The sequence below is a fragment of the Macrobrachium rosenbergii genome, chromosome 8 (genome assembly GCF_040412425.1).
Source record: "Macrobrachium rosenbergii isolate ZJJX-2024 chromosome 8, ASM4041242v1, whole genome shotgun sequence".
In the NCBI taxonomy this organism is placed as follows: domain Eukaryota; kingdom Metazoa; phylum Arthropoda; class Malacostraca; order Decapoda; family Palaemonidae; genus Macrobrachium; species Macrobrachium rosenbergii.
Window position 1 is genome coordinate 76,371,650 of NC_089748.1, and position 62,500 is coordinate 76,434,149.

Consider the following 62,500-nt stretch of genomic DNA (forward strand, 5'->3'; position numbering starts at 1 on the left):
ATTTTTATATTCTACACAACAAACAATTAGATGCTTACTAGTGTAGAATGTAGATGTCATACAAAAATCAAATGGGGACCAAAGAATTTCCATGAAGAGAACTCCGCATATGAAATATGACGTAAGTCACAAAACACCAAAATCATTTGTCATAAAGAAGTTAATGAATAGACAGTATGGTTTCTCTTACTGACGCGGGAGATCAGTTAGTTCGTTTTTCTATGAATGAGTTTTGAATGAGTTCGTGCGTGTGCTCGTTTGAGGGGAGGTGGGCACCATCATATCAGATACTTCTACAATTGTTGAAAGCTCTAAAATTGAGCATGACATAATACAAACGACACTAAGTGCACGACCGAGTGCCAAATTTCCCTGCAACTTTTTTTCAGAATTCATTTTAGTATTTTTACTGAGCTGTAACCGTGACCTCCACATTCGTACCAGTTTATCTAGTTCCGGTAATACGTAAATAAATGTCCAACCCTGTTCAATTACACGGTATGACAGGCTAATGTGTGTTCTTTTAAAATCCAATATGTCTCATCGATAGTTGACTGAGGTAGGTCGGGGCCAAAATTTAGGAGTGGGGCTAGTAACTTCATATCAATGTAGCTGTAAAAAAATGATAGCAGTACATTTTGGAGCTAACATCTCCAAGGAATGAGGATACAATATATTTATATATATATATATATATATATATATATATATATATATATATATATATATATATATATATATATATATATATATATATATATATATATATATATATTGATTAAACATAATATCTTGACATAATCCACTTCCGGCAGAAATTTTGCCTACTATTGTAAAACCATGCTCAACGACTACTGATTTTGCAACATGAAAACTAAATCGCATTCCAGATACACAAAACTCTTTCTGCAAAGGTAGTACAGCTGACCATGTAGTTCAGCTGTTCCACAGCAGCTGCTGAGCAGCAGCTGTTAAGCAGGTTATACAGTTGATGTTGCGCCTCGGGTCGAAGTCGGTCATGCTTCTGAATGACCTTTTGCAAAGAAGTGTACAACCAAACGTACATGTTTTTGCACACTTGTAATTACTGAGTCGCTCAAGGGTGTGGAAGGACGTAGACTTTTATGTAAAATGAATAATAAGGACAGCGAGAATTATTAATTCAGAAATTTCAGCAAACACGCTTCGTTTCTGTTCATGGAGCAAACTGAGACGGCAGGTATATCATTCTCTATCAATACAACATTTTCCAAATAGAAACACCTAGCTACTCACCAACTTTAGCACACACGTATACGAACTACAAAACCTAGCTATCTAGGCATACGCACACCAGCGCATGCGCGCACACACACATTATAATATATATATATATATATATATATATATATATATATATATATATATATATATATATACATATATATACGTGTGTGTGTGTATGCACGACAAATCAATTTAACCATGAAAGCGGTAAATTAAAGAAACGTCACAGTATCTTAAAAATGGTGTGCTAATTCTGTACTAACACAAGCCATATCAATAGCATAATTAAAAAAAATCTCTTATACTTATTTGTCCTTCATATTTTAAATGAAACGTACAGTTAGTCCTAAACTTAATTTTCTAAATCTCTGAACCTTTAAGCAACGGTGACGCACGTGATGACAAACTGTTTAAACAGTCAACATAGTGTTGCCTCAAATGTAGTTACGCTTCAGGTTACTAATTACAGAAAATGGGTGACGCTATAAACTATTACCCCCACACACAGTACATATGAGCATCAACGTCAAGCCATTTTCATTAACAGAGTGGCTCCAGAAAAAAATACAACACATTAGTCACTGCTACACTTGTACTTGATTAATAAAATCTGGATATACCACTGTGCGGCTTCTACAACATGAGCCGCTCCATACAACTCTTCCTCCTTTCTAATACTTTTGAATGACTTGCTCTTTTCACCAATCTTTCCGACCGGCCGATGAAGAATTAGAGGAATTTCTTTATTCATTTCTCATCATAATGTGGCTCGGATTCCACAATAAGCTGTAGGTCCCGTTGCTAGGTAACCAGTTGGTTCTTAGCCACGTAAAATAAATCTAATCCTTCGGGCCAGCCCCAGGAGAGCTGTTAATCAGCTCAGTGGTCTGGTCAAACTAAGATATATTTTTTCACCAATCTTTCATTCTACTGTCACGTGACCAAACCATCTCTGAACACTGACTCATCCTTTACCTTCGCTCCACTTTTCATCATTTTGTCTCTCCACATCTCTCGCCCTCCTAATTCTGTTTACAAGTGTACACGTATTCTTCTGTGCGCTTACTCCTTTAACCTATAACTGTTGTGTGGCTCTGTATCAAAATGAATGACTTCGAATGTATCCTACTACTCACGAGGAACAAGGAAATGACCACATGATATCAGCGCTCAGAAGCGTTGCATTGATATAACGAGTCACTCCTCTCCTTCCCCAAATGCCTACCCTCCTCCCTACCCAGCCTCCCCCTCCCAAACATTGCCCACCCTCTAGGCAGGCCCCACCCTCTCCCCCGAGATCTTGGACGCAACTAGTTCTCCTTGAGACGATCTAGATTACAAGTCGCCTCTCCTGGCACAGGGATTCGTGACAACACGGAATTCTCTTAATAACAGTAATTGTTTCCGATACTTATGTTTGTTTGTATCATTTATGGATCAGTAATGAGTGTTATACTCTTAGTTTGCTTATCTAAGTAACAAGGTACAGATCTTATTTTCAGATCATCTTATGTATGCATGGAGTTTATAAGCATAGAAAACACTAGGGACTCATCACCTATAAAATTTACGATAGACACTGTACTACATTCGTGTGTGTGTGTGTGTCTGTTCAGATATATATATATATATATATATATATATATATATATATATATATATATATATATATATATAAAATTTATATATACACTGAATGTAGTACAGTATCTCATTGTAAATTTATAGATAATGAGTCCCTAATGCTTAATTATGCTTATAAACACACACACACATATATATATATATACGTATATATATATATATATATATATATATATATATATATATATATATATATATATATATATATATATATATATATATATATATGTATATATATACATATATATATATAATTATATATATGTACTTATATACACATATATACATATATAATACACACACACACACACACACACACACACACACACATATATATATATATATATATATATATATATATATATATATATATATATATATATATATTTAATAATTCCTGGATGAACTGCCTGAGCAGGAAATTTCCGCAATCTCAACCACTTCATATGCCTACACACGGTAGCACTGACCACTGTTTTGCACCCATCCTCTCTCTTCCTTGATACTAATTAGAACGTTCCATTCCAATATCTCCTCCACACCATCTGTCAAGCATTTTCCAGGTCCTCCTGTTTTCCCTTTTTCTAACTCTCCCCAATTACATGCTCTTCTCAGCGACTTATCATTTTCCACTCTTTCCATATGACCAGACCATCTCAAAACTCTTTCATCAGTATTTCCACATATACAAAACTTTTGTAAAATCTGTGTATATCCACACTTCTCAGCTTTGAATACTTCATACATTTCTTTCAATGATATCAAAATCTTTTTACCGCATTCATCCAAAGCTCACATCACTTATATATATATATATATATATATATATATATATATATATATATATATATATATATATATATATATATATATATATATATATATAATAATATAGACGTGACTTAATTATAGCCACAAACATAAGGCCTAAAATAACACTAAATAGCGGAATCACTATACCTTGGGAATAGAATAACTGATACCCAAGGGGATTATTGATAAGTGCATCTGCCTGGCCAAAATTCGAACCTGCCCCTTTGGTTTAGATATAGAAAATACCAGTCACATTGACGATTCTGCCCAAGATATAGCCAAATGGTCCAGTCAACTTTTTTTTCACTGTAATCAAAGCCAAATGCCCAGGTATAAGTTACTCCTAAATTATAGTGAATCTTTCTTACGAGAGATTTGTGGTTTATACATATACATATATATATATATATATATATGTATATATATATATGTATATATGGCGCTATATATTAATATATATAAATCTAAGGTACACTTATACTATATATATTTACACACACACACACACACACACACATTATATATATATATATATATATATATATATATATATATATATATATATATATATATATATATATACACATATATATATATATATATATATATATATATATATATATATATATATATATATATATATATATATATATATCACAAAGCACTGTCACTGAAAAGTCGTCGCTCCCCTGGTGACGGATCGCGTATCGCTCATAAATTCCTTTGGGTTATGCTACTTTCAAGTTGAGTGAATTTGATATTAAACAACAACGTGCTTTTATTCCCATTTTTCATATGTATCTTAATTTTTATGGGTATGAAAATATCACGGGGTATTACACAAAAATTAATGTATACTGTATGTATGCTGTATGTGTGTATATATATACATATATACATATATACTGTGTGTATATATATATATATATATATATATATGTATATATATATATATATATATATATATATATATATATATATATATATATATATATATATATATATATACATACACACACACATGGAAGAAAGCATGGTGGATAAAGTTAAAGCTTTAAATGCTTTGCCTTCAAATCTGGATGCCTGGCAGACGACCTTGGTTCAGAATTAACGGGCAATGGAAGGGGATCATTGGCCTTAGGTAGGAGTTGCATTCTACAAGGAACTAGCTATATTTAAGCGTATTTAGCAGATGAGTCCTCCGTGGACTCTGCCACATAAGAAATGAATGAAAGAGATGTGGAACTGACTTCTCAGTTATTTGTGAATCACGGTGCAAAAGAATGGGAAAAGAGAGATTGGATGCGGTAATGTGCATATTTATTTAGAAAGAACGGATGGAACTGATAAGTGGGCATGATTTTAACTTACTGGCATCAGCGCAGCGATCACTCTTTTACTTACTGCAAAATTTAAATCTAAACAGCTCAGTAAGAGTACACCATGCTAAATACTTGAATCTGCACAGTGAAGTGAATTGGCATTGGTGTTGGGTACCACCACTGAACTAACTGTTAATGAACAATCTATAGGGAGAAAAAAAAAAATGTAAAAATACCTGTCAATACAATCAAGAGGAAAAAGGAAGACAAGACTGGGCAGAATCTTTTTGTTAGGTCAAGAATACGAGACATGAGGGGTAATAATGTGCTGAATAGGACCTTAATGAAATAATGAGTGAGTTCAATGATTCTGAAGCAGAATCAATATTAAAGAAATTTAGAGATAAATATTGGCTATGATGGAATTACTGCACGCATACTAACTAGGCTATTGCAGAATATGGATGAGGAAACAAAGACTGCTGATTGCTAATTGGAAGTCATAGCAAAGGAACCACAGAAAGGTCACCTGGCTGGAGGTGGTAACTATAGAGGCATTGCCCTTACACTGCTTTTGATGAAAATACTCAGTATCCTTATTCAACAGGCTGGATTTAGAAAGGAAGGAGTTGCGCATATCAGACATTTGCTTGAAGATACAGTGTCCCCTTCAGATGGCTTTTAATGATGACAAAGAGACATTTGACACCACCCAAAGACCAATATCATGGACGGTCTTGCAACACTACGGTAATACTGTTAAATATTTAAAGTTAATTAAAATTATTCATTAATGAAGAAGATGCAAAGTTAATGCTGATGGAGACTTCAGTGAATTTACAGAAAATAGTGGGGTGCTACAAGGGAATTTTATGTCGCCTTTTGGTGTTTGCCCTTCTCCTGCATTTTATAATGGAAGAAGTGGTTGGACATGGAAGAAGAGTTTACACTGCAGTAATGAGACAAAAACTGACAGACTTAGAACACGTTGATAGTGTTTCGTTAATCAGAAAAACACCACTAGATTTACAAAACAAGCCAACCAGATTGCATCACATATCTAGCTATATGGCTTAAAAACAAATCTTAGAAAAGCAAAAGTAATGAGGACAGAGTATGCACAGAATGAACATAATATAATATTTAGGAACGGTGATTCTTCAAAACAGTTTCTCTTGAGTTGCAATCTGGTGAAAGGCTAAAAAAAAAAAAGCAAATAAAACTATGGACATGTGTATAAGATTTGGAAATCAAATGGACTGAAATTTCATATGAAAATATGATTATAAATCATTACAGAGTTTCAGTGTGTCATTTCCAAATCTTGTGTTCTTCATGACAGCTAACCTCTCACTTGTATTATTTCTGGATGGAATGCTGACTGACTTATTTGCTGTTGTTGTCTTCAGTTGCACCAAACTTAGTACACTCCTTAAAATGTGTACATCTTACATATTTCTTTTGAGATACGGATCAACTTTATACCTTCTCATGCTGACGAATACTTGCCAAACTTTCATGTATAAAACAAGACTTGAATTTTGTTCCATTATATTAGGGTAAAGAACTTTTAGCGCCATTTCAGTTCATAGCAATACAATTTTATGATAACCTAGGCACATCTTATACATTCAGTTTTGTTTGCCAACGTGGTATTTGATAAACATCCTTTGCTATTGTCAGGAGAGTCCTTTAAAGGTTTTTTTTATCATCATATTATTAAAACTGAATGCCACATTAACTTTAATGTTCTTCAAAATTAGAAATACCTTGAAAGTTTCATCGCCAATGTACTCAGGGCTGCAAGCACATAATGATCTTGAAACCATGGATGTGAATACTGATTTCTTTCCTGTTTTCATAAACATATTCTGAAATAAGCCACAGAAAAACTTATCAAATTCGTTTTACACTTTTGTGAATTTAAAAGTGCATATACACAGGTCAGGATTTTAACCTACGCTTTTTGCGTCTAATATAAAGATGAGAGTATCTTATCCATTCTTGATGGCTGAATTGACGGGTCACTGTCAACTATGTATCAAACTCAAAAGGGACCAGTTCAAATCCTGAACAGGGCGGATGAACTTGCATATGTAATTCCGTTTGAGCGTTATCCTTAGGTAACATATATTCGATTTTAAATGGTATTTGTGTGTGCTACACAAACAATATGAATTTTGTAAGTTACCTCTTCCAGCCTTGACTGGATAAGGCGATAGGGTTTGCCGTCCCTTTGAACATTGCAACTAACAAAAACTGACAGATCAGTAGGAAGCTAAAACATGGTGAATAACTACTGTCTATAAAAATTTAGGGAAATGGTCTGTGTATTGCCAAGGTTGTATGCATCTTTGGTGACTTTAATATAAATCGACGATAAAAATTCCTAATATAAGCTATCAGTTGGCTCTGGTTTGTAATTTTCTCTTATAAATTACTTTGTTCAAGAGGAGGCTGAGTGACAAACTGATTCATTGTTTTAAAGCTAGTTAATTATGTGTAAGATAAACAAAATTAGCTTAAATACATGACAGCATTAAGCTGCTGGTTTTATTCTTCGAGTTGTTACAATTAGTGCTCGCCGCGAATAAATAATTAGTGCATTATAGTTATTATATTTTTGTCATCTACTTAGTAGTCTTCAGCAGTCAACATTTGTAATAATCCTCATTGCAACACAATGGCCACACCATTTAATAAGTCCGTCCAAATCCTTTCGTGACTACATCATAATTAATTCATTCGATCTTTAAATTCTTTCCCATCATCTGTCGAATGACCTGCCATCTTTCCCAGCAACCATCAAGAATCAACGCCAATTAATCTGCTTAGCAACATGGTTGCGTCATGATACTGATGTGTACACCTTCGGTATTAAGCAATAGTACTCCAGTCGCCATTTGGTAAATCTACACTCCTCTTCAGAACCTCGCCCAAATCCCTTTTGCTTGGTGTATAAACCCAACCCCGACCTTTTAAGAAGTAATCTTACCCGATGATAACAAGTCTCAAAGGCGCCATTACACCTGTGCAAGATGAAGGTAGTTGAGGTGCCTGAATAGCGAAAAATGCTGTTCTTGGTGTATGTGGGTGCGTGGTAAGTAGTCGGGGTTTGGGGAAGGGGTTCTCTGAAAGGGGGTTGGGACGGGAGGGGAGGGGCGGTAGATGGGGGCGGTAACAGGAGAGTAAGTTTCAAGTTAGAATGATTACTGTGACCTTCATCATTAAGTGTACATGAAGCCCTTGGATACCACTCTATGCTTAAGCCCTCGAACCGGAAACCGTCCATCACTTAGCGAGGCAATCGAAGCTGCATTGTGACACTTATGAACTCGGGACCATAAGGACGATTGTTCCTTGCGTTAAAACGAGCTGGCGTTAACTACAACCGTGTACGGTAGTTGCGTATCAAGAGATCATTATCGCAAATTCAAATATGAAGGTAATTTGATAGATAATTGAGATCATTACATGACATACCATTATAACGACTATCAGATATTGCTGCCCGGTTATGAAAATATGGCACCTGTCTTATCCGTTAAACAAAACTTGTTTGTTTTGTTTATATTTTGTATCAGCTAGGAAATGTCATTGTTTATAAGCAATGTGATAGAGTTTTTCATAATCTTTAACACATTGACGCGTGAAGTTTGTATTTCACGTTTCCTTTTCAATTTTATAAATGCAAGGCAGACATACTTTCTTCATATCTTAAATATTATTATTACTGGAAAACGAAGTATTTCTTTGCTATCTTGAGAACATGTACAATAAGAATATACTCATCAAAATAAAGTGCTTTTAATTCTCCATCAAGGTCAATTCCACTGAAATTATTATTATTATTATTTCTGGAACGGATTGTCTTTAAACAGCCATAATTACCAACATTAGCAGCACATTTCCTTTGCTTACAATGACTTCACTATACCTATTATTAGCCTGGCCATCAAAGTAATTATTACTTTTCGTGCCCAACTGCATACTGAACGTTGCTAACATTAACCATTCTTGACCCTTAATGAAGGGAAAAATTAATTTATAAAAACGGGGAGACCCAGAAATAACAACTAATGGTAGCAACAGGGTATAGGGGACTGCTTATTCCTATATATCAGAAAGTATATATTGGGTAATTAGAAAGGATAGTGAAATACTCTATCATTAGGCTGAATCATCAATATTCTTGTTATATATATTCAAACAGCAAAAAGGCAAATATGACAGATGTTAATGTTCACATTTTTTTAATAAAACATGTTTACCCAAACTTCCAAAGACTGCGTTGAACTTTTTTTCTACAGGACCAAGTTCTGCCGATCTAACAAGTATCAGAACAATTAATATCACCTCATACGGAAACTTTCGGTTCATCGAATTCATCATAAATGATTGATTACAAAAAATAGCAAGATCAAGATCTGACAGAAACCAATCGACTCGCAGCGAGTAATAAAATTATAACTTTTTCATAACTTTCGGGTACTTACGATCTCATGGCAGATTCCAGAGGTCTATATCTTAATCAATTTTACAAAAGAAGTAAAGAGAGAATTACAATGTTGCTACGGTAATATAAAAATGCTAGATTAAGAAAATGATTAAGGATTCCGTAGATTATTTAAAAGGTTATGTTTTCTGTTGAATCACGACGACCAAGATTCGCGATATTTCCGAGCGTGAGAAAACCACAAGATGGAGAAACTGATGGCGACGCAACCAGTATCAAGACACTGAATTATTCTCGAACCCTCCTATATGCAGTTTTAGTATATTCATGGCACTTCGATACTGAGGGTCTGGCAACATCTGTGTTCATGCATGCATGTACAGTATAATTGCATGATTAAGAAGTATAATGCCAGACAATTTTGCTGGATTAGTCAAAGTGTAACAAGATGACTCCAGAGAGAGCAGGATGTAAAAGATACTAAGTTTTTAGTATAATTAAGCATTTTTATGAAATGTGTAGCACCCGTAAAACATTTCGCCAAGGGAATCATTACTACAGCATAAAAACTAATAACGAACAGGTAGTGCGTAATGACAGGGGTGCGTAATGACTCTATGGTTATCCCTTGTCTACCAGGGAATGGTGACGGATGCGAGTAGACAAGCAGGTGGGGGTCATAATTTGTTTTTGTACGGAAGGAGTGATTCTTCTATTACGGATCTGAGTTAACAATTACCTGCGGGTGAGAATTTATGATGGCATGATAAAGAGCGAAGAAAAGAGAGCTGACTGGGTATTATTTTTCATAGTTCAACTCATGGAAATGGTTTATATATTCAATGTTATTTTTAGATACCACTCTTGATGAGAGAGTGTAATGGATATGCAAGATAAACAAACATCTTAGAAAAGAAGATACTAGAAATAAGAGTAAGGTTGCTATAACGAAAAGCTGAATCAACCCATTACATAAAATACAGGTGATATAATTATGTGCATGACAGAAAATGTTCTTGGCTTGGAGAGGTTCGTGCTGACCAAAATCTGTTTAAACTAAAAACACGGGATTTACGAGTTTTGAGAATTTCTAAAGTGAGAATTCCAAGAAATACGGAATAATGGAAACTGTTTTAACGTAAACCTCTTGTAATGCTTCAGAATGAAAATTCGTTAGTTTTGTGGCCATTAACAGTCCACAAGTACGTTTAATTTTCCGTACTGTGTCAAATAATTATATTCCTTTTTTACACCGAAGACATTAATAAATATCTTAAGAAAATTAAAAATAGAGATAAGACCTTATCCGCGGTCATTTCTAAAACTGAACTGTCAATTGCAAAGACCTTAGACAGTGCGGAAGCTCTCTGCATTTCCTTCATAATCACACGAGAATGGCAGACTAAGGTCAAAACTAGGGCATCTGTGATTCAGCAATGCCAGTCACCGCTGACTTATTGTCTTAAAGAGCGTTTTGTTGATGTACAGCCATATTCTACGGAAAATGGTATAGATATCATCTGCCTACAAGAGACATGAACGTAAAATTCCTCTAACTCTCGATTCATCCGATATAAATTATTTGTTCTTGAACATCAAAGGCATTATCAGGAGATTAAAATACAAGTCAAGATTAATATTCAAACTCCGATGCAGAGAACTAATTTTGGGAATAATTCAAAATACACAGGAATAAGAATAATTCAAATGGTTACCCAATGAATATTGTTAACCTTTGTCCCGAAGGAAGGATAAGAAAAATTAATTTCCAATTTTCCATACAACGAACGAACAATGTTTGCAAGGCATTTAAATGTACGGTACCCTGCACGGGGTTCTTAGATCACTGGAATGAAAATAGAAAGACGCGGAAATAAAAAGAAACGGAATGCTGAGGATAAGGCCATAATAAAACTACTATATGATAGAAAAACAGAAGAATCCACTAGTGAAAAATATGATTTCATTTTTTTCATTTCATTTATGCAATTAGTAAGAAAATATGCAGAGATAAGAGCAAAGATAATACAAAGAAAAGGGCCTGGGGGTTTTCTGACCTTTCTTACGTTGGGGAGACTGGGAGAAGTCTGGGTGTTCGCAAAAAGGAACATACAAAGCAGCAAACGTATAAGACAGATATAATGTATAGGCTGTACATTGTTAGGTTAAATATCATAGAATGAACTTTCAAGAGGGTAAATTATTGTGCAAAAGCAATGAGACATAAAACGTGAAGTGATCGAAGGGCCACTTCTAATCACATTACCTACAATGAAGTAAACATAACATTTAGTAGCTAGCCTGACAACCTCAACAACCAGTTGGTTCTAATTGAGCCAGGCCTATAGATCTGATCAAAAGATTAAACAGCGTAGCACAGCTCAGAGGCCGCGAGAGAACGATTGCTGAAAATCTCCAGATCGAAAGATGGCACAGGATTAGTGAGGACCCTTGAAGGTATACAACGGACCATGGACGACATATAAACAGATCACGGGACTAAAAGTCATGTCACAAAGACACTCTGAAGAAGATAACGGCAGCTTTCGTAAGGCAAGAACAGCACTGTTTAGCGTAAATAGTTTGTGTGACATTGTGTATAGAAAAGAGAAAACAAATTTCACTAAAGAGTTTTTTCTCCTATTATTATTATTATATTATTATTATTATTATTATTATTATTATTATTATTATTATTATTATTATTACTTAAGACTACTGCCATTAAAAATACTGTCGTGTGTATTACTTCTATTATCATTGAGTTCCGACAGATTTGTAATTTGCAGAGGGTTACCTTTGTTTTTAATGTGAATGGATATGTAAATTATATATGCATATAACAGGTCATATTATGCATTCTTTGACGTTAAGCCAGAGGTAATGACAGGGGCTGTTCCGCTGTGTGGCTCAGCCCTTTTTGGGAGCTCTGTTTACGTATCGTTTACTGACGTTACGCCTCTCACAGGATGAGAGGGGCGTCCAATAAACAGCCTCTCACTATGCACAGTTTCAGTTTTTGGTGTGCTCCCCTTCTGAGGTACACAGCACTGATGAAAAAACTTTAAAAAAAAAGTAACAACATAACTAGATCTTAATTAGACACCAAAATAAGCATAGTATTACTAAAGAGAAAAGGAGTACGATTGAACTGCGAGTGATTTAAACGTGACGAATGCACTGAGAGAAAAATTATCATTTTTATGGCTATAACTTGAAAATGCAATAATGATTATTAATGATAATTAAATCTATCCCATAGCTTATGTCGTCAGGACGAGTGCCAAAGCTAAATGCCTGAAGCCATAATTGTACTGATTTGCCGATAACTGTTGTTTTCAATTGTTCATTTAAAATGCAGGCATAATTTTGTGGTTCTGCCTCATTCTCATCTGGATTACTGTATAAGTTTTCTCTACCTCCTTACATATGGACAAGTGTTCCTCCGTAACTTAGCTCGACGGCTTGCTCATTTAATTCCAGCTAAACTGAAGCTCAAAACTGATTACACAATATCTTCTTCCCTAAAGACTGTCATGATTTCCAGCGCACGTAATAATAGTTACAGTGCGCAGAGCTCGGCATGTGCATCCGTTTAAAGCAGAATACTCATATTCTTCTTTACTTACTGTAATCAGCTTTTTCATGTAAGACTTTCGCGCAATGCATAAACATATATGCATACTAATATATGCGGGTACTTGATGCAAAATAGACCTAAGATTGGTACCATACTGCAACAATGATAGAAAAGCAATGGAAAAGTTTTGTGTTTTCACTTTGTAATAACTCCTAAACCAGTGGTTTTCAACCTGGGGGGCGCGCCCCCCTAGGGGGGCGTCAGCAATTTCCAGGGGAGGCGCGAGGCCTACGGAAAATTTAAAAATTCTAGAATTATATTCGTTATTCTCTTAACAAGAGTGAGGAACTAATATTCAGAAGTTTATAAAAAGAATGAAAAAGTATCACCTTCTAACGTTAGTTTCCGATAGTCTACCATTCTAGTTAGACTCGCTAGGCTTACCATTATTTTGTAATTATTTATCTCCCTCCCTGTCCCTCGAAACTCCTTCTCTTTCTCTTTTTTTTCTTATTTTCCTCCTAATCTGGGAGGGAATTTTACTCATAGATGCAAGGGGGGCATGGAGGGAAGGACCAGCTCTTAGAGGGGACGTGGTAATAAAAAGGTTGAGAACCACTGTCCTAAACGGAAGGGCTTTGCGTCGAACACCATAGGAGACAATGAAGACGATGACTTTCTTTCTCTCTCTCTCTCTCTCTCTCTCTCTCTCTCTCTCTCTCTATATATATATATATATATATATATATATATATATATATATATATATATATATATATATATATATATATATATATATATATATATATATATATATATATATATATATATATATATATATATATATATATATATATATATATATATATATATATACACACACACACACACACACACACACACACATATATATATATATATATATATATATATATATATATATATATATATATATATATATACATAGTACGTGTGTGTAACACAACTGCGCTGCGTGGCAATTACAGTAGATCTCACAGTCAGTGTTTGCACCAGGCCGCGCTTTTCTTTGAGCGGTCTGTGTAATGATATTTTCCAGAGTAAGATACTCTTTTGTCTGTACAATATGTCCAAATAAAAAAGGTTTAATTTATGAGCAAAAAATTAAAGTAACACATTTGAAAGGTAATCATTCCAATTGAAGTTACCCAAACGTATAAATGCTACACTTTGTCATAAAAAAATGCACTAATATTAAAGTATCAGAGTATTATGTTTTCCTCGTCAGGAATATTATGATAAATTACTTTTCCAATGAGATACAGTTCAATGCTATTCATGCCTCGCTATTGCACAATAAAACAAAGAAAAATAAGAACTTGCTCATCAATAAATTTCTTTGATAAAATGCTAGGATTCTCATTTGGGGTCTACTTTAAAGCTGATGTATTTAAATCAACATAGTGTTCAAAAAGTGTCAAATAACGAAAAATTAAATGACACTAATATTAGTGAAAATAAAATATTTCTATTGTTTCGTGTAAAAAATGTTCGCCAAAAATAAATACATAAATTTTGGGGGTACCAAGAAAAACTTCCATAAATTGCCCTTCCAGTTTTCTATAGTTTACTGCCATTTATGCTAATCATTATACAGCAAATTATATTACCGCAATTTTTGACTGTATGGGTACATTTGTTACATATATATATATATATATATATATATTTAAAATCAGTTCTATTTATTTTGTCGGTCAACTTTCTTTCTTTATAGCACTGGGCCAAGACAAAGGACAATATTTATGTTTGCCTTATTTTCTAACGTACATTTATGCAAATCGAGGATGCAGTGAATTTTAATATGTAATGTTCATAACATAATTGATTTATTGTGATCAAGACGCAGTAGCAAAAATACTAAAATTCTGCTGCGATTTCTGCTAAGAAGCATTAGTTTAGAACACTAGTACATGCATACATAGTGTATTTTGAACATATATGCATGTAAGCAAGTATGTGTGTGTATGTAAGTATGTGTGTATATATATATATACATACATACATACATATACATATATATATATATATATATATATATATATGTGTATGTGTGTGTGTGTATGTATACACAGTATGTATATATAATATACAGATATATATAGTATATAAATATATAATATATAGATATAATATATATATATATATATATATATATATATATATATATATATATATATATATATATATATATATAGAGAGACATATAGAGAGAGAGAGAGAGAGAGAGAGAGAGAGAGAGAGAGAGAGAGAGAGAGCCTACTAACGAATTTCACGGAAGTAACCCCCGAAGAAGACGTCGTTGCGCAGGGCGAGGCAGGCAGATGTACTGTAGAAATACCTGTGGGTGCTCGTGGATAATTATGCTCTTAATAATAATAAGGGCTCACCTTGAGAGGATGGGCTAACCGGCGATACGGGCGGCTGTTTTTCACAACAAAACACTTCCTGGGACGGTTTATGCGAACTTCTTTACGCTACCTACAAACATACACACACACATACATACATTATATATATATATATATATATATATATATATATATATATATATATATATATATATATATATATATATATATATATATATATATATATATATATATATATATACATATACATATATACATATATATACATACATACATGCATATATATACACACACAAGTTTTACATAACTTCTCTCACTCACCCCCTGCCCTTATCGACCAAGTTAATAGCACTTCCAGCTTAGAACCGAGTACCAGCGTTCAATCCCCGAGCCGAACGTGTTCCCCCAAACTCCAGTATGGAGTGAAATAAAGTTTCTGGTCGTCAGTCGACTATTGTGGCTCACAGTTACGGTACAGAGGGATAGAGAAAGCCTACAAACTTGAGTAATTCCTCCTCTATTAAACTGTAAACCTCGGTGAGGCCCATCAGGGTGAAAGCATTCATAACATATCTTCAACCTCCTCGTGCAACCAAAGAACACACATTCTAATAAATTATACAACAGAATGGTTGCGCTACCACATGTGACCATCAAGAGTGGTGGTTAATTCTAATCTACAGGTGTTTTGTTTTATGTAGGATAAGTGGAAGATTGAAAAATGTTCAATTTACACACGGCAGAGTGCACTCGACTCGGAGAGAGAGAGAGAGAGAGAGAGAGAGAGAGAGAGAGAGAGAGAGAGAGAGAGAGAGAGAGTATTAGTAAACATAAGTCTAGATCTAGGGACAGGACGTGGCATGAAATATGGGACGTCATAAGGGGCAGGGGAATTTAAGGGAACCATAAGTACCCTTGGGGCCAGATAGAATAGAGTAAAAGCCAGGGGTTCCTCTTTTTTTCAAGTGGAGTCTTAAGAAAGGGACCTCCAGTAGTGGCATTCATGAACCTATGCGTCACCTACACCATGCGGCATATCCCTTCCTTGACTCTATCTCTATCCCTGGTTGTACAAAGGGGCATACGCATTCCCCCTATTGATATACCTAATATGAAAAACATATAAAATAAAGAAACAGAAGAGGAAAGGTTGAGAGAGAGAGAGAGAGAGAGAGAGAGAGAGAGAGAGAGAGAGAGAGAGAGAGAGAGAGAGAGAATAACTCAGTCATTAGTGATAAAAAAAGAAAGAGAAAAAGCACTGGGCGGAGAAAAACAGTCTTGGTGTGTTCAGCCTCTTTTTAATTTCGCACTTTTGCTACTTAATTCTAAATAGTCTTAGGTAAGGGAGTTTATTAAATTAAAAGTTCTTATTACAAACGAAGTTAACATCAATCCTCAAGTACAGTGAGTAGATTGTTAAAGTAACAGATGAGCTTGTAAAAGTATCATTCAAAAATAATAATATTATATTATTTTCATGAATCTATGCCCTTATATGATGGACATATTTTTGAAGAAATTAAAGTAAACTTGCCATATCTAACCACATCATTTGGGTACAAACTATTGAGAAAACACACACATGCGCATACACACACACACACTATATATATAAATATATATATATATATATATATATATATATATATATATATATATATATATATATATATATATATATATATGTGTGTGTGTGTGTGTGTGTGTGTGTTGTGTTGTCTGCATGCGCATATGGTCAGCTTGGCTGTTTCCACTCACTTTTTGATGGATATATTAGTAGAAAATCTGTGATAACATAGTGTATCCTGAAATAATCCTAATTTTAGGACACAGCCTCTATTGGTTTGACTCACATACGGTTAACTGGCGAAAAATATCAGAGACTTACAGAGAGGTGATGTTTGACCTTGTAAGATTTAATTTGGTGAGCTAAACTATTATGGGATTTGTTATAATGTATGGAAAGGATGCTATATAGTAGCTGACTATAAGGCGTTTAAACCTCCAAAAATACTTTTTTATGATGTTTATGATGGTTTGAATGGAAACAATTTACCAACCCAAGCAAAATTTCGTCCTGGAAAATCAATCCGCTCGAGTTCAGCAAATGGACAGATTTTCAGGGTCTCGTCAAGATTCCCGCCTTCGGTCTTGAGATAGCCTGGCAACACACAGAAACAAATACACACACGCACACAGACAAAGGTGAAAACCTTACCTACTTCCAACCTTGCTGGCAAATGTAATTAATAAATAGCATGCTCCTACAAAGGGAAACCATGATTGGCACATTGCGTAAATTTTTATTGGTACCTTTCAGAATGACTGATGACTAAAGTACAAAGGCGCTGAATTCACATGTGGAGAGCGATCGACAATCAACAGGTAAAAGGTATCAGGTGAAATAGGCTACAGTCCACACCCTCGAGTAAGTGGAATATCAGTCCTCTTCTAACTGGGGTTCCTAAATACATTATTTATTGATTTCTTTTATTGAAGAGATATACAAGTTCATATTAAATACTACCTAAATTAAGACCATCTCTATAAATCTGACTCTTAAATTGAGAGGAACTCCTAATAACAATCTCTAGCGCGTCTCAGTTTGTATTGCGATTACTGTAATTACATTGAAAAAGCAGAACACGGAAGTTCATATCTTACAGGTCATAATTGCATGTTGAACTATTGTTTGGGGATCATTCTTTGAGCTTTCCATCAAACAAGTATAAGATTTATTACAAATTCTGCAAGGCATTGCATAAACACCTGTGGGTGTTTATGCAATTCCTTCCGGAGTTTTGCTTATCAGTCAATATAAATCGCCGTGTTGATAGTTCTGATATAAATAAAAGGTTTCCCTCGACATCTTGATGTCCTCCGCGTAAGGGATTTTGATTTTATGATTCGGTGCACCAAAGGCCATTTATGACTAATGTTATCAATCTTGTGTCCTTAATTCTTTTATGTGCTGTTTTTCCACCATTTATCCAATAATTAGAGCGAGATCGCATCTTGTTTACTGTGATGACGACTGAATGCTTTTTGAAACAATGTCAGTGACAATAAATATTACTCTTAATACAGTTCTGAAAATTAATTTTGCTAGTTCTGACACATAACTAGCAAAGAAAACTTCACCTTATAAAAAAGAGACAGGACATCAGAGGAATAAGCAAGCAAGACTTTAACGTGATCTTTTAATCCTATTCTAAAGCAATTAGGGGCTACGGGGTTTTGAAAGTAAATCTATTACCAAATAAGGAGGATGCGAGTCTTCTTTTGTTTGTGTTTTAAAACAACGACTAAGATACTTCAAAACTTCAGTTAAAATAACTCGGTTTCATTGCCTCTCCCATACAAAGTCAAACTAACACTGGCTCAGAAGGTCCAGCTTTCGGAAAATGGGAAATGGGAAAGCGAGAGGTTGCAGAGGAAAGGAAGTCTGTGAACCAGCTTTAGGAAAAAGTAGTATTCACAGATGGGAAAACGAGAGGTTACAAAGGAAAGGAAGTCTGTGAATCATCTTTCGGGAAAGCAGAGTTCATAAATGGAAAAGCAAGAGGTTTCAGAGGAAATAAAGTCTGTGAGTCAGCTGTCGGAAAACGCAGAATTCATAAATGGGAAAGCGAGAGGTTACAGAGGAAAGGAAGTCTGTGAGTCAGCTTTTGGAAAAGGTAGAGTTAATAAATGGGAACGCGAGAGGTTACAGAAGACGGAAAGTCTGTGAGCCAACTTTCGGAGAAGGCAGAGTTTATAAATGGGAAAGCGAGAGGTTGCAGAGGAAAGGAAGTCTGTGAGACAGCTTTTAGAAAAGGCAGAGCTTATAAATGGGAAAGCAAGAGGTTGCAGAGGAAAGGAAGTCTGTGAGACAGCTTTCGGAATAGGCAGAGTTTATAAATGGGAACGCGAGAGGTGGCAGAGGAAAGGAAGTCTGTGAGACAGCTTTCGGAATAGGCAGAGTTTATAAATGGGAACGCGAGAAGTGGCAGAGGAAAGGAAGTCTGTGAGACAGCTTTCGGAAAAGGCAGAGTTTATAAATGGGAACGCGAGAGGTTGCAGAGAAAAGGAAGTCTGTGCGACAGCTTTCGGAAAATGCAGGGTTTATGAATGGGAAAAGCGAGAGGTTGCAGAGGAAAGGAGGCCTGTGAGTCACCTTTCAGAAAACGCTTAGTTCATAAATGGGAACAACGAGAGGTTGCAGAGGAAAGGAAGTCTGTGAGTCAGCTTTCGGAAAATGCAGAGTTCATAAATGGGAACAGCGAGAGGTTGCAGAGGAAAGGAAGTCTGTTAGTCGGCTTTCGGAAAACACAGAGTTCATAAATGGGAACAGCGAGAGGCTGCAGAGGAAAGGAAGTCTGTGAGTCAGCTTTCGGAAAACACAGAGTTCATAAATGGGAACAGCGAGAGGCTGCAGAGGAAAGGAAGTCTGTGAGTCAGCTTTCGGAAAAAGCAGAGTTCATAAACGGAAAAGAGAGAGCTTGCATAAGAAAGGAAGTCTGTGAGTCAGGTTTCGGAAAAAGCAGAGTTCATAAATGGGAAAGCGAGAGCTTGCATAAGAAAGGAAGTCTGTGTGTCACCTTTCAGAGAATGCAGAGTTCATAAATGGAAAAGCAAGAGGCTGCAGAGGAAAGGAAGTCTGTCAGTCAGCTTTCGGAAATCGCAGAGTTCATAAATGGGAAAGCGAGAGGTTGTAGAGGAAAGGAAGTCTGTGAGTAAGCTTTCGGAAAATGCAGAATTCATAAATGGGAAAGCGAGAGGTTGCAAAGGAAAGGAAGTCTGTGAGTCAGCTTTCAGAAAACGCAGAGTTCATAAATGGGAACAGCAAGAGGTTACAGCAGAAAGGAAGTCTGTGAGTCAGCTTTCGGAAAACGCAGAGTTCGTAAATGGGAACAGCGAGAGGTTGCAAAGGAAAAGAAGTCTGTGAATCAGTCGTAGAGGAAAGGAAGTCTGTGAGTCAGCTTTCGGAAAACGCAGAGTTCATAAAAGGGAAAGCGAGAGGTTGCAGAGGAAAGGAAATCTGTACGTCAGCTTTCGGAAAACGCAGGGTTTATAAATAGGAAAGCGAGAGGTTGCAGAGGAAAGGAAGTCTGTGAGTCACCTTTCGGAAAACGAAGAGTTTATAATGGGAAAGCGAGAGGTTGCAGAGGAGAGAAAGCCTGTGAGTCTGCTTTCGGATAAAGTAGAGTTCATAAATGGGAAAGCGAGAGGTTACAGACGAAAGGAAGTTTGTAAGACACCTTTCAGAAGGCGCTGAGTTCATAAATAGGAAAGCGAGAGGTTGCAGAGGAAAGGATGTCTGTGAGTCAGCTTTCAGAAAACATAGAGTTCATAAATGGGAAAGCGAGAGGTTGCAGAGGAAAGGAAGTCTGTGAGTCAGCTTTCAGAAAACATAGAGATCATTAATAGGAAAGCGAGAGGTTGCAGAGGAAAGGAAGTCTGTGAGGCAGCGTTCAGAAAATGAGAAAGCGAGAGGTTGCAAAGGAAAGGAAGTCTGTGAGTCACCTTTTTGAAAATGTAGAGTTCATAAATGGGAAAGCGAGAGGTTGCATAAGAAAGGAAGTCTGTGAGACGGCTTTCAGAAAACTACAGGTTGCAGAGGAAAGGAAGTCTGTGAGTCACCTTTAGGAAAACATAGATTTCATGAATGTGAAAGCGAGAGGTTGCAGAAGAAAGGAAGTCTGTGAGTCAGCTTTCAGAAAACATAGAGATCATAAATGGGAAAGCGAGAGGTTCCAGAGGATAGGAAGTCAGTGAGTCAGCTTTCGGATGACGCAGAGTTCATTAATAGGAAAGCAAGAGGTTGCAGAGGAAAGGAAGTCTGTGAGTCAGCGTTCAGAAAATGTGAAAGCAAGAGGTTGCAGAGGAAAGGAAGTCTGTGAGTCACCTTTCTGAAAATGCAGAGTTCATAAATGGGAAGCGAGAGGTTGCATTAGAAAGGAAGTCTGTGAGACGGCTTCAGAAAACTAGAGGTTGCAGAGGAAAGGAAGTCTGTGAGTCTCCTTTCGGAAAACGTAGATTTCATGAACGTGAAAGCGCGAGGTTGCAGAAGAAAGGAAGTCTGAGAGTCAGCTTTCGGAAAATGTAGAGTTCATAAATGGGAAAGCAAAAGGTTGCCGAGGAAAGGAAGTCTGTGAGTCAGCTTTTGGAAAATGTAGAGTTCATAAATGGGAAAGCGAGAGGTTGCAGAAGAAAGGAAGTCTGTGAGTCAGCTTTCGGAAAATGTAGAGTTCATAAATAGGAAAGAAAGAGGTTGCAGAGGAAAGTAACTCTGTGAGTCAGTTTTTGGAAAATGTAGATTTCATAAATGGGAAAGCGAGAGGTTGCAGAGGAAACGAAGTCTCTGAGTCAGCTTTCGGGAAACATAGAGGTTATGAATGGGAAAGCGAGAGGTTGCAAAGCAAAGGAAGTCTGTGAGTCAGCTTTGTAGAAAACGGTAAAGTTAGAGGTTGCATAAATGTCTGGAATCAGCTTAGAAAAACTAAAGGTTGCAGAGGAAAGGAAGTCTGAGTCAGAAAAACGTAGAGTTTAAAAATGAGAAAGCAGAAGCAGAGGAAAGGAAGTCTGTGAATCAGCTTTCAGAAAACTAAAGGTTGCAGAGGAAAGGAAGTCTGAGTCAGCTTTCAGAAAACGTAGAGTTTAAAAATGAGAAAGCGAGAAGTTGCAGAGGAAAGGAAGTCTGTGAATCAGCTTTCAGAAAACTAGAGGTTGCAGAGGTAAGGAAGTCTGTGAGTCAGCTTTCAGAAAACTAGAGGTTGCAGAGGTAAGGAAGTCTGTGAGTCAGCTTTCAGAAAACGTAGAGTTCATAAATGGGAAAGCGAGATGTTGCAGAGGAAAGGAAGTCTGTGAGTCAGCTTTCAGAAAATGGGAGAGAGGTTGCATAAGAAAAAGTCTGTGAGCTCAAAGCTTTCAGAGAGAAATGGAAGTCTGTGCATCAGGTTTCAGAAAATTAGAGGTTGCAGAGGAAAGGAAGTCTGTGAGTCACCTTTCGGAAAACGCAGAGTTTGCAGAAAGGAAAGGAAGTCTGTGAGTCAATCCTCGGAAAACGTGAGTCAGCTGGAAAGCGAGAGGTTACAGAAAATGGAGAGTTCATAAATGGGGGAGCAAGAGGTTGCAGAGGAAAGGAAGTCTGTGAGTCAGCTTTCGGAAAACGTAGAGTTCATAAATGGGAAAGCGAGAGGTTGCAGATGAAAGGAAGGTTGCATAAGAAAAAAGAGTCTGAAAAACAGCTTCCGGAAAACTAGAGTTCATAAAATGGGGAAGTTTGCAGAGAAATGGAAGTCTGTGAGACAGGTTTCAGGGAAACGTAGAGTTATAAATGGTTGCAGAGGAAAGGAAGTCTGTGAGTCACCTTTTCATAAATGGGGAAGCGAGAGGTTCATAAATGGAAGAAACTTCGGGGAAACGAGAGTTGCAAAATAAAGGAAGTCTGTGAGTCAACTTTCGGAAAACGTAGAGTTAAGAAACGTGAAAGCGAGAGGTTACAGAGGAAAGGAAGTTTGTGAGTCAGCTTTCAGAAAACGTAGAGTTCATAAATGGGAAAGCGAGAGGTTGCAAAGGAAAGGAAGTCTGTGAGTCAACTTTCGGAAACGTAGAGTTCAAATAAATTGCAGAGGAAAGGAAGAGAGGGAAAACGTAGAGTTCAAACCGAAGAGGTTGCAGAGGAAAGGAAGTCTGTGAGTCACCTTTCGGAAAACGTAGAGTTCATAAAATGGGAGAGGTTGCAGAGGTTCTGTGAGTCACCTGGAAAAACGTAGAGTTCAGATTGAGAGGAAAGGAAGTCTGTGAGACAGCTTTTCCGAGTTCATAAATGGGAAACTTCGAGAGGTTGCAGATGAAAGGAAGTTCATCAATGGAAAACGTAGAGTTCATAAATGGGAAAGCGAGAGGTTGCAGAGGAAAGGAAGTCTGTGAGTCACCTTTCGGAAAACGTAGAGTTCATAAATGGGAAAGCGAGAGGTTGCAGAAAGAAAGTTTGTGAGTCACATGAGACAACTTTCGGTTCAAAATGGGAGTAGAGTTCATAAATGGGAGACAACTTTCGGGAAAACGTAGAGTTGCAGAGGAAAGGAAGTTTGTGAAAGTCACCTTTCGGAAAACGTAGAGTTCATAAATGGGGAAACGAGAAAAGGAAGTCTAGGTTGCAGAGTTCATAAATGGAAAAAGCATGAGAGTTGCAGAGGAGACAACTTTCGAAACGTAGAGTTCATAAATGGGGGAAGCGAGAGGTTGCAGAGGAAAGGAAGTTTGTGAGTCACCTTTCGGGAAAACGAAGAAAGGAAGTTTGTGAGTTAGCTGGAAAACGTAGAGTTCATAAATGGGAAAGCTGAAGAGGTTGCAGAGGAAAGGAAGTCTGTGAGTTGGGAAACGTAGAGTTCAGAAACCGAGAGGTTGCAGAAGAAAGGAAGTCTGTGAGTCAAAAACTTTCGGGAAACGAGAGGTTGCAGAGGAAAGGAAGTTTGTGAGTCACCTTTCGGAAAACGTAGAGTTCATAAATGGGGAAGCGAGAGGTTGCAGAGGAAAGGAAGTCTATGAGACAACTTTCGGGAAACGTAGAGTTCATAAATGGGAAAGCGAGAGGTTGCAGAGGAAAGGAAGTTTGTGAGTTAGCTTTCGGAAAACGTAGAGTTCATAAATGGGAAAGCGAAGAGGTTGCAGAGGAAAGGAAGTCTGTGAGTCACCTTTCGGGAAACGTAGAGTTCATAAATGGGAAACCGAGAGGTTGCAGAGGAAAGGAAGTCTGTGAGTCACCTTTCGGAAAACGTAGAGTTCATAAATGGGAAACCGAGAGGTTGCAGAGGAAAGGAAGTCTGTGAGTCACCTTTCGGGAAACGTAGAGTTCATAAATGGGAAACCGAGAGGTTGCAGGAAAAAGTCTGTAGTTCAGGGAAACCGAGAGAGGTTCATAAATGGGAAAGTGGGTTGTTGCAGAAACAAGGATGTCGGTGAATAAGAGAAAATCCTACTTATCACTCAATGACTTGGAAACAGAAAAGCACATGCATTTCCATTGAAGGTAAATAGTAATTAATGGATGATGGATAGTTCATAAAAAGATATCGATGAAAAGTAAATTAGATGAGAAAATATGCGCCACGAGACTGACTGCCAAATGACGTCAAACACAAGTATCGTCGTTTTAAATCACAAGAGATACATAAAATAAAACTTTCTAAAAATGACAACAAGGGTATTTGCACCTTCAGAGACTTCTGTTCTGGTCAATACGTTTCTCTCCCACTTCTAGCTCTCTAACTCACTACCGTCCCTAGATCTTCCCCAGTTTATAACTCAGTATCCCATAAACTAAGGAAAGAAGTCTGTTAAGCAAATGCCTAATCTCTCTCTCTCTCTCTCTCTCTCTCTCTCTCTCTCTAACCACGGCAGGTTTACATGGAATTATATGTTTAGTTCTATATAGCTACAGGTCTAAAAGTCTTAATCATCTTAATAGGAAAGAAATGATAATTTGAGAGGATATGAGATTATATAATTTATACGTGAATATATATACACACATATATATATATATATATATATATATATATATATATATATATATATATATATATATATATATATATATATATATATATATATATATATATATATATGTGTGTGTGTATGTATATATGTATATATATATATATATATATATATATATATATGTGTATGTATATATATGTGTATGTATATATGTATATATATATATATATATATATATATATATATATATATATATATATATATATATAATGCTTAGGAGCTACTCTATGAGCAATAGCTCTGTACTGGCATAAATCCAGCATAATCTCTCAAACAATAATAACACAAATGCAGAAAGATAGATAGATAGACAGACAGATAGATACATAGATAGATGGCCTTCATCATACACCCTTCTCCACTTTGGAGTGAATGGCGTAAGAAGAGTATAGGCTCAGTGATGAGGCTGCTAGCCCCGGTAACTCTATCTTGACCCTTGTGGTTAGGGGGGGAATGGGGGTTGGCAATCCACGAATTTGATAAACATAAGATAATCACTGCGCCACTCACCCCAGGTGCCCACAACGTTACTTTATGTAGCAGAGATGATGACGGTAGAAGTTTGATTGACAAAGCAAAACGGACGGCAGTTGGTTTGACTAGGAGTAAGAGAATGTGTAAATGGGAAAGTGACTAGTTTGGTGTAAAAATGGACCTGAGATATCGGTTTGTTTCATCTCGATGGGTAATTAATATTAGTAGAAATATTAAACATAACTGCAAAGTTATGGGATAAGAAAATTATTTTAAAATAGTGTGGAATGGTTGATATTTGCAGATGATACAGTACCGACTAGGGATATCTTCATAAACTAACAGGCCAGAGAAAGTTCAGAAAGTTGAAAGCAAACATGAACAAGAATAAAGGTATTTGAGAATAACACACACCGGATGATGATGGACTGAGAGATGAAGAGTCACGTAATAGGTGAGGCTAGGGACGTAACAGGGTGTCCTCCGTAGGAGGTAACGCCGTCAGTGCATCTCACGTGGTGCACTGTAAGTGTTACTTAAGGTCCTTTGCAGCGTTCCTCCTGCCCCTAGTTGCTTTTACTGTACCTCAGAACATATTCTCTTTCTTCCCTCTTTCCACCCTCTGCTAACAACCGTTTCATAGTGCAACTGAGAGATTTTCCTCCTGTTCCACCTTTAAAACCTTTCTACTCTCGTCTCCCTTTCAGCGCTGAATGACCTCATAGTTCCCAGCAATTGGCCTTTAGCCTAAATTTTATATTCCATTCCGTGACAGGGTGTGTGAGAAGACTGAAAAGATACTTGGAATGTGAGTGGTAGCCAAATCGTGAATGCATAGAAGGTTGGTGATTGTGTATAGAATAAAACAAAATCAAGCAGCTGAGATGAACTCTGCGTAGTTCAAGTGCCGTAAGAAGAAATGAGTCTGAGAAATGTGGAGGTACAAGAAGAAATAATGGCAAGGTTACCACATGTGAAAAGATGGATCAAAGTGTTCTAAGATGGTTTTGGTCATATGGAAAGAACGGACTACGATGTATATAATTCGGAAATGTTGGGAAGGGGGATAGGAAGACAAAGAGTTGGATGGATAGAGAGAGAAAAGTGAATGGCAGTGTGCTGAGGGGGTTCGACGTGTTGCTGTAAGTCATTTCTTTAAGTGTGGAGGGGCTAAGTTTTTGAAAGTTTTCTTTCAAGGGCTTTATCCACCACTCAACATTTAAAGCATGAATGTGGCAGCGACCGTTGCGTTGCTTCACTTTGGACCCACCTTGTATTGAGGGCAAAGATTTATGTGTGTGTGTGTGTGTGTGTTTGTTTATGTTTACATAAATATTTTATTCAATCAAACTTTAATAATGCCGAAGACCGGCACTGAAGGATTTAAGAACCCATATCTACGGCTTTCTGCGCGCCGAAGAACAAAACTCACCTTTGAAATGGCATTTTTGTCCCGGTCAGCTGATTCGCTGCTTCAACCTATAATTACCTTCAAATAAAGGCTACTCAGACTGACGTGAAACATTTCTTGTCATTTCTGAGCTGTGACTTGTAATGGCACGTTATCTGCAAACTATGGGGATTGCACCCTCTCTCTTTATTGGACACTCATCTTCAAATTTAGATGATAAAAATACCAAACCAGATCTTCTGAGCCAGCTAATCGATCGGGTACAGTCCAAGCGAAAATTGCACAGGCACGAATTTAATGATTACTCCTATAGAGAGGTAGTTTCGCCTCTGTCCCAGGCAGGAATGAATTTTAGATATCATTTTTCTTCTGACCAGTCATTTGGGTATATTCTACCAAGATTCGGTCTCTTTTATATCTGCATCTCTTAAAAAAATAAAGCTTGTCATGCGCCGTGGAGATGTATAAGCATGTAGGAAGTTTACACGAATCTCTTCTGCTCTGTATAAAATGGTAAATGAAGGCTCAGCAATATACCTATTGTACAAGCCTTTCATGATTAATTCAGGGCAATAGTAAAATCAATCCACAATCTAGTTCTGTCTGTAATTTATGGAGGTGCTTTTAAGAGGAAAAATACACAATTCATCAATTACTTAGTTAAGTGCATATGAAAACAAAAGATTTCATAACGCTTAATCATTAACGTTACCAGGCGCGCCTGCACGGGCTCACACACATATACGCAAAGCACCCAGTGACCTTGGTTAATATCTACTGTCACGTAATTCAATCTGAATTACGGGATTACCTCGTATTGTACAAATTGCGTTCTTTTCACCTTCCAACCCCTTTTCGGAGAAATGCTGTAACAGCTGTAAATAAAATAGACTACCACGCTTGATGAATTATAAACTCACAAAAAGACGTGTTTTCTCTTTCTGTTTAATTGAGTCACATCTGTCTGGTTGTTTGACTGTACTTCAGGTCATGACGCCATGAGCAATATCAGTTTTGAATTTTATAGTTTTATTTTTCCAGGTTCTACTCTTCATAATTCGTACTTACATACATTTAACCATTCATATTTTCTACCCTCCCTTCCGCAGTGCATAAACAACCACGCCTACGTTTTGGTCTGTTGAGCAGAGAGTAACCGTAGTGAAGGAAAAAATACCAGTGACGAAAACTCAAACGTACACAAAGACCTAACGAGGTAAAAATGACCCTAAAAATGCATCCCCAGACATCTAGACGTAACGACTCCCTTCAGAATAAGAAACAATTACAACGTCCCTTAAAATGGCATTATATATTTCACCGATGGGGCGGTATTTGGCTTATGAAGGATGGCTCTCCAGACTCCCTTTACATAACAAATGAATCCATTATTATACGCACAACGCTCTCCCACATACGCCGAAGAGCCATACAAAGGCGTAGATTACTATGGACATACACATACACACACAAACACAAATATATATATATATATATATATATATATATATATATATATATATATATATATATATATATATAAATATATAAATATATATATATATATATATATATATATATATATATATATATATATATATATATATATTATGTATATATATATATATATATATATATATATATATATATATATTATATATATATGTGTATTCAGACATATACATGTATGTGTGTGTATGAAATACATTATAACGAATTTTGTTTTTGTGATGATTAGGGATACAGGGATCTTATAAGCACATCTTGTTCGTGGACTGGTTATTATATTCTCTGAATCATCACCTTAAAATGACTCACTGGTTAATTTATGTAAATTCTTGGCATCCCCACATATTCGGTTAGATTTCTTTTTCAAATGGTTATCCCCATTTCACAATTTCTCTCATTTGTCTTCATTTGAATATCTCTTATTAATATTTCCCTTAACTAAAAAACTAAATAAATAAAACATAGAGCAATGATAAAAGTATGTTTAAAAACTTTAAGTATTTTACAAAGATAAACCCAAGGTATGCAAATACTTTAAAATTACGAAAGGATAATCCTGTATTAATTAAGGGAAATATTAATAAGAGATATTCAAATGAAGACAGATGAGAGAAATTGTGAAATGGGGATAACCACTTGAAAATGAAACCTAACCGAATATGTGGGGATGCCAAAAATTTACGTAAATTAACCAGTGAGTCATTTTGAGGTGATGATTCAGATAACATAATAACCAGCCCCCGAACAAGAGCCCTGTGTCCCTAATCATCACATTAACAAAATGCGTAATAACAACATCTTTCATTTAAGGACTGATTTGTTTTCAGTTTTTTCAGGCACATGACTGACCATTGAAGCTTTACATTACTGCTGAGTTAATGAAATGAAATGGGAGAGGTATTTGAAACAAAAAGGCATCGAGTTAAAAGAAGAAAACTATTAGTGAAGGCAAGATAGGAGTAGTAGGCAAGTCTTTTTGTGGAGGTAGGAACCGGCTGATGGCGAACAGGTCAAATTAAGTATATGAAAGTGACTGCTATCTGGTTTTTGTCCTAACTAACAATATTAAGGGAAAAGGTTCACAGGTGACACATGCATACATACATACAATCATACATACATACACACACTAACTATATATATATATATATATATATATATATATATATATATATATATATGTATATATGTGTATATATATATATATATATATATATATATATATATATATATATATATATATATATATATATATATATATATATATATATATATATATATATATATAATCACCATACTGTAGCTTATGTGCAAGTATAAGCTAATGATAAATTTTGGTTGTAGACGCGCTATCGAAGGTAGAAAACATGAATAACAGTGAAAATGCTAGTTAAGTTTGTAATACTAACAGTACTGCATGTCTGACTGGAAAATACTAACTTTACATTCAGAACTATAGACTAACAAAAATGAGAGTCGAAGACAAAAGTCGAATGATATAAAGATAACATAAGATGAGAGTGAACTCAATTTTGTCGACAGAATTATTTAGGATAGACGTGATTCTGTAATCGTCTTACTGCATATCTTTTCATTTACTTTTATAACGTCAGTACAAGCGCACTTTTCCCAAGTTAGAAAACACCTGAAACACTTGACCAGTAGATTCTTATTATCTGGATAATACGCACAAGGAAACATGTGTTCGTATCTTCTAAAAGTAACACATTTTCACCTGTACATGGTTTTAAATCACACAGCGGTAACATAAATAATGAAGCACGAGATGCGCATTTGGATGGATATCAACGCACAAGCGATTCGGCGCACTAACAAACATCCAAACTGCGTAATTGCTACGGGCGAAACGCGGAACAGGAGCCTGTGGAATACGGGTAATGAAGGACGAAGTAACGTAATATAAATTATAAGCCGGGTCTCGCTGGTACACAGAAGAAAAATAAATGTAAATGGGGCGAACTGTTTTGGAAATTATATTGCGGCCACTTTGATGAATCATTCTATTCGGTGTGTGTGTGTGTGTGTGTGTGTGTGTGTGTGTGTGTGTGTGTGTGTGTGTGTGTGTGTGTGGCGTCTGTTTCACAATATCCATTTTTTAAAATAATTTCTTGATAGGGAACGACGGAAAACGTTAACAGCTGTAAATAAAATATCATACTAGCAATTGGCGGCTTTTATGTTAGAATTCTGTAGTGTTACCATTTTGCTTTCTTGAATTTCAAAATACTCAATTAACTCCGTGCGAATAATATTAAATTGAAAACGGTAGAAAACTCTAGTATAACTCGCTTGAAAAATCTATTTTTCTTCCGTCATTTACACTGTTTCGCTCTTTTACCTCAACTGGAGGGAAGTCAGATTTAATGTCTGCATCTGGAAATCTAATACATTTTCTGTAGAATGTTGGAAACATCTACGTTGACAAAAATGCATGTAGGAATCAGACTTATGCTTTGCGTTTTATGTCAGATAAATTCCTTCTACTCATATTTCTAATAAAACATTCAAAATAAACAAAATCTAACAAAAGAAAATGAAGCTTTCAGAACTTAAGCTGAAATACTAACCACACTGTCAATAATGCCAATTCTAAATCCTGCGAAATATAATAGTCATAAGTTACTATAAGAATATATTTAGGAGCACAAAATTTATGACTGTCTTTAAGACTCACGAATTAATTACACCGGGTCGTTCCCAAGAACAAATGGTTAAGAGCAAAATATAAGTGAGAGTAAAACTTCATTTGCATCATCGTCCTAGTTATTAGTATAATCATAATGGTCATCATCAGTAGCAGTTTTAGAAGTAAGGAATGAGCTCAACCTTCACCAAGCACAGTCACGAAGGACATGACGTGCAAACTATGGGGAACACAGGGCAAGAGGGATTATGAAGGCTACGATAAGCAAAACTGGTAAAGATTATGGAAATAGGGGAAAGAGATATGAAAATCAGGTGATATGCAGAAGGGATAAGAAAGCTAGAGAGTCAAAGGAATAAGAAGGCTATGAAAAGAGAAAGTTAAAACGGAAATAAAGGTTAAGGAGGGAGGCAAAAGCAACATGGAAGCTCGAGTTATAAAGGCTAAAGAGATGCAAAATGTGTAAGAAGAGGAGAGAGAGAGAGAGAGAGAGAGAGAGAGAGAGAGAGAGAGAGAGAGAGAGAGACGGATATAAAGGCCAGGAAGAGATGTAAAGGAATATGAAGGCCAGGCAATGAGGTGAAAGGGATATGAAGGCCAGAAAGAGAGGTGAAAGGGATACGAAGGCCAGGAAGGGAGGTGAAAGGGATACAAAGAACAGGAACAGAGGTGAAAGGAACATGAAGGCCAGGAAGAGAAATGAAAGGGATATGAAGGCCAGGAAGAGAAGTGAAATGGATATGAAGATCAGGAAGAGAGGTGAAAGGGATACGAAGTTCAGGAAAAGAGGTGAAAGGGATATGAAGGCCAGGAAGAGAGATAATGAGGATATGAATGCCAAGAAGAGAGATAAAAGGGATATGAGGTCCAGAAAGAGAGGTGAAAGGGATATCAAGGACAGGAAGAGAGGTGAAAGGGATATAAAGGCCAGGTAGTGAGGGGAAAAGGATATGAAGGCCAGACAGAGAGATAATACGGATATGAAGGCCAGGAAGGGAGGTGAAATGGATAAGAAGTCCAGGAAGGGAGATGAAGGGATAAGAAGTCCAGGAAGAGAGGTAAGGGGAATATGAAGACCAGGAAGAGAGGAGCAAGGGCTACGAAGGCCAGGAAGAGAGATGAAAGGGATATAAAGACCATGAAGACAGGTGAAAGGGATAAGAAGACCTTGAAGAGAGGTGAAAGGGATAAGAAGCCCAGGAAGAGAGTTGAAATGGATATGAAGGCCAGGAAGAGAGATTAAAGAGATATGAAGATCAGGAAGAGAAGTGAAAGGGATATGTAGGCCCGGAAGAGAAGTGAAAGGGATATGAAGGCCAGGAAGAGAGTTGAAAGGCATATGAATACCAGAAAGCGAGGTGAAAGGGATATGAAGCCCAGAAAGAGAGGTGAAAGGGATATGAAGTCCAGGAAGAGAGGTGTACAGGAAAGGGATATGAAGTCCAGGAAGAGAAGTGAAAGGGATATGAAGTCCAGGAAGAGAAGTGAAAGGGATATGAAGTCCAAGAAGAGAGGTGGAAGGTATATGAAGGCCAGGAAGAGAGATGAAAGGGATATGAAGGCCAGGAAGAGAGGTAGAAGATATATGAAGTCCCGGAAGAGAGATGAAAGGGATATGAAGGCCAGGAAGAGAGGTGGAAGATATATGAAGGCCAGGAAGAGAGATGAAAGGGATATGAAGGCCAGGAAGAGAGGTGGAAGATATATGAAGGACAGGAAGATCGATGAAAGGGATATGAAGGCCAGGAAGAGAGGTGGAAGATATATGAAGGCCAGGCAGAGAGATGAAAGGGATATGAAGTCCAGGAAGAGAGGTGGAAGATATATGAAGGCCAGGCAGAGAGATGAAAGGGATATGAAGTCCAGGAAGAGAGGTGGAAGATATATGAAGGCCAGGCTGAGAGATGAAATGGATATGAAAACCATGAAGAGATATGAAAGGGATATAAAGGCCAGGAAGAGAGGTGAAAAGGATATGGAGGCCAGGAAGAGAGGTGAAAAGGATATGAAGGCCAGGAGGGGGGTTGAAAGGGATATGAAGGCCAGGAAGAGAGGTAAAAGTAATATGAAGGCCAGGTTGAGAGATGAATGATATATGAAGGCCCAGGCAGAGAGGTGAAAGGGATACAAAGGCCAGGAAGAGAGATGAAAGGGATATAAAGGCCAGGATGAGTGGTGAAAGGGATATGAATGCCAGGAAGAGAGGTGAAAGGGATACGAAGGCCAGGAAGAGATGTGAAAGGGATACGAAGGCCAGGAAGAGCGATAAAAGGAATATGAAGACCAGGTTGAGAGATGAATGGGATATGACGGCCAGGCAGAGAAGTGAAAGGGATATATTAAGCAAGAAGAGAGATGAAAGAGATATGAAGGCCAGAAAGAGAAGTGAAAGGGATATGAAGGCCAGGAAGAGAGGGGGAAAAGGATATGAAGGCCAGGAAGAGAGGTAAAAGGGGCATGAAGGCCAGGCAGAGAAATAATAGGGATATGAAGTCCAGGAAGAGAGTTGAAAGGGATATGAAGGCCTGGAAGAGAATTGGAAGGTTTATGAAGTCCAGGAAGAGAGGTGAAAAGGATATGAAGGCCAGGGAGAGAGGTGAAAGGGATATGAAGGCCAGGAAAATAGGTGAAAGGGATGTGAAGATCAGGAAGAGAGGTGAAAGGGATGTGAATGCCAGGAAGAGAGATAATAGGGATATGAATGCCAAGAAGAAAGGTGAAAGGGATATGAAGGCCAGGAAGAGAGATAATAGGGATATGAATGCCAAGAAGAGAGGTAAAAAGGGTATGAAGACCAGGAAAACAGATAATAGGGATATGAGAGCCAAGAAGAGAGGTGAAGAGGATATAAAGTCCAGAAAGACAGATAATAGGGATATGAATGCCAAGAAGAGAGGTGAAGAGGATACAAAGTCCAGGAAGAGAGGTGAAAGGGATATGAAGGACAGGAAGAGAGGTGAAAGGGATATGAAGGACAGGAAGAGCGGTGAAAGGGATATGAAGGCCAGGAAAAGAGATGAAAGGTGTATGAGGACAAGGAAGCCAGGTGAAAAGGATAGGAAGGCCAGGCAGAGAGATGATGGGGATATGAAGGCCAGGAAGAGAGGTGAAAGGGATAAAAAGTCCAGGAAGAGAGGTAAAAGGGATATGGAGACCAGGAAGAAAGGTGAAAGGGATATGAAGGCCAGGAAGAGAGATAATAGGGATATGAAGACCATGAAATGAGGTGAAAGGGATATGGAGGACAGAAAGAGAGGTGGAAGGGATGTGAAAGCCAGGAAGAAAGGAGAAAGGGACATGAAGACCAGGAAGAGAGTTAAAAGGGATATGAAGACCAGGAAGAGAGGTGAAAGGGATAACAAGTCCAGGAAGAGAGGTGAAAGGGATATGAAGGGCAGGAAGAGAGGTGAAAGAGATATGAAGGCCAGCAAGAGAGGTGAAAGGGATATGAAGGCCAGGAATAGAAGTGAAAGGGATATGAAGACCAGGAAGAGAGGTGAAAGGGATGTGAAGGTTAGGAAGAGAGATGAAAGGGATATGAAGGCCAGGAAAAGAGGCGAAAGGGATACGAAGGCCAGGAAGGGAGGTGAAAGGGATATGAAGTCCAGGAAAAGAGGTGAAAGGGATATGAAGGCCAGTAAGAGAGGTGAAAGGGATATGAAGGCTAGGAAGAGAGGTGAAAAGGATATCAAGTCCAGGAATAGAGGTGAACTTTATATGAAGACCAGACATAGAAATGAAAGAGATATGAAGGTCAAGCAGAAAGATGAAAAGGATATGTGGGGCCCCGCAAAGAATATAAAGGGATATGAAGGCCAGGAAGAAAGGTGAAAAGGATATGAAGGAAAGGAAGTGAGGTCAAAAGGATGTGAAGGCCAGGAAGTGAGGTTAAAGGGATATAAAGGCCAGGAAGTGAGGTGAAAGGGTTATAAAGGACAGGAAGAGAGGTGAAAGGAATATGAAGGTCAGGGAGACAGGTGAAAAGGATATGAATGCCAGTAGGAGAGGTGAAAGGGTATGAAGGCCAGGAAGAGATGTGAAAGAGATATGAAGGCCAGAAAGAGATGTGAAAGGGATACGAAGGCCAGAAAGAGAGATGAAAGAGATACGAAGTCCAGGAAGAGATATGAAAGGAATATGAACGCCAGGTTGAGAGATGAATGGGATATGAAGGACAGGCAGAGAGGTGAAAGGGATATGATACCCAGGAAAAGAGATGAAAAATATATGAAGGCCAGGAAGAGAGGTGAAAGGGATGTCAAGGCTAGGAAGGGAGGTGAAAAGGTATGAAGGCCAGGAAGAGAGGTAAATGGGATATGAAGGCCAGGCACAGAGATGATAGAGATATGAAGTCCAGGAAGATAGGTGAAAGGAATATGCAGGTCAGGAAGAGAGTTGAAAGGTTTATAAAGTCCAGGAAGAGAGGTGAAAGGGATATGAAGGCCAGGCAGAGAGTTGAAGGGTTTATGAAGTCCAGGAAGAGAGATGAAATTGATATGAAGGCCAGGAAGAGAGGGGAAAGGGATATGAAGACCAGGAAGAGAGGTGCAAGAGATATGAAGGCCAGGAAAAGAGATGATAGGGATATAAAGTCCAGGAAAAGAGGTGAAAGGGATATGAAGGCCAGGAAGAGAGGTGAAAAGGATATGAAGACCAGGAAGAGAAATGAAAGGGATATGAAGGCCAGGCATTGAGATGAAAGGGGTATGAAGGCTAGGAAGAAATGTGTAAGGGAAATGAAGGCCATGAAGAGTGATGAAAGGGATATGAAGGCCAGAAAAAGAGGTGAAAGGGATATGAATGCCAGGAAGAGAGGCGAAGGGGACATGAAGGCCAGGAAGAGAGGTGAAAGGGATATGAAGGCCAGAAAGAGATGTGAAAGGGATACGAAGGCCAGAAAGAGAGATGAAAGAGATACGAAGGCCAGGAAGAGATATGAAAGGAATATGAGGGCCAGGTTGAGAGATGAATGGATATAAATGCCAGGCAGAGAAGTGAAAGGGATATGAAGGCCAGGAAGGGAGGTGAAAGGGATATGAAGGCTAGGAAAAGAGGTGAAAGAGATACAAAGGATACAAAAGCCAGGAAGAGAGATGAAAGGGATACGAATTTCAGGAAGAGATATGAAAGGAATATGAAGGCCAGGTTGAGAGATGAATGGGATGTGAAGGACAGGCAGAGAAGTGAAAGGGATATGATACCCAGGAAAAGAGGTGAAAGAGATATGAAATCCAGGAAGAGAGGTAAAAGGTATATGAAGGCCAGGCAGAGAGATGATAGTTATATGAAGTAGAGGAAGAGAGGCGAAAGGGATATGAAGGGCAGGCAGAGATGTGAAAGGGATATGAAGCCAGGAAGAGAGGTGAAAAGGATATGAAGACCAGGAAGAGGTGAAAAGGATATGAAGGCCAGGAAGAGAGGTGAAAGGGCTATGATGGCAAGGAAGAGAGGTGAAAAGGATATGATGGCCAGGAAGAGAGGTGTGAGGTATATGAAGGCCAGGAAGAGAGGTGTAAGGGATATGAAGACCAGGACGACAGGTGTAAGGGATATGAAGGCCAGGAAGAGAGGTGAAAGGGATATGAAGGCCAGGAAGATAGGTGTAAGGGATATGAAGGCCAGGAAGACAGGTGTGAGGGATATGAAGTCCAGATAGAGAGGTGAAAGGGATATGAAGGCTAGATACAGAGGTGAAAGGGATATGAAGGCCAGGAAGAGAGGTGAAAGGGATATGAAGGCCAGGAAGAGAGGTGTAAGGGATATGAAGGCCAGGAAGAGAGGTGTAAGGGATATGGAATGCAGGAAGAGGTGTCATGATATAAAAGGAAGAGAGGTAAGGGATATGAAGCCCAGGAAGAGAGGTGAAAGGAATATGAAGGCCAGGAAGAGAGAAAGGATTTGAATGCCAGGTAGAGAGGTAAAAGTGATATGAAGACTAGGAAGAGAGGTGCAAGGGATATGAAGGCCAGGAAGAGAGGTGTAAGGGATATGAAGGGCAGGAAGATAGGTGTAAGGGATATGAAGGCCAGGAAGAAAGGTGTAAGGGATATGAAGGCCAGGAAGAGAGGTGTGAGGGATATGAATGCCAGGAAGAGAGGTGAAAGGGATATGAAGGCCAGGAAGAGAGGTAAAAAGGATATGAAGGCCAGGAGGAGAGGTAAAAGGGATATGAAGGTCAGGAAGAGAAATGAAAGGGACATGAAGACCAGGAAGAGAGGTGAAAGAAATATGAAGACCAGGAAGAGCAGTGAAAATGATATGAAGGCCAAGAAGAGAGGTAAAAGGGATATGAAGTCCAGGAAGAGATGTGAAAGGGGCTGGAAAGAGACAAATGGAATGTAAAAGGGGATAAAAGGAATGTGAAAGCTGGCAGGGGAGGAGATGGACTTAAAAGTCTTAAGAGAACAGAAGGAATGCAAAAGCCACAGAGGGAATAAAAGCTGGGAAAGGGCAAAAAATTTAATCGCCATGGATGGGACATGAATTGTATTACGGCTGAGGAGGTGTACAGGCTTAGAAGGCAGGCAGAAGTGATGCAAATCCTCGAGAGGGGCAAAAGGACTGCAAGTACCACAGAGAGGCAGAAGGAATATAAATCCTGGAGAGAGAGACACTTAACGATGCAAACCCTAAGGAGGATCAGAAGTAATGCCATTCCTAGCGATGGCCAAAAGAAATGCAAACAATAGGGTGTCGTAGAAGGAATGTAAATCCTAGACACAGGCAGAAGGAGTTAACGCAAATGAGAGGGAAAGACGGAAGGAATGTAATCCCTGGAGAGGGGCAGAAGGAATGTGAAGACTTGGGAAGGTCTAGAATTAACGTAGAGTCTGGTGATAAAGTTTAGTCTGGTCAAAAAGAAGTACTAGTTATGGAAAGGCTGGGGAAGAGGCTGAAGGAATGTAAAGGATGAGGTTTAGGGGAGAAGGATTGTATGGGTACTACACCTTTCTAGCATTATCTGTCTCCCTCTTTCATTCCCACATGACAAAAACCATTTCTGAATACAGCTACAATCATGGAGGAGAGTCAAAGTTTTGGATGGTACTTTATCATTTTTTACACCATTCATAAGTAATACCAGCCATTTGCGCCAACAACTGATCTGAATCAATCATGAAGGCAGAGTTGAATTATATAATGTTTCTTAAATCCTTCACAGTCAATACACGTGATAATCCTACTCACTGTGCCCTGTGTAATCGTCAATCTACTTTGTGTGTGATGTTTCGTGCTGAAAAGTTTCGAGTGCAATGTTTATTAAATTCTGTCAGATCCAATCAAAGTTTTGGAAATCCCTCCCAGTTCCTATGTCTCTGGTTCTCTTATTCATTGGTTTAACTTGTATGAGCATCCACCAGTTTCTGCTTGGCCCTCTGTTATTGCCGTCCAAACCACTTTCAACTGTTACCCCATTCACACGGGGACTGAATGACACCTCTGCCTCCTATATGTGTACGCCCACATGATCAGTTGTTTGTATATAAGTACCACCTCAATTGTTTAACCAAGGGATCAGTTGAAGAGCCATAAATTTCCTGCAAAGATGAGTACACACTTCTTTCTTCAAGGAGTGGTCATCGAAAAATTTATCTTTCATTTAGAAAGAGTTGCATTTGGATGTGCTATGGACATGCTTAACCAATTACATCTAACGTGTGATACAAAGGACATCTGCAGCTCTCAGCTTGACTGCTGCATACAATGTCGCCAAAAGTGCCTTGTATTTGGCAGTCTCCTGCGAGGAAAAAGGAGGATGACATGACCCTGATAAAAAATCAGCTCGGCCTTCTTTATTAGGCAGCAACCAAAATGGATAAATACCTGTCTACGTAATGTTGAGGGCCATAACCTTCCTCGTATACTTCACTCTACCACCTGCAACTGAAGACCCCTTAATCATTGTAGACCGTTCACCACTTCCACCTCATCTTTGCCTTAAAAAAATGGAGGGGTTACTTAAACTAAGAAACCCTGCTTCCAGAGTTTTTTTTTTTTTCTATCTTAATCCCACTCTTCCTCGCTCGAGAAAGTTGATAACCATTACAACAATGACATCTAGCATACAGATACCAGCAGGAAAAAGAAAAATGGCGACTTAGAAGCTCAAAGGACATAATCTTGAGGCACCTCACCAGAGATCTGAGAAGAGATGTAACATTAACCATAATTAGCAATTCTCACCACCTAAAGACATCAATAGGAAAATCAGAAATAGTTCTTTGCTTCATAACATAATATACATGCATAAATATATAATAAGAGAAAAGAAAATAAACAAGAATTTCATAAGAAGTACGAAGTAGTTAACGCAATAAGCAGCGTATTTCTTTATATCTGACAACAGCTAAAAAACCAGTTAGAAAAGTGCAAAAGTGTCTACATGAAAATTGTGAAAAGGAGCAAACACATTTGCTGATCACCAGTGACAAATGGTTGGGAAAAAATACAATAAGCTGATAAGCATATTGAGCAGAAACAAAAGAAACCTACTTTAGCAACATATAAGAGAGTCTGAAATGGCTGAACAGTAACGAATAGGACAGTAACCACTAAACAGAAAATAACAGTAAACAGGACAATAACTACTAGACTAAAAGAAATTATAGCAATTATAAACAGTACTGGAATAAATAAAAGGAACTTTGGAGCGAACAGAGCACTAATAGCTCAGTAGAGAACTCAGCAACATCAATTATGAATATGATAACTGGCAAGGTAATAACAAACAAAGAGAGAATTGGATAATACCACACAGGAAAATGAAGACTTAAAGGAAAGCAATAATAAACATAATGGAAACAGAATGAGAATAAGAAAAAAAGGAAAATGGTAACTTCAAGGGAAAGAACAAACAAAAAAATTACATCTGAAAATAAAGTAAGCCTAATAACAAACAAGAAAATATTAAATGAAAGGAAAGAAATAAGAAAGAAGAAAATGATAACTGATAGAGAAAATATGAAAAGGGAGCAATAACAAACAGGGAAGTTGAGTAATAATAATCATAACAATAACTGAGACAGGGTGAAAACAAACCGAAAAATAAATTGAAAGGTGATAACAAACAGAAAAGTAACTGAAACGACAGTAATAACAAACAGGAAAAGGATAACTAGGAGAGTAATGATAAAACTGTTAACTGAAAGGAAAGCAATAATAAAATGGTTGACTGAAAGGAGAGTACTAATAAAATGGTTGACTGAAAGGAGAGTAATAATAAAATGGTTGACTGAAAGGAGAGTAATAATAAAATGGTTGACTGAAAGGAGAGTATTAATAAAATGGTTGACTGAAAGGAGAGTAATAATAAAATTGTTGACTGAAAGGAGAGTAATAATAAAATGGTTGACTGAAAGGAGAGTATTAATAAAATGGTTGACTGAAAGGAGAGTAATAATAAAATTGTTGACTGAAAGGAGAGTAATAATAAAATTGTTGACTGAAAGGAGAGTAATAATAAAATGGTTAACTGAAAGGAGAGTAATAATAAAATTGTTGACTGAAAGGAGAGTAATAATAAAATTGTTGACTGAAAGGAGAGCAATAATAAAATGGTTGACTGAAAGGAGAGTAATAATAAAATGGTTGACTGAAAGGAGAGTAATAATAAAATGGTTGACTGAAAGGAGAGTAATAATAAAATTGTTGACTGAAAGGAGAGCAATAATAAAATGGTTGACTGAAAGGAGAGCAATAATAAAATGGTTGACTGAAAGGAGAGTAATAATAAAATGGTTGATTGAAAGGAGACCAATAATACAATTGTTGACTGAAAGGAGAGTAATAATAAAATGGTTGACTGAAAGGAGAGTAATAATGAAATGGTTGATTGAAAGGAGAGTAATAATAAAATTGTTGACTGAAGGGAGAGCAATAATAAAATGGTTGACTGAAAGGAGAGCAATAATAAAATGGTTGACTGAAAGGAGAGCAATAATACAATGGTTGACTGAAAGGAGAGCAATAATAAAATGGTTGACTGAAAGGAGAGCAATAATAAAATGGTTGACTGAAAGGAGAGTAATAATAAAATGGTTGACTGAAAGGAGAGTAATAATAAAATGGTTGACTGAAAGGAGAGTACAATAAAATGGTTGACTGAAAGGAGAGTAATAATAAAATGGTTGACTGAAGGAGAGTAATAATAAAAATGGCTGATGAAAGGGAGAGCAATAGTATTAAAAAATGGTTGATGAAAGGAGAGTAATAATAAAATTGTTGACTGAAAGGAGAGTAATAATAAAATGGTATGACTGAAAGGAGAGTATTTATAAAATGGTTGACTGAAAGGAGAGTAATAATAAAATTGTTGACTGAAAGGGAGAGTAATAATAAAATGGTTGACTGAAAGGAGAGTAATAATAAAAATTGTTGACTGAAAGGAGAGTAATAATAAAATTGTTGGACTGAAAGGAGAGCAATAATAAAATGGTTGACTGAAAGGAGAGTAATAATAAATGGAAGTTGACTGAAAGGAGAGTAATAATAAAATGGTTGACTGAAAGGAGGAGTAATAATAAAATTGTTGACTGAAAGGAGCAATAATAATAAAATGGCTGGGACTGAAAGGAGAGCAATAAAATGGTTGACTGAAAGGAGAGTAATAATAAAATGGTTGATTGAAAGGAGAGTAATAATAAAATTGTTGACTGGAAAGGAGAGCAATAATAAATGGTTGATTGAAAGAGTAATAATAAAATGGTTGACTGGAAAGGAGAGCAATAATAAAATGGTTGACTGAAAGGAGAGCAATAATAAAATGGTTGACTGAAAGGAGAGCAATAATAAAATGGTTGACTGAAAGGAGAGCAATAATAAAATGGTTGACTGAAAGGAGAGCAATAATAAAATGGTTGATTAAAAGGAGAGTAATAATACAATTGTTGACTAAAAGAACAGTAACAAACAGCATAACAACTGAAAGGCGATTAGTAACAATCAGGAACATAATGACTAAAAACAGTAACAATAAACTTGAAAATTATAACTAATTGGGACCAGTAAAATTATAACAGGAGAGTAACTGCCAACAGGAAAACGATAGACGACGGGGAGTAATGACACAAGGAAAATGATAACTGAAAGCAGTAAAACGATCCCTGAAATAATAAAATGATGGTAATTAGAAGCAAAAAAATTATACTGAAAGGAGAGTAATAATAATAATCAGGTAACCGATAACAATGAGGGGAGCGCTAACCAGCAAAAAAAAAAAACAATGGATGTAGAGTACTAATAGTAATATCAGACAGGTAAATTATGATTAATAACAAAAAGATAGATTATAACCGAAAAGAAATAACAAAAACAATGATTCCTGATGGGAGAATGGTGACCAAACCCTAGCTGTGTAGACTACCAAGGTTTTCCAGTCTTGCAACTTATAGCCTTGCTTGAAATTACTATTAGCACATTTTCTTTTGCCTATTTGTTTATCTGTTTATTTATTTACTAATTGATTTTTGTCATTGCATTGTACATTATATATGTATATATATATATATATATATATATATATATATATATTATATATAATATATATAATATAAATAAATAAATAAATAATAAATAAATAAATATATATATATATATATATATATATATATAATGTAATAAATATATATATATATATATATATAATGTATGCATATATATATATATATATATATATATAAATATATATATATATATATATATATATATATAAATTCATACATACATTAAAGAGGGTGGCTCTAGAAGTTAATAAACCTGGTTTCAACAATACTCTCGGGTGAGTTAATAACCCTCCACCCAACCTATAGAATATTCATGAAACTATGTTCCGATAAGTTTGACTTTCCTAGGTGGGTTACTCATTCAAATTTTGACCAGACCAAAGGGTGCTTAATTTTTTTTTTTTCTTTGTATGTGTGGGTACTGTATTTATATGCAAGTTCATATTTCTTTTGGCTTGTTTTACAAGAATGCATGCTCACTGTTAATTAAGTTTAGTGACGTACAAAAGACCAAAGGCAAACAAACTGTAACAAACAAATGGAAAACGATGGTGAGAGAGGACATCCTACTAACAGTATAATGCACTGTGACGGAAGTGTAACGATCGTTCTGGTTGCTGAACAATTATTCACTTTTTATATAATTTTTTCCTGTTTACTGATTCTTGGAAAAAAGTCTTTTTAATTTTTTAATTATGTAAAGTTTCACCCGGACATATTTTAGATGATTCTCATTCTTTGCAAGTACTGTCGCTGTACTTGCAAAGCGAGAGATTATTACGAATTTTATGCGGCATACTGAAGTAGTACACGGTTTTAGGAGCTATTTATTATCTTAGCCAATTCTTAAAGGAATAATTCAGCTAGCTGCCTAGTTAAAAGTTAAGTATACCTTAGTTTAACCAGACCACTGAGCTGATTAACAACTCTCCTAGGGCTGGCCCGAAGGATTAGATTCATTTACGTGCTAAGAACCAATTGGTTACCTAGCAACGGACCTACAGCTATTGTGAATCCGAACCACATTATAGCGAGAAATGAATTTCTATCACCAGAAATAAATTCCTCTTATTCTTCATTGGCCGGTGGGAGATTCGAACTCGCGGCTAGCAGAGTGCTGGCTGAGAACGGAACCCACCCCCCCAACGAGGAACTAGCTGCCTAGTAAGAATTCTGCGCAACGATAAAGGCTTCGGGTATAGGACAGTCGATAAATAACGGCAGAACTACTACGTTATTCGCGTGGAACTTGAAAAATAATAACATAAAAAAAACGTGCCAAGATCGCTAACCTTTCCTATGTCCTTGGGCGCTGCTCTGCGGGCGGCTTGCCTGTTCGTCATTATTGCATAACTGTCTATCATTGTCAATGCGTGTGACTCTCTTGATTTGACCTTCCTCCACTACCTCAGGGGCAAGGAAACGGCAGCCCTGGCATGACGCGAACTTCTCAAACATCTTCGTGCCCCGAGTCAAGCCGAGACTAAGATTAATAATAATCATTATCCTTATAACTTATCCTGACAATGGTGTAAACTTGATCGGAATTAGTAATGCAGCTCACATACGCATTAACCTTTTTTTATAGGACGGGGAAAGACCAGTGAGGCAGCCACGGTCAAGATTAGATGAAGCTTCTGGTCACGTTGCTCGGTAATGGAATTTTATAGATTTCCGGCTGTTTTCGTAGGTTTGTATTATTTAGTAGTCATAATCATTATCTATTTACGGAGTTCTTATACAGGACTGTATATAGTAGCAAAATTCTTGCATTATATTAGGAGTGATAGAGAACAAATTGGATTACAGGATGCATTTTCATGATAACCTTTTTTCTCTGATTATCGCGGGCATACCAATTTTTTATAAAATCTATTTACGAAAAACAAAGCATTTTTCTTTAGACGGCTGAAAACTTAACCAACAACTTAATAAAATTCACTTTTTGTCAGTGTAAATTCATTTTAGCAGTTAAAAGAAATCCTTCGATAAATCATAGTTTCAAAATGCGCGCGCGGGATCGATATATGAAAACGAACAAGAGATTAAAGAGAAATAAAAAAAGAGATAATGTATACAAGGGAACCTTCCTCACAAGTGAAATAACTCGTAATTCAGACCAACATTTTTAAATCAAGACTCTTACAGAATGCTGAAACATAACGTTAGTCATTGAAAGACCTCCCTGGTGTATTAAAATTGGATATACATGGGTATTAAAACCATCCAATACCTTTTGCCGGAACGTTAAAACCACCCAAATCCTCTTTAACTGAATCGCTGAAAAGGGATCTAACACCTTTCGCAATAAAATTTACAAAAACGTATTTGCAAAATAACTATATAATGTTTATATATATATACGCCGACTCTATATATTTTTCTATTTTATGTATATATTTTTCAAAAACCTAATAAGACACACTGACAATTACAGGCCCCCTCCTCCCCCCCCTTCCTCCTAAATCCTCCTTCTTCCTCTCTCCCCTCCTCCTTCCTCCTCCTCCTCCGGCGACATGGAATAAACATATACATATATAGATATATATATCTGTTTGTCTTTTAGCAAATATATAATGATTCCAAGGATATATTATACTATATAATATCTTTGAGTTCATTATATATCCTTGCCATAAATGTTCTTGAGAAACAAGCAGAGAAATGTTAAAGCAGTTCTTTAGTTATTTGTGTAGAGACGAAAGCTGTCTTGAATCTGAGATATCTGTCACGAGTAATGTTAATAGATTTAGCAAAGTTAAACTGCAAAAGGACCATATCATACGTCAAGGGATAATCTTAGTCAAAAACATAAAATCGTAAACCTTGGAGCGGTGTCATACCAAATTCAAAATCTGTTAATTTTTTTTAAAGAATATCCTAAAAAATAAATTCTCCTAAATATTCAGAAATGAATGTATAATGGTGAATGTCTCTACATTGATGTGCAAGTTATCGTTTAATCCCTATGATTGAAATAAAAATGAAAATTCATAAAACAATTGTAAATTAGAAGCTTACAGATTTATTGTCGATTAAACTTACTCGAAAGAACATTCAAATGAAGATCCAACTATTACCACCTGGCCCATAGATTAGCCTCTCTCTCTCCATAAATAGTCTGAAATTTGTATTTGACATCAGAACGATTTGCAGAAATCACACGCACATATAAATTAATGATCTCTTATGGAACCGTACTTATAATATATCCTCATTTCCATATATTTCTGAAGCCTATATATAGCGTGATATATATACTACATATACATAGAATAACTTGGACCAAAGACCCACAGCATAACTAAAACAAAAGCCCACAGCATAACCCTGGACCAAAGGCACAGAGACATCAATTTGGACCAAAGCCCCAAAGCATAGCATAACATTGGACCAAAGACCACAGGATAACTTGACCAAATCTTCACAGCATAACTTGGACCAAAGGCCCACAGGAAGCTTGGACCAAAGGCCCACTGCATAACTTGGACCAAAGAACCCTCAGCATAACTTGATTATTAAGACCCACAGCTTAATATATGGGACCAAAGGCCCACAGCTTAGCTTGACCAAAAAGCCCACTGCATATATTGGACCAAAGACCCAGATATAATATATATACCATAGGCCCACAGCATAATTGGACAAAGACCCACACCACAGCTATACTTATAGACTATATGACATGAATAAATGACGGGTGTTATATATACAACATATTTTGTATACCTATGATCGATAGCTTGTGTTTAATTTTATTACCGTTTGTGTTTAATCATCGATCACCTGTGCGGGCATATGATTATACTGGACAACAATATACTTCAGTGAATTTTTAAACAACATGACAATACCTAGATTTCTCAATTAATTTTCTTTTGGACATATCCATGTAATTATGTAACATTTATGGAGCCCAGTAATCTGTATTTATTTATGAAAATAAAGTCAAATTATATTTCGTATGTTGTCTATAAATAAATACTGAAGTGAAAAGATTAATAACATTTTTTAAAAAAATAGTGCTTCCTAGTGAGAGAGTTGATTTGAGGTAGTTGAAAGATCACTGGTAGAAAATCAACAGAATCCTAAAATATTCCACTTACATTTTTCTTCACTTTATATGCAGTAAGAGCCTTATATTAAGTCCCCAAAACTTTATCCCTTTCTAAATCTAAAAAAATATTTAAAACCCTCTGTAAAAACCTGTCCCTAACAAAGCTTTTTCTTGTTACACCCCAACTGACTGCACAAATCCTTCCCCGGTAAAGAATTAACAAGAGAAAAATGAGCAATAAAGATTGACAAACAAAATATCTCTATATATATATATATATATATATATATATATATATATATATATATATAATATATATATATATATATATTATATATATACATAACTTATATTTATAAATTATATATATATATATATCAAGATATGACATGAATATATTTAAAAGATTTCACTGCTACAAGAAAACTTTACATAGCATATTATGAGTCAGATGTCTGCATAGAGTTTTCTTTAATGTGTGTGTGTATGTATATCGTCTGTTTGTTTAATTTCTATTTATTTGTTTTTCTCTCCTATATTTTTTTTCGCGTGTATGCATTCCTTTCGCAAGTTTATGGCCTCTTTAGGTTATTTTTATGTATTTTGCTCATACCCAAAAAAAATAATTTTGTCAGACTTATTCAGGACCCAGCTGTATATGACCTACAGAAAGTGTTTGGTTTTTAGAAGTGAAAGCTCCAGAAATACTTACACCTCACTCACATCACCTTCTCTTTGAGGCTGTTTATTCAAATGCATGACTGATGCAACACATATTATATAATTATGTTTGTGCTCACGCAATCGTACTGTTTGTACACCAAGAGTTGTGCTATGTAGACATATTATACAAGAAAATTAGCCACTATCTTATCAAAATTTTAGGTTATTATTCATCTATTATTACCTCTAGAACGATTTTCGAATAAGGCAAAACTCCCAATCGGCCAGACCTTTTAAGGTCATTTGCCAAAGAATATGGTGTTCAGTTCACTGAAGCAAGAGCAGAACGGAAATTATTTGCCATAACTCTTTTATGATTTTTTCAAAGTTTCTCGTTGGCTAGCAGTAGTGCGTGTATACTATTCGTGAAAGATGGATAAAAGAGGAATGAAGCGTGAACAAATAAAAGAGAATTCTAGCGCTATGGAAATGCTTCCTCAAAATCTTTGCAATGTATTTCAAATTTCACGATCGGGCCTTTCAGAATTCATGACTTTTATTGACAACCTTCAAACACACATGGAAACCTCGTACATATATAAAACTCAAAGCGATGCCTGGAACGCGATTATATCAGCTGACCCTTTGGACATACGAAACAAACACACTGGAAACGCCATATATAAACTATCTCAGCCAGGAGTGTCCATTTTATGGAAATACGCCTTTAAAGCCTAAAAGTATCTTAGGTTACCCAATCGGTTGGAAACGGTCGTTCCCGTTCTATGTTGTCCTCGCTTTAGGATCCCCAAATATCAATTCAAACATTTATTCACGTGGAAGATTAACGGAGAAACAAAATCCGGCCCCAGATTTCAATGCCCACAACTCCGGAAGTTGCACAACTTCGTCCGTTCCTTTCCTTTATTTACTTTTATGCTTACTCATTTTCCTTAGTATTTTTCTTTTCCGACCAAAAATACAGAAATTTGTACTGCACTAACATCTATATATATATATAATATATATATATATATATATATATATATATATATAATTTCTAACTCACGTCCAAGAAAAAATGGTAGGTCTCTCAGGTGAATTCAGTCTTACCTACTGGAGCAAAAGTCTAAAAGAAGTCGGAACCTGAGAGCAAACAATATGAATTACCTGGTGCAACACTAACTGTACGTTGCTATCAGTCCCAGCCGAGTTTTCCCAACCCCGACTCAGCAATGACCCAATGGACAACATTTCATCTGAATTATCCCTTCTGGAGAGTGAATAAGATAGAAATCATCAACTAAACACATCACGTAATGGAACAGAAATAAATTTCGTGACTCACGTCGAAATCGAACCCACGTCTCTCAGGTGGGAGCGCAAGGCGTTACCCACTGGGCCATACAATTTCTAAAACAAAAAATTACCTCAGAGCAACTGTCCTCATAATTTAAAAGGGCAATAACTGCTTGCATACCAGCGAACTTTTCCCAACTTCCCTTCTCAACAATGACCTCAATGCAACATTTCATTCGAATTAGCCCTTCTGAGTGAATAAGATAAAAATCATCAACACAATCACGTGGGAACAGAAATAAATTTCCTGACTCACATAATCGAACCCAGGTCTCTCAGGTGGAAAGAAGGGCGTTACCCATCGGAAGTTTACTGTCTAAAAACAACTCGGAACCTGATAAACTGCACATAACGAATTACCTGGGCAAGCTAACTGCTTGCATACAAAACATGTTTTCCCCAACTTGTTACTAGCAATGACCCAATGGACAACATTTCATTTCAATTATCCCTCTAAAATGAATAAGATAGAAATCATCAACACACAAATCCGTGTGGAACAGAAATAAATTTCTGACCTCACGTCATCGAACCCAGGTCTCAGGTGAAAGTGGGCGTTACCCACTGGAGCCATAAAACAGTCTAAAGAAGTCGAGAACCTGAGAGCAACTGCACCCCAGAGAGATTACCTGGGCAAGCTAACTGCTTGATCAGCAGCGATTTCCACCCAACTTCCGACCACAACTGACCAATGGACAACCGGTCATTGAATTATCCCTTCTGAGTGAATAAGATAGAAATCATCAACACAGAATCACGTGATGGAACAGAAATAAATTTCTGACTCACTTCGATCGAACCCAGGCAACTCCTGGAAAGCAAGGGCGTTCCACTGGGCCATACAAGTCTAAAAGTCGGAACCTGAGAAACTGCACGTGCATTACCTGGGCAAGCTAACTGCTTGCATACCAGCGAGTTTTCGCAACTCTCCACTCAGCAATGACCCAATGGACAACATTTCATTCGAATTATCCCTTCTGAGTGAATAAGATAGAAATCATCAACACACAATCACGTGTGGAACAGAAAATAAATTTCTGACTCACGTCGGGATCGAACCCAGGTCTCTCAGGTGGAAAGCAAGGGCGTTACCCACTGGGCCATACAAGTCTAAAAGAAGTCGGAACCTGAGAGCAACTGCACCCAAGGAATTACCTAGGCAAGAAGCTAACTGCTTGCATACCAGCGAGTTTTCCCCAACTTCCCGACTCAGCAATGACCCAATGGACAACATTTCATTCGAATTATCCCTTCTGAGTGAATAAGATAGAAATCATCAACACACAATCACGTGTGGAACAGAAAATAAATTTCTGACTCACGTCGGGATCGAACCCAGGTCTCAGGTGGAAAGCAAGGGCGTTACCACTGGGCCATACAAGTCTAAAAGAAGTCGGAACCTGAGAGCAACTGCACCAAGGAATTACCTGGGCAAGCTAACTGCTTGCATACTCAGCGAGTTTTCCCAACTTCCTGACTCAGCAATGACCCAATGGACAACATTTCATTCGAATTATCCCTTCTGAGTGAATAAGAGGAAATCATCAACACACAATCACGTGTGGAACAGAAATAAATTTCTGACTCACGTCGAGGATCTAACCCAGGTCTCAGGTGGAAAGCAAGGGCGTTACCCACTGGGCCAGCTGTCTAAAAGAAGTTGGAACCTGAGAGCAACTGCACCCAAGGAATTACCTGGGCAAGCTAACTGCTTGCATACCAGCGAAGTTTTCCCCAACTTCCCGACTCAGCAATGACCCAATGGACAACATTTCATTCGAATTATCCTTCTGAGTGAATAAGATAGAAATCATCAACACAAATCACACGTGGAACAGAAATAAAATTTCTGACTCACGTCGGATCGAACTCCAGGTCTCTCAGGTGAAAGAGCAAGGCGTTACCCACTGGGCCATAGCAAGTCTAAAAAGTCGGAACCTGAGAGCAACTGCACCCGTGGAAGGAATTACCTGGGCAAGCTAACCGCTTGCATACCAGTCAGCCGATTTTCCCCAACTTCAAGCCGACCAGCAATGACCAATGGACAACATTTCATTCGAATTATCCCTTCACAAATGAATAAGATAGAAATCATCAACACACAATCACGTGTGGAATAAAATAATTTCCCCACTCACGCCGGGGATCGAACTCAGGTCCTCAGGTGGAAAGCTTAGTGGCGTTACCCACTGGGTTATACAAGTCTAAAGAGTTGGAACCTGAGACAACTGCACAAGGAATTACCTGGGCAAGCTAACTGCTTGCATACCAGCGAGTTTTCCCAACTTCCGACTCAGCAATGACCCAATGGACAACATTTCATTCGGAATTATCCCTTCTGGAGTGAATAAGATAGAAATCATCAACACACAATCACGTGTGGAACAGAAATAAATTTCCTGACTCACGTCGGGATCGAACCCAGGTCTCAGGTGGAAAGCAAAGGGGGAAACCCACTGGGCCATGCAAGTTAAAAAGCTTGCCCAGGTACACAGAGCAGCTGCACCAAAAAGGAATTACCTTAGCACTAACTGTTGCATCCAGTGGGTTTTCCCCAACTTTCCACCAAGAGACCTGGACAACATTTCATTCGATCCTTCGACGTGAAGTCAGAAATCATCAACACCAATCACGGATTGTGGAATGATTTAAATTCTGACTCACTCGGGAAGGGTCTAATCGGAAAGCAAATGCGTTACCCACTGGAGCCATTGTCTAAAGAGTCGGAACCTGAGCAACTGCACCATGAATTACCTGCAAGCAGTTAATGCTTTGCCCAGGTAATTTCCTCTTCGACTCAGCAGTGACCCAATGGACCAACATTTCATTCGAATTGTATCCCTCCAGTGGTAACGATACTTGCTTTCCACCTGGAGACCTGGGTTCGATCCCGACGTGAGTCAGAAATTTATTTCTGTTCCACATGTGATTGTGTGTTGATGATTTCTATCTTATTCACTCAGAAGGGATAATTCGAATGAAATGTTTGTCTATTGGGTCATTGCTGAGTCAGGTGTTGTGGGAAAACTCGCTGGTATGCAAGCAGTTAGCTGCCCAGGTAATTCCTCGGGTGCAGTTGCTCAGGTTCCTGACTTTTAGACTTGTATGGCCCAGTGGGTAACGCCCTTGCTTTCCACCTGAGAGACCTGTCCGATCCCGACGGAGTCAGAAATTTATTTCGTTCCACACGTGATTGTGTTGATGATTTCTATCTTATTCACTCAGAAGGGATAATTCGAAATGAAAATGTTGTCCATTGGGTCATTGCTGAGTCGGGAAGTTGGGGAAAACTTGCTGGTATGCAAGCAGTTAGCTTTAAGCCCAGGTAATTCTTTTGGTGCAGTTGCCCTCAGGTTCCAACTTTAGACTTGTATGGCCCAGTGGGTAAATGCCCTTGCTTTCCACCTGAGACCTGGGTTCGATCCCGACGTGAGTCAGAATTTATTTCTGTTCCACACGTATCAGTGTTGACGGTGATTTCTATCTTATTCACCAGAAGCGATAATTCGAATGAAATGTTGTCCATTGGGTCATTGCTGAGTCGGGAAGTTGGGGAAAACTTCACAGGCGTAAAGCAGTTAGCTTGCCCAGGTAATTCTTTGGGTGCAGTTGCTCAGGTTCCGGACTTCTTTTAGACTTGTGGCGCCCAGTGGGTAACGCCCTTGCTTTCCACCTGAGAGACCTGGGCCGATCCCCGACGAGTCAGAAATTTATTTCTGTTCCACACGTGATTGTGTGTTGACGATTTCTATATATATATATATATATATATATATATACAGTATAATATATATAATGTACATATACATTTATATATATATATATATATATATATATATATATATATATATATATATATATAATATTATATATATAAATTATATATATATACATATACATATAAAGAGAAAATCCACAAAGGAAAGGGAAACACTGGAGTGTTTCCCTTTCCTTCGTGGATTTTATCTTTATTTATATATTCATCACGTTCCATATTTCCGTGATTCAGTTATACACGCACACATACACACACATATATATATATACTGTATGTGTGTGTACGTACGTACATACATACATGCATACTCACCCACAAATACTGATTAATATCGAATTCACAATATCTGGGAGTAACTTACGCTCACGGGAAACTATATTTGATAAGTGCATATGCGGCCGCCTACCCCCCCCCCCCCACCACCACTAACCTGTGTCTCTCGGTTTAGACACATCGATTGACAATCGACTTGATTATCCGGCTATCAAGGAAGATTTAAGTTAATTTTGACCCTGTTATACATATTCTTGTTGACTTCTGGTTCTGCATTTAAAAGTGAATCCAACCCATCTCTACCAAGATGACAGACTGTTAACACTGGTAATTATGATGCTTTGTCACTTACACACTCGTGAGCTTTCAAATATCAAGCCCTGGATATCACTTAATATAGAATTCACTTATCTCGAAAACAACTTACGCCGATGGGAATTATAACTGATTAGATGTGCCCCGGCCAGGATTATAACTTTCCTAGGCCGTAAGTTATTCCTAAGGTCAAGTGAATCGATACTACGTGACATTTAGGTCTTAAAATCTGTGAATGCATAAAAGTCACGTGCGTTAAAGTGACAAAACTTCATAGGAAACATAGCAAAGGTACCAGTTCATAGTTAGCCAAGTGTTACAAACTGAGTAATCAGTCATCAAGGTGGAGATGGGCTGGTTTCAAATTCCAGTACAGAATCAGAATTCAAGACAGGAATATTTACCGAAGAGTCAAAATCAACTTAAATCTCTCTAGATAAAGTGAAATCGGTATCGAGTGATATTTGTGACTTAATATTGATGAATATAAATAAGTCAGGGTGCGTGACGCAAAGGGCCTCTGTGAAATTTTACAACACATCTTCCCCGTGCTTGTCTTTCACAAAACTCCACTCATTTTCAGCTTCCCTTCTCACAGTTCTTATCCAAGTAGGCCTGAGTCTTCCTATTCTCCGGGTGCCCACAGGAGCCCAGTTGACACTAACACGTTGTACAAAGGACATTACGGAACCTTATGGTATCATTTTTCACTCTGTCCTGTCGTCTGAATCGTGATATTCTTCTTCAGAATCTTTTAGATAGTTTCATCGTCATAATATGATCCATATCCGTAAAGCAATTCAGATCTTACTAGACTTATGTACTGTCTTATTTTTGTATGCAATTTTAATCGTTTTGATTCCCAAATTTTATTCAGTCTGCTCATAGTCTGGTAGCCCTTCTTGTCTCTCAGTGAGTTCCAAATCAAGGAAACCAACACTGGATATCATTGTTCCTAAATATTTGGAAGACTGAACTTCTTACGTTATTATATCTGATTGTGAATACATTCTCCTAATTACTCATGATTTATTAAATGTATTTTGAGTCCCATCTCTCCAGACACTCACATGATTATTCTATTAAGCAAGATTTGCAAATCTTGTGGTATTTTTATGATTAAAATAGCATCATCTGCACATTCTAAGTCTGTCAACTTGCTATCGTTATTCCATTCTAACCTTCTGTTACATCTCTGATCAGTCTTATCATTACTAAGTCTATGAAAAGGGGAAACAACAAAGGTGAAATAACACTCCCTTGTAGCACCCCACTAGGTACTGGAAATTAGTTTGACAAGGCCCCATCAACATTAACTTTGCATCTGCTTTGATCATGGCTATTTCAATATTAACAATAATCTCATTTCGACGGAAGACCTTCCCGAATATTGGTCTGCGGGCGCTGTCAAATGCTTATTCATCAAAAACCATCAGAAGGGAATCTGAAAATTCCATACACTTCTGCGCAATATGCTTTAACACAAATATCTGAGCTGTACAACTACCTTTTCTAAAAACACTTTGTTTATCGCTAAGCCTTTTATCAATTTTACTCTTCAGCCAAATGAGAATAAGCAAACTGAAAATTTTCATTACAGCCGACGTAAGCGCAATGCATCTATAATTACCACACTGAAGCTGGTCACCTTTCTTTGTTACCTTTGCTATATTTCCTCAATCTTTTTTCTGCAAAACTGTGTAGTTAGTATACAAGGTGTCATTCCATTCTCGGATAAAATAATATCTACAGGGATTCCATAGTGACCTAGTGCTTCCCATCTCCTGGATTTCTTTATTATTGATTCCATCTTAATAATAAGTACTCTCAGGCATCCTTCAGCTACTGGTATATCGATCAAATTATCCCGCCCAAATCTCTCATTCAAAAAATCACAAAAATGTCCTACCCAATAATGGATTTCTTACTCCTCTGATGTTATCATTGACCCATTCTTTCCTTTGACAGGTATTTTTCTCCTCCTTTTCACCCATACAAATTTCATTAATCATTCAGTTGGCTACCCTAACAACAGTGCCACTTCCTGAATATGTGGCTTTGTCAACATCAACAGCATATTTGTCCAAGTATTCTCTCTTAACTCTTCTCGATCTTGAGCACTTGGCATGCTCCTCTGTACGTTCTTCTCTCGTTCCTAAAATGTGTCTACATGTACGTTCTACTTCTGTTTATTCTTTCTCGTACTATATTCGAAGTCTCATCCGATAACCGTCTTGTTGCCCCATATCCCAGTACTTCTTTTCCATCAGACTGATAAACATTCTTGTTATCAAGACAACCCCTCTCTCTCTCTCTCTCTCTCTCTCTCTCTCTCTCTCTCTCTATATATATATATATATATATATATTGTATATATGTATATATATATTATATATATATGGTATATATGTATGTATATATATATATAATTATATATATATATATATATATATATATATATATATATATATATATATATATATTATATATATATATAAATATCTTTCTGTAAATGATGTTTAATGGTCATGTAGTTGGTACAAAACATCATTTAGGAATATATATATATATATATATATATATATATATATATATATATATATATATATATATATATATATATATATATATATATATATATATATATATTCGTAAATGATGTTTAATGGTCATGCCAATAAATCATAGAGTTTTCAGTACTAACTGCCCAAACAAACAGAAGATTCTGGAATCCACCATCAACAGTAAAAGTGCAAATAAAAAACTATCGAGAGAACACTAAAAATCTGATTCCACAGACGAGGTAATTTCAAGACCTTATCTCGAGCTAGCGTTCCTCCAGCCGGTCCGCCCACCAGACAAGACCCACGGAGGAGGTAACGAGGAGCAAAATCAAGACGAGCTGAACCCTTTTTGTCACGTGACCACCGCGATTTCTTATACTGGAGGAGTTCGTTATTCCACACTTGCATATTTCATAAACTGTAAATACTCTTGCCACAAACCAAGTGTCCACATTCACCAGTGATCAAGATGAAAGCATGTTACTTGAAATAAATGAGAGTTTTCGTATTAATTGTGTTACTATAGGCCCTATAACTTCATCGAACTCTGCCAGATTACTGCAAACTATATTTTTATACACACACACACACACACACACACACACACACACAGGACCTCATTCAAATTGGATGTGGTATAGAGATGCCACCCAGTTTGAATGAGGTTCTGTTAGTAATTGTACTGATGCACAGAACAGTTGTGTATTATAAAGTTATAATATATATATATATATATATATATATATATATATATATATATATATATATATATATATATATATATATATATATATATATATTTATTTATGTATATATTACATACTGTATATATGTACAAACACACACACACACACACACACACACACACACACACACACATATATATATATATATATATATATATATATATATATATATATATATATATATATATATATATAGATTGCAAGGGATCAGCACTTAATATACTGTTACAGGGAAAATGACTGCATACATACTACATTTCTAAGCTATACTCTGCACGAGATCCAACACCACAAATCAGCCGAGCTCACAGCTACATTCAACAATTCTACCTCCCTTCCAACATAAAGTTCAGAAAGTTTTAGCGACGGCAGGCTGAAATACACTTTTCCTTACATCTCTCTATTAACCTGGCACTTACATCTTGAACATTACGCACTTTAAGAGCATACTGAAGATAACAGTTGCCTATACAGATTAGCGCAACATTAATGTGGCAATACGGGAAAATGTCTTTCAAAGCCTGCTATCACTGTATTTCCCTAGATTCACTGGCAGGATATTTTCCTAAACTGATTTTAATACAATGAACAACAACAACCTCCAAAATACGACATATATCTAAACAAAATGACCCAATGGAAACAAAATAAAATCTTTTCCAACATTTCAGCAGTAATAAAATTTGCAAAATATAAAATAAACGGAACTAAACAATGTATCTATTACAAATTAATCTTCAGCCATAGCATGAACAAGTACAGAAATAATAGGAAATGAGAACTTTTTAGCAAATAGCAAATAAAGGTCATGGCTATTAAATCAACATTTTCGATCAGGTAAGTAATAAACTCTCAAAAATTGCATACCTGTCAGTCCACACTGTCGAAAGTATGACGTCACTGTTCATTCTGACTTCAGTAATTAGTCACCAACTGCACTTACCTGAAAACATAAAGAACATTAATGTCCACCACACATAAAGATATCGATGCTTACATTGCTAAAGTTATGAACGGAATTTAACTCTTTACTTGCAATGGTAATATATGTATACCTCTATACTGCAGTCTTATGACCACTATATATATGTAATATGTAAACATATATGTATATAATACACACACACATATATATATATATATATATATATATATATATATATATATATATATATATATATATATATATATATATATAATCTCGTAAGTTTGCATATATGTACAGATGAACAAATAAATATATAGGCATGGATGCCAGTTTCGAATTACCCTTTGAGCAACTGGAATGAGGTTGCTAGCCCTTAACCCTGGCAGAAGGATATTTATAGGCATCATGTGCCGAGCTTGTCAGTGAATCCTTGGTTGACTCCTGTCCCAGTCCGTTTTTGCTGTTAAGAAGTAATTTAAATTTTCATTACTCATTAACTCCGTTCTTGTAAGCTAATCTGAATGGGGACATCATAACTCAACCAGAATCAGAGCCTTAAAAAGAGTATTTATCTATTTTGCTTTCTACTGTATTCTCGGATTCACTTAAATTTGATTTTTATTATAACTCGGCGAAATATTCAATTTCTATCACTGTGGACGTTAGTCACCTCACGCTGACCGTTTCTCCATGACAGTTTTTTATTTGTAACTGTTTGGAATAACGTACTTAAATGTAGTGCCGGTCTTTTTGTCTGCTAGAACCTTTTTCTCTTCATTCTAACACTCCCTTTGGTCTGAGATCTATTGTTGTCAGAGAGAGTTCCTCATCATCGTGGGTAGCCTTATAGCCTCGGAACCCACGTCAGCCGCAACCCCCCCCCAAACGGTCTTCAAAAACCTGGAGAGATTTTATGCATCTTTTAAACTGACTTATGATACTGTTCCAATGCCAGATAGTTTTAGCCTGTTCAAAATGTAATTACAAAGTGACCGACATTTATTGATTTTTTTTTATCTATATTCATATGTCTATGAAGGAGAAAACAGACAGCCGTTGCCCAAAGGCTAAGATGATTAACAAGTCTTTCTTTGTTCTAAAGAAACCAGCAACTACCAGTTCAATAACAGCTGCTTCTCTTTGCTGTAAAGCTTTGGAATTCTCTTCTTAATTCGTATTTTTTTTAAGAGGCATATCACTGGCTCCCTTCGTGGTTAACCAAAAATTTCTCCCTTCCACTCAATTTTTCTTGATTTCTTCGGGCCGTAAGTTGCTCTTCGCATCGGACTCTGCGTTGGAAAAACAAATAATGGTTTGCAACACACGTCACAGCTAAAATCATTAGGTAGGTTGGTTACGTCAGTCATGGGGAGCAGCGTTATTAACGATAGCAACGTCATAGTGGAGGTGAATGAATTTCAACGGACGTCTCATGCCCATCGTTAAAAAAAAACATAATAACACCTTTTATTTTTTGACTGGCAGTTCTTGGAAGTGACAGTTTACATAAAAGATCCTGAATTTTTATATGATGTTTTCTCAACATATTTCAGGTAGCGTATCGCCAATACCCAAGCAGTTAATACCTTATCACCGTTTGTTGTTATACAGTAAAGTGCAGGACCATGGAAAGCTCTCGTTAATCATCTTAAACTTTGGGCAATTCAGTTAATATTTCGATCACTTTATAATTGTATTTTGACAGGCTGAACACCAACTGGAGTTGCAACAGTACCACAAATCAATTTAAAAGATACGGAAAATATATCCAGGATTAACCCCCAAAAAGCAAGAAAAATAAACACTATCAATGGCTTTATAGGAGAGATATACTGAATTATTTATATGCATGGAGTATCTACCTTTGTTTACCTCCAAAGGTGGTTTGCTCTTTATAGCACTCGTGCAAGCCATTAGACCCTGTGAATCATTTATTAACTATTTTCCGTTGCTGGTCTTCCGTAGAAGACCAGCAAAGGTTATAAGAAGAATGGATTTCCAGCATTAGGGTTATGCAAGCTCATATGTTTACTCTCGCACTGTCTTTAAGTCTATTTAGTAAAAGATCAAGTATAACAATCAGATGGAGAAATGAATGATCACGTGTCGAAATCTGCGTTGGAATCTATATCAAGAGGAAGATGTGCGGAAATTATCCTAGTAATTTAGTTTTCAATACAGTACTACTCGTTGATGAACTATTACATCATGCGCAATTAGGTCTCGTCTCTTCGGTATTTTTCAGCTCCTGTATTTTATATATTTCCATTACTGTTGGATGTCTTTCAGCGTTTTCGCCTCCGAACTATTTCTGATCCTCTACGGTTAAAGGATACCATACATCCTGCTTCTTTGCTGCTTTCGCTATGCATCTTCTCTTACAAAGTTACAGCAGTTCTTGCTGGGTCCTACTGAAATATAAGATTGCCTTCCGCACTATTTCAGCATCATTTGTTATCAACTAAGGACCTCAATATTGTCTGGCAGGATCGCTGGTATTCTTCTACTGAAGACAATAATTAGATTACTAAGATAACATATTTTGTTCTGTTTTGTACGCATTTATAATTCCAATCTTGCTTAACATTTACCTCAGATATGGATTTTACCAGTTTACTATCAGTATAGTAAAAATATAATAAAATTGCTCATTCCATAAAAATAATGCAAAAACATTGTTGTGTGTTTTTTGTGCGGTATCATTGCTAAACAACACACACCAAACTCGGGTCACCAGAAAGGATCCAAATACGAAGTAATGAATATGGCTACCATGTCAGAAGTGTGTCAAATATTCCTTTATGCTAAAGCTAATAATCTAAGTAATTATCATCAATTACTTAGATCTAAGTACCTTTATACTTTGTAGTTTCTTGTTCGAAAAAAGGTCGTCTCATAAGGCCATGAAATACAGATAATACCATTTCACTACCAGGAGGTCATAATTCGTATTTGGAACTCTTCCTCTTCCACTTGTTTACAGGAAGTGACCGATATCGGGCTGATGTCAGTTTTAATCTGATGACTGGACAAGCACTTTGGCAGTCTCGTAAATGTTTAAGTTTCACTCGAGGTAGCAGAATGACTATAAAGTACCAATGAGCCCTCTGGACAATGTCTTTACCTATGCCTTCAGCCTGTAAAAAGCCTCAAACCAGACGTTTACCATCAGTGTCGAATGTAAAAGGTGGTAAGGAGGTAACAACATCCAGCATAGGCAGAGAGTATGATAATCTGTGATAAATAGCAGAGAACTAAGGATTTTCTCTATTTTCTAATGACCTAATATTCACATAACAATCACTCATGTCAATGTAAATAGGGATGCACTGTAGATATAACCTGTCCACCACAGGCAACGACAAAGTGATGAAAATGGAGAGACCAAAAAGGTTTCTTATATACAACTCTCCCCCGAACGAGGATTGTGCCGTCAGGGCACCTCACACGCGGTGCACTGTAGGCGTCACCTAAGGTTCTTTGCAGCGTCCCTTCGGCCCCTAACTGCAACCCCTTTCATTCCTTTTACTGTACCTCCAGTCATATTCTTGCTTCTATCTTGCTTTCCACCCTCATCTAACAATTGTTTCATAGTGCAACTGCGTGGTTTTCCTCCCGTTACACCATTGTAACCTTTTACTCTCAATTTTCCTTTCAGCCCTAAATGACCTCATAGGTCCCGGTGCTTGACCTTCGGCCTAAATTGTATACTCTCTCTCTCTCTCTCTCTCTCTCTCTCTCTCTCTCTCTCTCTCTCTCTCTCTCCATTCAATTCTCTTTATGACGCACTGGCGGCATCATTATTTCAGTCCGGCTTCAGGGCTTGAAAAGTTTTCGAAACTAAATACGAACGCTTGGATCTACTCTATAACAATGTAACAAATTTTTAAATGCACTTTTCATTTTTTTTATTTCAGATGATTTACTGGAAAAAATGTATCTTTTTTTTTCTTTTATCGTCTGCTGATTTAATGTAAAACATCTACCTTAAATTTCATCGCTAAGCTAAGCTTTCTCCCTAGGGCCCTAGGTCATCCACTTTTGCATCAGTGATTTAATATTACTTTTCCATCATCAGCACAAGACATTCCTTTTCCCTTTACGTTGTTCTGTATTCTCTTTCAACATTTTCATCTATATTTCATTTTAACTTGCGTTCAGGTTCATCTCTTTTTTTTTCTCTCGCTCTTTTGGTGCACTAATATTTCTTTACTTAAAATTTGTTTGTAGTCTCCAACGCACCTCTCTTCCATCACGACATTTTTCTATCTTCACATATTGCCGGTTTCTGTTATCTCTAGTTCATTTTTTTTTTTCTTTTGAAACCCCGCCACAAAGGAACGCCATAGTCTCCCGTTCATCCTTTACAAATTGAATATATCTTTTTGCTGCATATTACATTACTTCTGATCATATTTTCTGCGGTACTTCCTGTATCCTGACCTCTCTTAACTTTAGTTTTTCTACCAGCTCGAACATACATGAAGTCATGAAATCTCTCTCTCTCTCTCTCTCTCCTCTCTCTCTCTCTCTCTCTCTCTCTCTCTCTCTCTCTCTCTCTCCATACACAAGCAATGTAAACCCAACCTCCCATTTTGTCTTGAAAACAGGGTACTTTTACTTATGCACTAAAATGTCTATAACAATTATGAAGCATTCTTTCCATTTTACTAAGACATCTTGAAACAAAAACTTACTTGAATGAAACTTTGCAAACTGAGAGTGAACTCAAGGATTACAATTTGATCCACAAAAGAAGTTTCCATTACTACAAATCAGACGACAATCATTTTGAAATATTACAATAGTTTGATGAAACTGTCTTAAGAGAGTCAAAGGGAGCGAAAGCCGGCTCAAGTTTTTATGATTGCTGGTCATTTATATCGGTTCTGTATTTATTAATCTACTTACATTAAGTGGTACCTACATCACTCTACGTAATGCTAAAACTTCCTCTTTACTATGATCCTTTAAAATATTCGTTTTTCATTCTTTTGCAAGTAGATTTATCATCATCAATACATGCTACTTTCGTGATTCTGCCTCTGCGATATTAAATTTGTTATCGCAGTGTCGGAAAAGTTTATCAGTAAAATCACCCTACACACAGTCTAAGCGCTTAATTAATCAAGTGGCTGTATTCACAAGAGACATACTGTATGTATATGTATATATATAATATACACATATATACACATTATATATATATATATATATAT

The 62,500-nt window shown here is 36.9% G+C and overlaps 3 protein-coding genes across 3 annotated transcripts; all 3 read left to right on the top strand.

Moving 5' to 3' along the window:
- Window positions 1–34,334: 34,334 nt before the first annotated feature.
- On the top strand, window positions 34,335–34,928 carry LOC136841188 (nuclear speckle splicing regulatory protein 1-like). The gene has a single exon (XM_067108226.1). The coding sequence runs from the start codon at window positions 34,335–34,337 to the stop codon at window positions 34,926–34,928; it is 594 nt and encodes a 197-aa protein (XP_066964327.1).
- A 485-nt stretch (window positions 34,929–35,413) lies between these two features.
- Window positions 35,414–35,791, top strand: LOC136841189 (nuclear speckle splicing regulatory protein 1-like). Its single transcript, XM_067108227.1, has one exon. It carries the CDS (start codon window positions 35,414–35,416, stop codon window positions 35,789–35,791), a length of 378 nt encoding a protein of 125 aa, XP_066964328.1.
- Window positions 35,792–37,055: 1,264 nt separating this feature from the next.
- Window positions 37,056–37,439, top strand: LOC136841190 (myomodulin neuropeptides 1-like). The gene has a single exon (XM_067108228.1). It carries the CDS (start codon window positions 37,056–37,058, stop codon window positions 37,437–37,439), a length of 384 nt encoding a protein of 127 aa, XP_066964329.1.
- The last annotated feature ends 25,061 nt before the right edge of the window (window positions 37,440–62,500 follow it).

Coding starts and splice junctions, on each gene's coding strand:
- LOC136841188 (XM_067108226.1), top strand. CDS start 34,335: ATGGAGGACAGAAAGAGAGGTGGAAGGGATGTGAAAGCCAGGAAGAAA.
- LOC136841189 (XM_067108227.1), top strand. CDS start 35,414: ATGAAGGCCAGGCACAGAGATGATAGAGATATGAAGTCCAGGAAGATA.
- LOC136841190 (XM_067108228.1), top strand. CDS start 37,056: ATGAAGGCCAGGAAGAGAGGTGTAAGGGATATGAAGGGCAGGAAGATA.